The 72,089-nt window shown below is 37.1% G+C and overlaps 1 protein-coding gene across 1 annotated transcript; it reads left to right on the top strand.

The window, feature by feature from the left end:
- The first annotated feature begins 29,738 nt into the window (after positions 1-29,738).
- On the top strand, positions 29,739-35,146 carry KCNA4 (potassium voltage-gated channel subfamily A member 4). The gene is made up of 2 exons (XM_069857470.1): positions 29,739-29,913; positions 30,715-35,146. Exon 2 carries the CDS (start codon positions 31,488-31,490, stop codon positions 33,474-33,476), a length of 1,989 nt encoding a protein of 662 aa, XP_069713571.1. The 5' UTR covers positions 29,739-29,913; positions 30,715-31,487; the 3' UTR covers positions 33,477-35,146.
- The last annotated feature ends 36,943 nt before the right edge of the window (positions 35,147-72,089 follow it).

The following is a 72,089-nucleotide window of genomic DNA, read 5'->3' as shown; positions in this document are numbered from 1 at the left end:
TTGAGTTTTCACAGTAAAAAAAAATCATACGTGGCTTAAGATCGAAAACATTTGAATCTGTTTATCTTCTTGCATTGATTTAAAGTTCATGGAAAGCTGGATATTTTCATTCAAAAGCAGAATTCAAAGGAATAATCATATAAAAATACGGAAAAGCTGAAGGGAAGTCCTATTTTGTGACCAGAAAAAAAAAAAAGGAGCTTTTGACAAGTCTTTCCCATTCCTGGTGCTGTGAGGCAACTATTGTAAACTACGTGACATAATTAGGCCTTGTTTTGTTTTTAAAAATTGCTTTTGGTTCTCTAGGAGCCCCAGTGTATTGTTTTAATTCTAAGGTATTCCTGAAAGAGAAGGCTGTCTGTATTGATCTGAATTGGCGAACAGTGACAGAGGACCATTGGGTGGAGCCATCCACCATGAGAAGGATCCCCTGCTGATGCTATGACCTTGGTGGAGGTTTCCTGGTTTCCCATGGAACTGATATCTTACAAGTGTGGAAGCTGTTAAATACAGAATTTTGCAGTTAATAGTATATGCACTTACCTTGGTGACATGTGCAAATTAAGTCAATGGCTTATGCCCAGGGTGAAGTTGTCCTTTGTCGGTGAATTGAGAAGACACCAGAATACTGAGAATTTTTATAGGGACCAGAATGGAAAAGGATTAATTCCCCCGAAGAGCTTTGCAGTTCCCATTATTCTTGAGGAGTAATTTGCTTTTGGATTTGTCAGCCTCGTGCTTGTTCCATAACTTCACATCTTATTACCTCATGGAACCTATGGAAATAATCCATTGTCCTTCCCTTACCAACAGCAGAAATTCATCAGTTTCACTGGAGTTGGGCTGCAATAACTAAGAAAAGACTTGAGAGAGTATGGGCTGATAAACCAAGACATACTGTTTCTTCAGTGTCTGTCCATGTTTGATGTGAACAAAGTAGATTCATTTTCATTATAGTGGGAAAATGTAAAGACAGATGTGTGGAATAGAAATGAACTTTAGCAGTAGAATCTAATTTTAAACTAAAAGATTTTTCCTTTACTGCTTTATTAATGCAATGTATTTTCTTTATCTTTTCTTCAAGACAGCCTTAGAACTTTACAATCTGTCCTCAAATGACACTGGAAATGCGGGTTGGTCATGATTTATGGTTCTGATATGAAAATAAATTATCAAGCATTGACAAGGGCCATTTCAAACCCCTGCTGCAACTTCTTAATTATTTAAAAGTTTCTAAATAACCAGGCCTCTATCAGAGCTCTGACATTTAAAACATTTCATTGTTTTACCTGGAAGCTCAAGGATGCTTTCTGTCATTAAAACAAGTAAAACATGCTAATGTAAAATGATTTAATACACTCAAACAAACTGGCCAGAGGAATGTGGGTGCACTGGCTTTCTAAGCACGTAAATAGTAAACCAGCAGCACAGTATCCAGTGATAGCAAAGCTTACATCTGTCTCAGAGATGCTCTGCTGATCCAGAAGTTATAATGCTCATGAGATGTTCTTCGTAATGGGAAGAAGGAATGTTCCCAGAATGGGTGGTTTGAGATGAACCCTCTCTGATAACTGATTGAAAATGTTTGTCAAAGTTCCTTTCAGAAGCTCATCTATCTACAGTTTGTCATGTAGTTTATCTTTTTATCTTGTTAGTTATTGGGGAATTATTAAAGCTAAGGCTCTGCCAGGATCCTGCTTTTTGTTCCAGATTTAAAGATGTATTTTCTTTCTTCACAGCTACTGATGCTAGTAGTCTAAGTAGAAATGGGGATACCAGGTATAGGAAGGTGTAGTGAGAAACGTGAAAGTAGTTTAACTCCCAATCTTTAGTTCTGATCTTCCACAGAAACTAATAAGTTGTATTTTGCCATTCCTACTCATCTATTTTTACGAAGTCTGAATCTTTTGAAATTATTCATAAAATATAAACATGATTGCAAAACATTTAGACACGTCAGTGAGTAAGAATGTTGAATTTAACACTATGTAAATTTTCCCATTTATGGGCATTGCCAGTTATTCTATTAGCAGTCTGAGCAAATAACAAATTTTGCATCCATTAACAAATAAGAAATTTAGTACCTAAGAACTTACGAGGAAGATGGTGCCAGGTTCTTAACTGAGGTGTACAGTGATGGGAGAATGAGGCAGTGCTCATAAGTGGAAACAGGAGAGCATTGGATTAGGTTTATAGGAAAAAAAAATCATTATGGGGTAATTAATCATTGGGACAGGTTTGCCAGAAAGTCTGTGTTCTTGGAGATTTTCAAGACCCACCTGGACAAAGCCCCAGTCAATCTGATCTTGCTTAGCTTTGAGCAAGAGGCTGGACTACATGAACTCAGATTCCTTCCAATCTAACGATTCCATGATTAATAAAACCTCCTGTGTTACAGGGAGTGGAAAAAACACCACCACACTTAACCTCTTGTATATTTTGCAAGAACTACGTTAAATACTGAGAAATCAAAATGATCGGTCAAATTAGTTGTTAGGTGGGAGTGAAAATTTCACTGAAATGGTTTAGCCTGATTGTCCTCTCTGTTACAGAATATAAAATCAGACCAAGGCATAGTGAATTTTCCAGGGAAAATGAGGATGAGTAGCTTACTGAGTTTCATTGTGGTTAATAGAACGGTAGAGTTGCATTTCTTCAGTTTTTTGAATGTGCTTTCTTTGGTTCTCAGAAAGTCTTTCTGATTGAGACAGTTTGTTCTGGTGAATTGCGTCCATAGTTGCTGTTAGTTCCATTATGCTGTGAGTTAAAGAGGAGACCTTTTAGACACTCGGTGTAAAATCTCTGCTAGTGACCTAGAAAAAACGATCAAGTATTGCCTTTGCAGAGTATTATACTCAAGGTATGTCCCTCTTAATAGAGCCTTATTTGACTGCTGCTGTACAGGCATGGGTAATTCTGTGTAATTCACTGTAATGAGTATTCCTTTCATTTCCTCACTCCTTGCTACAAGGTAAGTAACTCTACTTGGGTTTTGTAAATTATTGTTTCAGCCAAAAATCACTCCCAATTCTTCCAAGTTCACTGTTGCATTAGATATCTGTCTAGATATTGCTGTAACTTGTCCAAGAATCTTGGTTAGCTATTAACTGTCATTGCATTCTGTTTGAAGAAGTTAACTTTGGGACTTGCCATTTCCAAATCATGACAAAGAAAACAAAACACGTTATCTTTCAGATAATAGAATCCACGCATTTGGGATTCTGAGGTTAGCGTGCAGAGTTATATTCAGAAAATTCTTCATAGACATCCAGAATTAGCAATAAATAACAAAAGAATACAGAGATGTGTTGTTGTAATCAGTAGTCAGAAAGAGTTGGTTTTGTTCTTACTTCTGTGAATAAAATGAAATGCATTATATTTGAAATGTAGTCAAATCTTGTGTTTTACACAGCCTCCCACGGTTAAATTGTCTTAATGTGATTGCTGAATTTGGGATCCAATACAGCATAATCTTTGATTATCTGATTTCATGTTTTGCATTGCTTAATAGTCCACTGATTGTATATTTTTCCATACCACTTGTGAAACTTTACACCATCATTTTACACAGTATGAAATTTTCATTTTTTTTAATATGCATAGCAAGAAGAGATGATTAGATCTGACCCATATATCTTTCCGATATCAAGTACAGATTGTTATTGGGGAGCTCTCAACATCAAAAGCTAGTTTTCTGGTGCTTATTCTTTAGAAGAAAAGATGAAATTAATTCTATTTGCTATTGCTTTCTGCATTGTGTTCTCTTTCTAGAGGTTTTTTTGACCACGCATTCTAATATTGCCGGGTATTAGGAATTTCTATTGAAACATCTGCTGTCAGCAGTATGAGAATTTGTCTCCATAATCAGAGTTCCAGCGCACTCTGACTCGATGTTTTTGGGCTGTAGCTAAAACCCCATTAGTTAGCACATGATCACAAATACCTGTGAATTTGGCAGAGCCTAATGGAATGCCAAGAGACAGATGTACTTTTCATAAACTAGAGGTAGTTGCATAGGAGATATGCAACATTGTAATGGATAGTTAGAGCTAGCTAAGAAGTAGTTGTTTCGTATTATTTTCCAAGATTTCTAAGGCTTTCTTTCTTAAAAAATGTGAGAAAATAGACTCTTTTAACACATTTTCTGATTAATCAGTGTAAATAAGCCTAGGTACACAAATCTTCAATTCTGGTATAAGCCTTTATTCAGATGACAAAATACAAACTTTTTGGTATCCATGCAAACATTTATGTATTTAAAAGAAATCAAAATTAGATAGTAAAATGTGAGTGTCAACTGATATATTTGAGGCCAGGCTGTGTAAGATTCTTGATCCTAATCTGACCCACATACTTTCATGATGAAAGTTCATTAAAAATCAAATATTCTATGAAAAAAGTCTCAGTTTTTGAAAATTAGCACAGCGTGAAAACATTTTATCACAAAATTTTCCACTATTTCTATTATAAAATTAGTCCAGCGGTCTGAAAAGGAAATGCTACTGTGATGAACTGCAAGGTCAAGAGCAAGTTAAATATTAAAATGCCCGTGGCCTGTGTACTTTCCATTCACATTAACTGACTAAGCCAAGTTGTAGGTCAGGTGTCAATCATCCTTACAGTGCTTAGGAAGAGTTTTGATAGTAGGATCTGCTTATATGTAACGCCATAACATGTTTTTAGTGGTGTTTAGTCCATTTCAATGTGAGTGCATGTAAACAAAGAGTATGAACCCAAGAAGAAAATTAGACCTTAACTTTCTCTGGGCGTAGGTGCTGTGTTGGAGTAAATCTCTGAGCGAGCATGTTTAGGAGGAAAAGTGAGCATCTGGCTTGCTGCAAGAATGGCATTATCTGTTATAAATACAGTCCAATTTAAACCTATGCCTCTACCATAAAGTGGAGAAGAGGGAAAGGCTTGTATCTAAGTCATGCATGATACCTCCCTGAGCTCTTCCTAGGGCAGTGCACATCACATACACCATGCTTCACTTGTCTGGATGCTTAAAGACACAGCCAGACCTGCAGTTACATATGGAATGTTTTGTAAGATCAAAGGCTTATGACTGTTGCAAAAAGGATGCAGGTTGGAGGCCTGAAGCACAGAATGAATATGGCACAGCCAGACCAATCTTCATTTCATTTAATATAGTTCAATTCTGACTGTATCGGCAAACTTTTTTGATCTCGACTTGCTGCAAAACCCCCTAATTTTTGGTTAATTTTTAGGTGTAATTGAAGGAAAATACATTATTAAAAAAGTATGGGTTTTGTAAATTTTTTAAAAATGAAATTTTGTTTACTTAATACTAATATATACAATGAGGCTGCTAGCATAAGTGAATTTTATTTGAAAATATCAATTTTCACATATGCAGTCTTTTGAAACCAACTGAATACCTGAATTAAAGGTCATTGTGAAGCGTATCATTTTCTTCTCTGATTTATGCATCGTTTCTGGCTTTTTGTGCAGACACTGAGCAAAATGAAGCTAGAGCTTTCAGACTTAAGCTTTATGTGTACTTTGTGATGGTAGCTGTAGAAATTTAAAATGTTCACCATCTTCCTTATTTTTTTCCTCTTTGTTTTGATTAGCAGTCTGAACACAAAACCATAGTTTATCAACTTCATCTGAAGTTCAACTTATCTTTTTACATGAAGTAAATGATTTTACAAAAAAAAATGGTACCATTAACTTGCAAGAAATTAATTCTCATTAGTTAAACTTGTTGTTGTTAGACAGATGGGGTCTAGATTTGCAAAATCACTGTTCCAGAGTGATAGAAACCTTTTAAAAATTATTTTTGTGCAGTTAGGATGCATTCTCAGATAAACCCATTAATTTATATTTTTATACACAAACTATATATTGTAACTAATACTCCTGTTTAACTGTCTGAACCTATGAATCATCTATTAGGATTTATTGTAATTTTCCACTGGTACTTTTATACATTTTAATAAGCTACTACTGAAAGCAAGCCTGCTTGCTATAGCATAGGATGAGAAAAAGAGCATTAATGGCCCGTTATAGCTCTCCGATATTGATGGTATATTTGCATCATTTTCATGTGAACTTTTTTCCTTTTTGTCATGCTTTTATTTTTTCCACTGTTGTACCACACAACAATTACTAGTACTAAACCAGAATATTTGAATTAGTAACAATGATGTGAAACCTCCCCACATAATAAAATTAAATTTTCAGCAGGCATTGACTCTAGATAGATAGAGTCAACTATAGATAAATATAAGCAATCGGTTGAACAGTATTGTTTAGCATTTTAAGTAATAGTAGGAAAAAAAAGTGGAGGTTGATTACAAATAGCAGGAAAAATAGCAGGAAAAGATGTAGACGTGAGTTTAAAGTTTGATTACAGAATGCATTTGTATCTTTCTGAGAATAATGAAAATCTCCCTAGGTAAGTAATAGTAGGAATAGTAGGAAAGTAATAGCAGGAAAAAAAAGTGGAGTTTGATTAGAAATATCAGGAAAGGATGTAGACATGAGTTTAAAGTTTGATTGCAGAATGCATTTGTATCTTTCTGAGAATAATGAAAATCTCCCTAGGTAGTTTTCTTTGAGTGGACATGCTATTAATCTGTATAAATGATGATAACCTCAGTAAGATGCTTTATTCTGAAAAATACAAGAATTCTGAAGAAGCCTATTTACGAGACATATAGGATCAAAATATTTAATTAAAAAGCGATGCCATAATATTTTCCTCTGAAGGAAACCTTCCCATTGCATCTGATGGGCAGGGGACATGTGTCGCAGAAGATTAAGACTTGGTTTCAAAACTTCTAGCATCAAATCTTGATTTATAAATAAAAAATGTCAAAGTGGGAACATTGGACATGTTTACTAACACTTTTTGGTGAACCACAAAAAAGATGGAGGGAGAAGTAGAGGAAGCTTTCATTAATGGCACAAACCCACAAGATTAATTTCTTATTCTGTTTCTGAATATTAGTATTCAATTGCTGCATGTTCCACATACTGTTGAATAATTTGGGTATGAGAAAACAGTAGTGCAAGACTTAAATGGGAGAAGAAAAAGATGCACATCTCAAAGATCCATTCTATTATATAATTTCAAATGTTCCAATGATAACCAGGAGAGTAAATTATGAATTTTGCCAATTCAGTAGCCATTGAGCCAAAGTAGCTGTGGAGGGAAGCGGCAGGATTTTCCGAGAGCCACAACACTAAAGTTTTTGTCTAGCATTGCATATATATCTGAGAAAAAAGAAGTGTAAGCCAAATGAAAGGGTAAAGGTGGAACTAAAGATGATCTGTAAGTCCTTCAGGATTCCAAGTGCACATCACTGCTATTCAGCACGAGTGGAATTTGAAAGTTTTCATGTCTCATTCTGAGTCTATCAAATAATTCAACAGGATTGGAATGAGGTAACGGTTCAGCACTTGTTACTTTTCCTACATTTAGTTCACAAACAATTTGAGAATAAATCAGATGAATATAAAATGCTTTGTTATGTGGTTGGAGCTCAGAGAGAAAACAGCCTGAGCATAAACGATTAAATTGAATATAAACACACCTCAAAATCTTTTGAAGTATTTTTTTGAAGGGTATATACTTTAAAGATTCTATTATTGAAATCCATGGAGGTTTTACTAGTGATATGGAAAAAAGGTCTATTGACAGAATCGAGCTTGAAAATTGATCAGTCCATACAGAGCATGAAGTATTCAGTCCATACAGAGCATGAAGTATTCAGTCCATCTTGAGAATGGATTAAGACTGGTATAATTTTGCAATATTACTGGTTGTTTATATATATTTAGCTCTAGGATATGGAGTCTTTGATGTTTAAAATTACACTTTTTCATTTTCATCATCAGTCATGTTTTAGATGATCCTTCTAAAAATGAGATATAGAACAGAAATAGTATTACGTTACATAAGACATTGTCCTTATATAGGTAGTAGTGGAATTTCAGGGCTAGGTAGGCATTATGCTCACATTGTTTCTTGGGGTAAATTTCATAATATGCAAGTAATCCTCTAACTCTGATTAATTAACAGTTGCTTGACTAAGCGTAGGAGAAAACATTTCTATTATAACTTATTTATGTGAATAAATGCAAAATTCAATACCTGCAATTATGCACCCACGTGATTTTGAAATTCAGTCTTCTTGAAGATTCATGCTAGTAAAACTTAACTGCACGAATCTTTGTAGAGAAAATACAAAAAGAATTCATGTATCTCTCTCCAGAAAACTTTAGTGGAAGTCAGAGTGAATATACATTTTCTTAGCAGCATTTCCTTATAGCCCCAAAACCCCAACAAACTTGACTAGCTTTACAGTCATGTGATACATTCTGACCATTTATCAAAACGTTTAAAAAACCTAAACATTAGTTTTCTGATCTTAAAGAATATATGTGACATCTGGCAGGCTGAGTTTAAAGGATTAAGGTGTAGAGAACCAAAGGCCGCATGCGAGACATCATTGATTTATTCATTGCTTTGTGATGCAACAACACAAGCAAAGTAAGCAAGCAATTTTTATTTAAATAACAAATAATTTCTGTTTAAGAAGATGATTAAATGTTGTTTTTGACTAAGGATTTGTCCCTACTACCCACCTCTTCACTGCAATTTTTAATCTTTTTTACATTGGCTTTGCTGTGGAAACTAATCACTTTTAAGTTCATCTCAGGAAATAGATTCAAAAGCTTGAAAGCTTGAGTTCAAAAGCTGTGCCCATTGTTTATGTGCTAAGTGGTAATCCAATTAGATTTCTGTTTCTGCTTACTGAATTTAAGCCTTATGTATGTTATGACTGCTGAATAAGCATCTTGACATGTTTATCAGTTAGTTTGACCATTTTTACTTGTTCATTCTTATAGCTCTGTCTCTATGAGGTGGTTCAAATAGAACATTTCTATTAATCCTTTGGAAAAAGCCTTGATGTACTGCACCTCACTTTGTTACTGGTTTTAAGGTTGATTAAAGTGGTCACATACTTTCTTGAGAACACCATGCTATTATCTTTGTCTTTACAGAGTCAATTCTTCATCGTAATTAATGACAACGTAGACATCGTTACCTTCCTCTTTCCAAAGGTGATGGAGTTATAAAAGCTTCTTGAGTTTGTGTTAAAAAGCTTCTGAAAAAAGAACTAGAGCTCAACAGTAAGCTCTAACTGTAAACATAAAGAAGTAGTTTCTGTAGTATTTGACCTTATGGCACACTTACTAATGTGTTGTATAAATCAGATTTTATCTTGATTGAATTACTGGGGATACATAATGATCCCACTTGAAATTAACCTAAACTGGTCTGCTCACAGAAAAAAACTGTATACTTTGAATTATAACCTAAACCTGCAACTTGCACATTTACTTCCTTTTGTCTTGTAATAAAACTCACTTTTTAACAAAAAATATTGTGTAATATTCATGAAAGAGTAATTAATCTATAGCTAGAAAACAACAAAATTAACTTGTGAATGTTAGGTAAATTGCATTTCATGATATGGATATGAAAGTGAATTCAGTGTCACTGTAATAATATCATATAACAAAGTCAGTTTTTTAATAAAATAACATATTACTTACTGAATCCAGTATTAGAAATACAGATGTATTCAACTCCATTCAATATGTCAGCTTTAGCAAACATTATACACATCTCCAGTCACTATACATTTTTCAAAATTAATCTGTAATATATGGCTTTTCTGCAGTACCTACACAACTAGCCCTTTTGTCACAGAAGGGCTTGTTGTTACCTTTTGTAATGTGCCAAAAAAGATGAACAGCTATGTAATCTTAAACAGATGAAAGAAAATAGCATTTAATAAGCTTTATTAAATTTACGATTCTCAGGCTAACTGGAAAATCTGATAATGACTGGGCAGCTTGTATACTCTTATGTTTCTTAATTAATTGCTGCCTTATTGTTATCTGGTATGTCCCTTTTCTCTGCCAGATCTGTTCCATCCACATGGAATTGCTTTTGCAATTATATTGCCATTGTGAGTCCTCTGTGGCATGATCCATCATTTTTCATTTCGTTTACAGTGCCTGGTAGTTGGTGGAGGTTTTGAGATGCTCCTGTAATATAAAATATTGTGGTTTGTTGTTGTTCTTGTTGCATGGAAAATTCTGAAATCTCTTTAATTTTATAAAGCTTACGTGTTCTATCATCTCAATTCATGTATAATGCAGTGGGCCTGGAGGGGGATCCAGTTGGACATAGGGGTTAGTCTAGAAATAAATATAAAATTAGAAACAATCCTACTTGAGATTCACATTGTCTAATGGGCTGTATGGAAACTGTTTGGACTACCACAAGAATGAAGGAGAAGCATGGAAATCTATGTATGCATGCATAGATGAGAGAGTGAGTGACTAGTTCTGTTGGAGAAGCATTTTCCCATAGCAGAAAATTTATGTAGTGTGTTTGTTTAAATGGAAACATTTCTTTCTCAGAGAGCAATCTAGCATATTTTTATGCTCTTAGGACCTGTTTCTGGAGTGTTAGGAAATATGTGAGCACATTTTCCTCTTTTGTGTCAGGATAAAGTTCCCTCTGAAGCCAAAATGTTTCTTTGTTTCTTTTACTTTGAATACAGTGAAGATTCACCTTACTGCTAAAAGTACCTTGTGAATTTTGCTGTGGGTCTATTTTACAGCTATTGATGGACAAACAGGTCTTTCATTCCAGTCAAGGACTGATTCTTTGTTGCACTTGCAGAAAGTATGGCTGATGATGCATTATTCTTGCATGACACTGTCCTCCTCACCATAACTATTTGCAATTATGTTTGTATCCTGTTTCTCTCAGATTTTGCTCCTAAATGAGAATTCAAGGCTATTTTTTTTTTTTTTTTTGTTACACAAGACAAAGCACAGGACAATGTATGGTTAATTCAGGAGAATTAATGTTCACAAAAACCTTGATGGGATAGTTTAAGAATCCTTCTTGCTTTAGGAATGTGCAGTATTAGTTGTTGATGATGGTAAACACAGTAGCTTAGGTAGCTTAGGATCAAGACACAAAGAGGTAGGAATTAAATGAATTTGAAAAAATCATGGTACGTAATCAGCTAGTCACCATTAGCAACACTTTCATATAATGACAAGCTGCTTTTTGTTCATGTGTTTTATTTGGACCGCTATGTGAGTACATGCTTTGATAGTGAAGGTTCAGAAGGAACAGAAAGTGAAACTCATTCCTACCATCTCTGCTTCGACTGCCGATAAAACCCAACCTGTACTGTAACTAGCACAGCTGTTAAAGAAATGGAATTCCATGGGTCACTGTAGGCCTGTGTTTGCCTCATGCTGAAAAACCTATTTCTTAGAGTTACTACAAAAAATACATAGGTAATAGAGTACTTGTTTTCCAACACAATTCTTGGGCTTTATCATTAAAAAGATATTTTTCTTCTAAAAATGAAAATAAACATGAATAGAGAACTTAGCTGGATAGGCAGGATATTCTGCAAACTCAGGAAACTTACTTGCCCCAGGGATGCTGTCTGTTGGGTTTGTGCTGAATACAGACATAGAGATGAAGATACAATTTGGCTAAAAATGAGGTTTGAACCTGACAAATAATTTGCTACTTGAATCATAAATGATGAGCTGTATTCACCATCTGCAATTAGTGCCAAATTGATCATTAAGCAAGGTTAAGAGAACAATAAAGCGGTTAAATCGCATACCATCTGCTTGCCTGATTTGTGCGGTACACTTGGAGGACTGGGATTCAGACCACTAGCCTTCCTCTTCTCACGAGGGAGCGAGGAAAATATGGCTCCTTATGTTTTTAATACAGATTCTTCTCTTCCATTCCTGTCTGAAAGAAGCTGATTAGAAGACCAGGGAAAGTAATTTTGAAAGGCAGCCAGTTCCTCTTCAGGGGTGAATAAATGCTTGACTAGTGCAATAGTCTGAGGAAATCACTGCAGTATGCTCACTCTGTACCCCAGGTGGTTGCTTCATGTATTTTTCTTTGTGGAAAAAAAAGAGGCTATTGTCCTTGAAATAGTTTGTGCTGTGTTGGATTATCCCATGTGGGACACATTACAGATACACAAAAATGGCTTGACCTACAGTCCTTGAAAGCCAATACCCAGAGGTTGAAGAGGCTGAAGTACTGGGTACCTGAATTTGTAATTCCAAGCTTTATGTGCTCTTTATTTCACAGAAACTTTTCATACTTTACCAACTTGCTTTTGTAAGTTTAGAAACCAAGGAAAATTGTTAATCTCATTTTATTCTGTGTTCTCACAGTCATAAACTAAGAATGGGTTAGAGTCCAAGTCCTGTTCATGTTCCTGCTGTACTTCCTATTTTATGCTCCCTGTTATCAGTAACTAGACCAGGAAAATGGCTCTGTGGTTCGGGTACTGCCATACCACATGCAGGAGAACCTTTCTGACTGAGACTTGGGTCTGTGGTGTTAGTTTCCTGCATGACTGCAGAAAGCCACTTAGCTTCTGTTTAAGTTTATTCCCTCACTACAGGACGAGGTTCAATAGGACATCTTACCCTCAGATAAATGTTCTAAAGGCAATTACTTAGAGTTTTTTGAGGTGATAATACAGTACAGCAACAGATGCCATGAAACGGAATCACCCTGTGAACACTGTGCCATCAAAGCCTTTTGCCTACAGTTCCTGTGTTCAAAGTAATGATCTTTTCTTTCTCAATGGGAAAACTATTAAACTTCGTTGTCTCAAGCCTCCTCTTGTAGGTGCTTGCCTTGTGAGTATCCTGTGAGAGGTAGTGAGTAGTTTTGTATTTTGTGAGCAAAACTACATACCCGCTTATGCACGGAGTTTGCATGTTTGCCTCAACTTCATTTCAGCTGCAAGGAGTGGCTTCATCAAGCAAATGTTGCAAATTGAGGAGGAAGAAAGTGTATAAAAGAAATAAGAATGAGACACTGCGGGTATAGCACAAGGACATAACTCAAAGACTACAATGAATTCAGTAAATTTCCTAAAGCAAACTTCCAGCCAGGTCAACAAAAATAAACAGGTATCGGTGTGATACGTGACTGCATTTTGAAAACTGATCTCTTACCAAAAATCAGTATGAAGCCTTTATGATGAAAAGGTAATTTCATCCTGAAAAATGTCTAGTAACTGTTTCACAGAAAGGCTATTTTCTTAGCCTGACTTCTTGTCTAGCAGCTGAGGCCACTTAATGAGAACGCTTTGTTTTGTAGAAATTATGTTCTTCTAAATTTTGTGGATTTATATCCTGCTCTCCTAAATATCTGGATGAACTTAAATTTTTTTTTTTTATTTTTTTTAGCATTACAGCACAGTATTTTAGGTAATCAGAAAAGTAGTGAAGAACGAATTCTATAATAATCCTTACAGATTACAGAATAATATCTTTACAGAATACTTTTTAAAAGTGCTTAGTCTGTTGTCTGAGACTTGCATTTGTGATTTGTCAAAAGTCCTTGAGCCAACAGTGGGAGTTTTGGTTATGCAAAAACTTGCGAACTGAAACTTGATTCTTTTGGCAGCTTTGTAAAATGTGAAATTGGAATGAGAATCTGGATTAAAATAATATCCCCAGTCCTTCTGTCATTACATGAGAAAGCTACACAGTCTCTTTTGAACCTGCCTCTGTCCATAATATGTTGCCTAGGGTCTCATAGTTAAAAGACATTTTAGTCTTTTAACTAAACTAAACTAGGGATACTTTTAACTATCCCTAAAATAAGAATTTTAGGGATACTACTATTAATGTTGCTGTAACAGTTCTTCTTGGGTTTGAAGTAAGATATGCTTATTGTAGACCTAGCTAAATCATTATGTCGCCTTATGATTGTGCTTGTGTTGATTATAATTGGATTGCCAATTGCTGCCAGGTCACACTAAATGCATCACTGAAAAACAGTTTTCTGTTAGTTTACTCTTGTACTTGGCTCACAACCAAAATTTCTGATGATTTTGTCTCTTCTAGAGTTATAATTGGCCCATACAGGGTTTTTCATGTAGTACATACAAAGTTGTCCACAGAGAATTCCCTCTTCCCTGTTGAATTTCTGAATACGTCGCCTTTGGAATGACTGTGGTCTCTCCTTTTCATTATAGTTCATTCTCCTTGGTCTGTATTTTCATTCCTTGTATTCATGACAATTGGAATTTATTTCTGTGACATTTTGATCTATGATTTCTTTTAAAAGATTCACCACATCATTGCTCTGCTTCTCTCACTGTTTCTGTACACCAGTAAATGCTGTAGGATCATGTGACATTTCCTTCAAGACCGCATCTTGTTCTTCTAAAATTGGACTAGAAATGGTCTCCAAGTGAATCTTTTTTTGGTTCTTACTTTACTCTTCAGGTCGTATCTCGGCACATATGTCTTTTTATGATCTCTATGTATGTGTGAATTAGTCTCATAAATAGAAAGTGGATAGAACTAGAAGAGGATAACATATCCCAGAGCCAGAAGAGAAAGCAAAACACCAAAGCAATGAAGTAACATTGTGGATACAATGTGTTAGGGGCTGAAATTGATGTGCAAACATTATGTATGTTGGAGTTGATGTTTTTCAAAGTTTGTAGGGACAATTATCATACCTTATTAGATCAGAAGGTGGCTGGAAAAACTAGAAAGGCACAAAAACTTTCACAGGCATGTTTTTAAAAAGATTCCCATTTTCTTTAAGATACAGTCCAATTATTTTATCTGATACTATCTCACCATTATAAAATCTTGCCTTGCTGAGATCCTTAAACTATTATTCAAATGCTGTAGCAGACAACACAACAGAATGTTGGCATGTGGGAAATCACTAATATTTGGAATCATTAAATCAATTTCAGCCAAGAGAAAACGAGAGATAATAAAATCCTGGGTTAAAGAAGAGTTGGTAGGGAGAGGAGTTGCCCTTTGTACATTCTGGCAACAAAACTGGCACTTGTTTCTTCAAGGAAAAGGGTTATGTCCTCAGTTTACATAAACTCACAAGCTAATCTAGAACAAAAGCCAACTGTGCTGTGCCCTAGAAGTTCTATAATACCACCTGCTCTGTATCGATGCAATGCAGATCCTATAGATGCTATGTGGTTTTATGGTTGGCTCTTTCTGTTGAGGGCAGAATAAGCAGATGGGAGCCAGTTGCTTCCATGAATGAACTGTGATGTGAAACTAAGACTGTTTATTTTTAAGTATTTTTAAGTTGGCAAGTCAAATATACAAAAACATATCTGTTGAAAGTCCTATATTTAAACAACTTTGTAGCTAAGGAAGACAATCTGTGAGTCCTTTTGAGAAACAAAGCCCTAGGAACATCAGTCTGAACATTTTATAAGAGTGCTAGGAGCTGTGATATCAGAGTCCTTCATATTGAGTGCAAGAACAAAATAAAATAATTCCTTAATGTAGGAATTACATTGAATACTTAGAAGGATTCCTTTTCTCAAGTGCTTTGCTATAAGTAGCTAAAACTGCTGTTTCCATTGGTGTATTCACCTTTTTTTTTCATGCAGGAGTGACTTCTGCTGCAATCAGTGTGTGTGATAAAAGCAGCCCCAGTGCAGCTTAATGTGCCCCACTTAGTGTATCTTTACCTTAACTTCATAAAAATAATATCCATCCTGTAGAAAAGGAATATGCAGTTATCATAGATAGTAGTCCTACTTACTGAGAGCATTAGGACCCATGCACTTCTTAGGCATGTATTGTGAATGTGGTACTTTATACTATATCCACAGTGTCTCTTATCTTAGAGTTGTTTCTAGTTACATTTCTTGTTGTTCATTAGGAGGTTTCAAGGACAGCTGGCATTGCCACTAGTGCTCTTGCTTCCCATGTAAACAATATACATTGTATTTTAAAAAACAATCACACTAAGAGGAGAAATCTACAGTTTCATGGAAGTAGTTTCTCGTTTTCTGTTTGTGTGACCTAGATTGTATTGCCGGTTCTGCTACTCTGCCATGCTGGTTTCAAAGAGCTATTATACAATATATTGGGAAAAGTCTTGAAGCTTTGGCACATTTCACTGTGGCATTTCAGTCTGTTTTTTTTAGTCTATATAGCTATATTTTTCTTCCTTGTGATTTGCTGTTTGCTACAGTAAAAATATCCTTTTACAAATATTACATCTCAAGAACATCCTTTGGGTGAGGATGAACTTTATCAGATAAAGGTTTCAACTGTCTTTGTCTGCTTTTGTTAGTATGGAGATAGCTATTTATAGTTATTTTCATTGAGGTCCATTGAAATGTCAAAGGCGTGTGAAACATCTCCTTATGACTTATCCTATATGAGTTCACCATAAACAGCTGCAAAAAATTGGAAACTGTTTTGGTGTTACTCTGCTTGAATGTAAGACTTGACTACTGGACTGCTTAGTTAAGCTACTTAACAACAGAGGGTAATAGCATCCCTGATGATTGAATAAAACAACTGTATGTGTTTGTCATTATTTGTCGATTCATTGCAAAATTTATGCTATCAAAGAGTCCAAGGTAGTAAAACCTGATATTTCCAGTGTGGCCTTGTACCAAATGAAGCATTAAAACTGTGGGTATGGATAAATGGAGATTCACCATTTAAAATAAAAAAGTTTTATCAGGAGGCTAACCTAAAGAGAAGAAGACTTGCTGTAACCAAGGAAGAAAGAGCCTAACCATTACACGTTTTATATCCATAGGGAATTGCATTTTGCCAGAAAGATGAAAAGGGAATTTAGTTACGGAAAGCAGGCAATGGGCAGAATAGGTTTAAGTGCTGGTCACTTTGGAAAACAAACAAAAGAAAAAGTGCTTACAAAAAGAACTGTAGAATTATGCAAAAAAAGAACCTCTTTGACCACTGCAAAGGAGAAAAATTTGGCATATGTATTATGTTTTTGTAAGGTAGGATTTCTTCCCAGGATTTTCTGATATGTACAAGGCACTTGTGTTTGCATTCAGGACGTTATCTGGAAGACATTTGTTCTAAATCCTGCCCTTAGGACTACGTTTAGCATTGTTTTACCATGTAGTTCACAGATATATAGAATGTGTTTTTACAGACTTGTCGGTAAGTATGCTACAGCCAGGCAAATACCTCTCAGTTCTGCTAAGAGCTGTCAGTTGTAGAGAATTGCACCACAGAATTGTTCAGTCACCTCCTTATTTTCTATGTGCCTTTGCATTGTTTCTAGGAGGATTTGCTCCATGATCTTGCTGGGCCCAGATGTAATGTTGACTGGCCTGTAGTATCCTGGGTCTTCTCCATTTCCCTTTGTAAAAGTGGGGGTTGTGTTTCCTCTTTTCCAGCCAGTGGGAACTTCACTGGACTGCTGTGACTTCTCAAATATGATAGGTAGTGGTTAAGCAGCTTCATCCACTAGTTCTCTGAGAACCCGTAGATGCGTCTCATCAGGTCCCATGGACTTGTGCACCTTTTAGTTCCTTAGATGGTCTTGAGCCTTATCTTCTTCTACAGTGGGCAGTTCTTCATTCTCCCAATTCCTGCCTTTGCCTTGTATGCCTTGGGCAGTGTGGCTAGAGCATTTGCTGATGAAGACTGTGGCAAAAATCATCATTGAGCACCTCAGCCTTCTCCATATCCCAGGTAACTGGGTCTCCCGTTTCCTTCTGGAAAGAGCCCACATTTTCCTCAGTGTTCCCTTTATCCCTGACATGCCTAGAGAAGCTCTTCTTGTTGTACTTGATCAGATTTAACTCTATCAAGGCTTTAGCTTTCCTAACCTGATCCCTGGCTGCTCAGTTTCCCTGTATTCCTCCCTGGCTAGCTGTCCTTACTTCTGCCCTCTGTAAGTGGCTTTTCTTTTTGTTCGAGTTGGTCCAGGAGCTCTGTGTTCATCCCTGTAGGCCTCTGGGCTTTTTTTGCCTGATGGAATGAAACTAATGGAATTAATCACTTCCTTTTAAATAAGAGGCATGTTTGTTTACCTTGTTGAACCAGTGTGTAGAAAGAGCTGAAATGCCGCAAACAAAACATGTAAATCTCAGTGGAATGAGTTAAGGGATGACATAAATATCTTCTAAAGGTTAGCTTTCTTGTCACCTGTAAACAAAATCAGCCCATTTATGTGTATAGCAAATCTTCAGTTTGTCAGCATCTTGATTGCTGTAGTCAGAATATAATTGCTATTCTGTGAATTTTGCAATTATCTACTTTGTTCATTGGGATATTTTAAGAAGGAAAGCTGATAAGAAAACCTATTATGATTTCCCTAGATAATGGACATTTTTATACCAGATTTTTTTTTCTAGTAGTTTGACAGAGTGCATTGTTAATATAAAGAAAGTTCCAGAACTGCATAAAACCCCCGTGATCTGTCAGGCATTTACTCAAATGTAAAATAACATTCATTTAGAACTCCCACTCTGCTGAACCAACCCTTTATAAATTACCCCATAAAGCTGGTAGTTGCTCATTTATCTGTCATCCTAGCTAAAGATAGGTAATGGATTCGTGCATATGCAAGAACTGAGAAAACCTCTTTATCTGTGGATAAAACAGGAGATTTGTTTTGACTGTATTCAGAGAAAACTATTATCAGGATCTACTCGCTTTCTGATCATTAAATGCCAATTCTTACCTTTAGATATTCCAGATCTGTACTGGGCTGTTTTACCCACCTTTGGATTGATATTCAGCTAACCCCTTATTTTTTTTTTTCCCCTTTGCTACTGCTAACAAGAGCAATATGCAAATTAAGAGTTTGATAGCAAATAATTTGTATTCTTGCTTTTAAATCACAGTTGGAATTCACGCCATAAACATAAAAGAAAAATAAGATTATTTAAGGCATAATGTTATATTTTTCTGACTGATATTTTTCTGTCCACAGGTGAGTCACATACGATGGTCTGTCATTTAATAACTCTGTGTATGTACAAAGGAGACCCTTAGAGAATTGTAAGCTAACTGGTGTAAACCCCTGCATATGGGTGTCCATACAACTTCCTATACAAGACCACTAGAAGTGCATTGATTCCACTTTGCAGAAAAGATGGGAGAGTGCTAAACATTTCTTGAAATAGTTAAACCTTTTTTTCATGTAAATAGCCTTGTACTAACAAGGTATTAGAATTGGGCTCTAGGTAAGATGCACACACCATTCAGATGCCTTTGCTTAGATTGCATTGTTTTATGTAATCCAACTGCTTTGTGAGAACAACCATCGTAGTCATTCTTAATGCCTTCCATTTGAAAATTCTTGGTAGTGGCTAAATTGGTAAACTTCATGGTGTTGATACATATTTGTATTAGTAAATGATGCGTAGCCATACATTTTGGTTTAAATTATGGAGGAACCCTGAAGAACAAGCCAAACTTCATGTTACTGAGATTCACTTGGCTCCTTCCTGACCCTCAAAGAAATTTTCTTAAACCTGAACTTGAACTTGTTGAAGTGGATGAATCTGGACTGGTTCTGAGGTCACAGTGTTATTGTGTGGAATTTTTAATTGCCCATATGTTAAGCTCTAAAGCAACTTTGCTATTCAGATAAAAATCTAAAGTTTTACTGGAACTGATAAAATCTAAGTTTTACTGAACTTCAAAGAAAATTTCATTAGAATTGGGAGTGAAGACAAAGTTGGGTTGGTCCTCTGTGTATTCTGTCCTGCATGCATGAGTGATCAGGACCTTTTCCATTATGACTTTAATACATGTATATACAGGGGACATATTCTTGTTTGATGCGTGTTCCTGTTTAAAGGGGATGCTCTGGAGCTCATCTTCAAATCCAAATCTCTTCAATTTGCTCCAGGTCTGAGTGGGTGCTTTAAAAAAAACCACCCTGTTTTTGCAAAGCTTGATGGTTTTTGGAATAAATGTCCTTGTTAAAAGGTGATGTTTTGTCCCTCTGCTTCATGCATTCCATTCAGAAAGGTGAAGTTATTATCTCAAGTCTGGTTGTGACAGCCACAAATTTGGCACTGTATGTTTGAGGATCACCAGAATTGCTGATGTCTCTGTATAGTTCTTTTTCACAACCTACATTTTAACCTACAACTTTGCACAAAGTGTATTAATGACCTCTCCTAGCTTTTCACTTCCTATATTGCATATGTGGCGATACTCAGCAAGGTTAAGATTAATCAGTTTAAGCTGTGATGTCAAGTATGTCTATGTTAAAGCAAATATTTCAATGTATGTGAGTTAACTCCCAAGAAAGTGAACTCATTCAGGAATAAAAGTAGCTTTAGCTTGCTTACTTAATTTCAGTACTATCTGTAATAACATAATCTCCAAGTATAGTTCTTTTACTAAAATGCTAAGGGAGTTTTACAAGCATGTTCTTATTCCCCATGATGAAGCACTACTATATTCATGAAGAGAGCGTTGTTAAGTGCTGAGACTCAAGCAAGAAATTTGAAGAACCTCGGTAGATTAGGCCAAAGGAATGTTTGTACAAAGGAAATTATAACTCATTTTGAGGTCAGAAACCTCACTTATTCACCATGGTGAATAAGAAGTAATTACAGAACCTTCTCTCCTGCCTGGTCAGCACAGAGACAAAATAGTGCACAGAAGTGTAACTTGTTGCTTTTCATGCTGCTTGACTATGAATGAAGAGAGAACCATGATCTCCAGAGCCTCTTCCTCAGCAGTACATTAATTTTCAAATATTCTTTCTCTATTTTAGGGAAACTGTCTGGAGAAGCTCAGCATTCTTTATTTTCCTTCAGGTTAGGGAAAAATGGAAGATGTTACTTTCTAATATTTACCTAGAATATCTGAAAGCAGTTGCCTGTTATGTATATGCCAGAGAGGATGACAAGCCTGTCCTAGTAAAAGATGTACTGGATTTTTATGTGTTAGTTCTCTTGGATTTTGTATTATAAAAACTGCTTATGAACATTCCCAAACATGAGTTTGCCTTGTAGAGGTCATTTTAATCAGAAGGTAATCTATTCTTGTAACAACTATTTATTTATTTATTTATTTATTTTTCAATTATAATGATCGAAATTATTTTACCCAAAAGAGTGCATGTTCAACAGATTAGAAGGACAACAGCAGGACAACACAGCCAACAGACCATGAATTTGTTGTTTTCTTTTGGAAATAGCCTCAGCCTAGCTTGAAGTTATTATTTTTACTTGTGGATAGAAATGGCTGTACTGTTAGTTTGGTGGCTGTGTGCAATATTCATTGATTAATCCATTTCAAAACATGTTGAGATGGTGGTGCAGAGAAGTAGGGTGAATGACATGTCAACAATCCCTTCTGTTAAGCACTACTATATTTGTGAAGAGAGTGTTGTTAAGCGCTGAGACTCAAGCAAGAGATTCGAAGAGCCTAGGTAGATTAGACCAAAGGAATGTTTGCACAAAGGAAATTATAGCTTATTTTGAGGTCAGAAACCTCACTGTATGCTTCAATGTTAGGTCCTTTTAGTCAATGGGTTCAGAGAACTTTGTTAACAAAATTGAAAGTCCATTTTCAACTTAATTCCGGTTGGATTCACCTGGAAGCTAGATGTCTAACAGTGTTATGTGATATTTTATACAGATTCACATAGGGAATGTGATAAAAAGTTCCTAAATAAAATACACTTAGCTCTGTATCACACAATGCAAGTTATATCTGCAGATTGCCAAAGGTTCTAGTTCCAACTAGTTAGCTACATAGGCCTAATCCAGAATAATTCAGAGAAGCTTTTGACTTCAATATAGCAAAGAAATTAATTGGCATTAGACTGAAAAAGTCTGGAGTACTTGGACCCTTAGATCCACTTAACTCTCCAACTTTAGCAAAACACTCAGTAACACTTTCAACTTTGGGTTTCCATGCTGAGCTTCTAACATTTGGGGTGGAGTTTCCACATTCTGATTTATGGCATAGAATTTTGACATGGGTACAGTGCCAAATTTCTAGAAGTGTTAAGTTTAATTTAATTTTCAGGATCTCATATGAATGATAGTTGTGTTTATAAACAAATAGGTTAGCTTTTGGTCTTCATATAAAAACTCTTGCCCCTATTTGTGTTGAACAATAGTTAAACAATACTGAAAGCCACCTAATAACACAATGAGACTTCCCACACTTCTACATAGATATGAGGACGTTTTGCTGTAGTAAATTGCAGCTGAGAACCACAAGATTTCTCTAAATTTAAGGGTTGATAACAAGTTGTTTACTATCTTGGGATAGAGCTAGTTTTAACCAGGAATGTTTGAGGAGTTCTGTCCCCAGTTTACAAAGGAACAACAGCTCTCTTCTGATTCTATCTGATGTGTATGCAACCTATTTACTTGGGCTACATGGACGAAATGCTACTTTTGGGAATTCTGTGTTGAGCTGTATAACAGTTATATCTTACAGAATTACCTGCCCTGATGCATAAATACAGAAAGCTTGCTTCTGGCTGCAATTCCTTCACCCACCTGGTTGTTACGGCTTTGCCTGAATGTGAGGAGAAACGTTGGTAGGGCAGCATGTGATTTCTAGGGCACACTTTCCTGCTTTATCTGAAGAAATGGCAACAGACTGAATCCTTTATTCACTACAAGTGATATTATTTTATGGTGTTAATTGTACCTTAGCTCTCCCAAGTGTTACTGTGAATGATCCTTAACGTCCTGAAATGCAGGTCTCCTTCAAAAGGGTCATTTCTGAAGTATTTTTAGTATCTCCATATATACAATTGTATCAGAGCAATTTTTATATTGCCTTTGTGATACCTGTTTTAATTTCCTGATTCCTAGCTAGTCCCTGGCCCCCAGACTAATTTCCTTCTCTACAGCAAGCCTCTAGAAAGGGCATTTCCATTCTGGAAAGGTTGTTCTCAGTAAATATCATACTGACAACAACAAACTATATATTAAACTTACACAAAAATAAAGGCTATAATATTTTTTAATACACTGCTTATTAGATTAAAATTAGTCACAAGAATATTCATTATATTTGGTAATCTCCAGAATTTATTTTTCTCCATCCTTGTATAGTAATAACTGTTGTTGCACCCTGCCAAGGTTGGTTAATTCTGCATGTTTATTCAAGCTGGGAACATTTTTTTTTCCGTGATAACTTTGTGCTTAACACACCCCTGAGATCATACAACACTACCTCTGAAATAAAGAAGTTTAATGAACTTTTATGAGTATATAATTTATTTGGGAACATTTTGTTTTACAGTCTTTCCCATGTGGATCGGTACATGTGGCACTTAAAATTTCTAGGCATCTAGCTCCCATGTAAATCTCATCTTGAAGCCGTTAGGAATAAGGTTGAATAGATTCTCATTTTTGTCAATGCAGGTCTCCTTTTTAAAAATTTCTTACACTTTCTCTGATATGAAAGTCTATCAAGATTGGTTAAAAAGCTTCATATGTTCTTACAGGATTTCTGTTTGCATACTTGTGGAAAAGAGTGGAATCAAAATTTTTGCCTCATATCTGAATGCTGTGGCATAGTTCTAATGCATCAGGAGCTTGGATCTATTAGAATCAGTTTCCTCTTAAAATATGGAGCAATTTTCTGCATCCTTCTTGTGGCAGGAGGAAAATGATCATTTAGTGCAATGGTGATACAAAATATATCCTCCCACATACCTCTGAAGGTCAAAAAGAAAACGGCTGTGTTCCTTTTCCTGTTGAGTTACTTAATGGGAAGGGTATGAAGTCTGATTGCTGCTTCTCTCTTCTGGTGCGTAACCTGGTTCTTCTGTGTATTTCCATAGGGTGGCAAGATGATGCCAGAGCAGATCTTGCTGATTGTGACCCGAAGATTAATCTGGAAGCTATATATGATTACCATAAAATTATGAACCAAAAGAGATGAAACGTACCTCCTGTAGTTATAGGCCAGAATCTTTAGTGAGAATTATTCTAGTCCAATAAATTTTGGTGGAAGTTGAGCCTTCTGGCAAGATTTGAAATGTTACAGATACAATGGTGTAGTTTGATCCTCCACTTCCTTCATGCATGTCTCCTGTTCATGCTAATTTAATAAATAAGACTTATAAAAGATGTTTGCTAGAACTTAAGCAACATCTATCTGCTAAAAGCCTTGAGTTTGTAGAAATACTCTTTTTGCCTAAAAAGATATCTGTGAGGTATATTTGATACTGTACTTGAACATCTAAAATTCCTTTCTTTCTACGCTTCTTCATGGTCCTGGAGCATGAGATATTTGAACTTCTAGCTAATGAGTCTTCATAGTCTTAACTGTGATATTTCTGATCAGTTGTCCTACAAATGTTCCTTTCCAGTTGTTCCACAAGTGATGATTACCTTAATTAACGTAGCTTTGCACAGTTATTAGCTCACTACCTAATTTTCTTTCAAAGTATTTCTGATAAAACCCCAGTGAGAAATTAGCCTGCCATGCCTTCATAATGTAATCTGATATACACAAATATACATTGCACCTGATATTTCCAGGTTTTATACTTATTGCATTTACAGTTAGCATAGTTTGAAAACTGCACATTCAGAGTAATTCTGGATTCTGGCATACAGTAATGGAGCAAATACAGTGACACAGTAATTTAAGTAATTCTGTGAATCCAACTCATTTCTTTCATGAATTAATTATAATCCTTGTTACACTGGAAAAGGCAGGTGAGCACTGAAGGAAGTCACTATCCATAGCGTGTGGCTGTGGGTGTCTTGGAAGTGTGGGGTGGGACCAAGAACATATTTAAGGTTTCTCCATTGTCAAGCAGTTCCTTATTTAGAGGTTCTCCATGCTATCTTTTTTTTTCTTTCCCCTGTTGTTTGTTGATTTGAAGAACAACTCTGATACAAGTCCCTGTCTGTCTAGAATGAATGGAGCAACATTCAAGTCCAAAAATAAACCATAGATGGTATTTTTATCCTAGTTTCTGAGTAGGTCCATACTCCAGTACAAGAAATTATTCACCAAATATGAATATCATCAGTGTGTTACTGCTATTCATCCTGAATGCAGTAGTAAATGGCAGCAGTTTTGCATGCTTTCTAAAGAAAATATTAAAAGCCTGCTGCTCTCTGGAGTGTCAGCTTTCTTGGTTTAGCCTAATGCAGTCCAAGTAATAAACAGATGTGCTATTCATGTATGTTGTGTATAAGAAATAAGTGAGGATGGACTATGTTTTATTCTGCTAAGTAACCCATTAAGTAGTGCCAGTCATATTCAAAAGAACAGTACTCAAGTCATATTCTTTGACAAGTGTCTTACTGAGCCCGTTTAGTAAAATCTGAATAAAATATGAAATCCCTAAAGCCATATAAACAGTGGGAGAAAAAACCTAATTGCAGAGACAAGAATTCATTGCTACTTTGGTACCTAAGGATCTTCAGCGCTATAATCAACTAAGAACAGGGGGTATAAAAAAGACAATGTGTGCTTTGAATCATGTTTTCTCACATCTGAAATGATATAGTAAGCATAGCCTTTTCACTTGAGTACCCTGAGTGCCCACTGCTGCAACTTTTTACTTGTTTTGAAAGCAGTCCCTGATCTCCTGGAAAGATGGCTGAGTTGCCTTGAGACTCTAACAGAAATAATAGTGAAGCAAGCATACAAAGGAGTAGAAAGAAGATGATTAAGAGAGTACTAGAATAATTCGTAGTCTAGAAGTGCAGTAAGTACTGAGCTATAGTTCAGTTTTAATCTGCACAGAGCTCCTGATTACAGCATGAAGATTGGTATTGGACTGAGGCCAGACTCTGACAGTATGAATTGCAGCAATTGAGAAATGGCATAAATTAATATTGGGCATAGCAACATAAGTTAGGCTTTTAAATCTCATGTTCCCTTTGCATGAAAATGTGTTAAATTGTTGTGTATTTTTTCTGGCACTATACATAGATAAGCGATAATGATGCATATTTCTCCTGTGTGTTACTGTAAACCAGGACAAATCTATATGATGGCATACCTTAAGGATCTTTTGCTATGCTACAATATTCTGAATGCAGTGCTATTGGAGATAATGACATGTACGTATTCTCTCTTTGTTCTATCAATAACAGTATTCCTTATGAATATGAAGGAGCAGAAGGAATGTGATATCTTTTAGATAAAAATTGCTCTTGGAATACTATGAAAATATAAAGCTGAATGGCTGAATCACAATATTCACCTGTAAATACATAAAGCTTGTCTTTTTGCTTTTAAATCAGTTAAAAATTGGATCAAATGACCTCAAGTTATATTGAATTGCTTGTAGTTATGTGATTTAAAAAAGGTGTTTTGCTCCTCCCATTATCAGTGTTGTGTATCCCCTCATATGCCACAATTTATCTTTGCTCAAGAACATGCTTTAGCTATTAAAATAAGAATAATATCAACAAGGCATACCAAAGTGACTGTTTTGTTTCAGCTTGTCTGTTTTTATACTTAGATATGCACTGAAATTTTCAGTTTAACAGTTGCATGAGGAAGTGTCAAGAAAATGCATCTGAAACTTTGGAAGAAAGGTAAAAGCTAGATAAGCAATGGTTTTTGGTCCCAAGTCCTTGAAACATCTCAAAAAGGAATAAAAAAAATGTACAGGTCTTGCTGATAAAAAGTAATGCAACACTTCTTACAGGATGAAGTGACTGAATTCTGGAAAATGCCCTTAGAATTAAGTTTCACTAAGTCTAGGTATTTCTAATAATTAAAAAAATGTGCCTATGATATCTCTTGTATTTTTATGGCTTTGTACTTGTGACTAATCAGTGATAGGGGGTTGGTCCGTGTGTTTGATATGCTCTTTTGCCAAGTTGCAGTAGTGAATTTGTAGAATGCTTTTAAATTGCATCTAGGAGCATCAAAGTTTTGCACTGCTCTGGTGATGACACCTCTGTATTTTAATGGCTTTTGGGATGACATTATGAATTTCTATATGTCTTTCACTTTATATTGAGTATGGAACTTGAAGGATTGTGATTGTTGAAAAATTGTTTAGATACATAGCTGCCACTTACACATTTCACAGTACTTTTGGCAAGAACATTATGAACTGATTTGATGCCTGGCATTCAGTATGTTTATGTAGTTGATTTTTGTTATCTGTTATATAGACATGTGTTGCCTACTGAAACAAATGGGATTATAAGAATGAGCACTGGCTGAGGTAGGCAGTAGGGACAGAAAAATAACATGGATAATCTGAGTTGTGCCATTAGTGATCTGAAGAGGAGTACTTAACAGGCTCTCTTGGTTCCTCTGGACTCTGAGCAAGGAATCAACCTAAGCAATGAAAAAAATACCTAACCCACTTGCTGCACATGTTGAATTTGCCTCCAGTTGCAAACACCTTGAGGCAAAGTGTCTGGAGTGAATGCTGCTTTTGATTTGTACTTGTTATGATCCTATTACTAGGGCTCTAAGGCACCATATTTTTTCCTTTTGTTTTCCATGTTAGGTAGGAATGCCTAGACTTAGTTTTTATTGAGGTGGTAGCTGTGTTGTCAAATATAGCCAAGCTGCATTTTCATGGTTCTCGCTGACAGTGAGTGGAATCAGTCACAGTTTGGATTTTCAAGACACAGAAGGAGTAGCCAGGTTATATAGTGCTTGCGTTACAGACAGCGGGCAGAAGGAGCAAAGATGTGACCTCCTTGGCAGAGGTGTTAAAACTCTATTATTTTAGATCTCATCTACTGATTTTTCCACGTAGGTATAGAATGAGGAATCAAAGTTAATTTGGCTTTAAGACATGTGCAGCTGGCAGGCTGTGTGCTTGGCAGAAGCAGAGGGAATTGTTTTGTGGTTTGCTTTTGTACCATTGGAGAGCTTGGGGCAAGCAAAGCAGCAGGGTGCAGGTGGGGGCAGCTTTTTCCTTGTTTCTTTTCTCCACCTTTTTTCCTCTTTGCCCCCTTCTTTCTGTCCCCCCGTTTTTCTTCCCCCTTATCTCTTTCCCACTTTTCCTTTTTCCTCCCCCCCTTTTTCTCCCCCCCTTTTTCCTCCCCCCCTTTTTCCTTCCCCTCCTTTTTCCTTCCCCCCCTTTTTCCTTCCCCCCCTTTTTCCTTCCCCCCCTTTTTCCTTCCCCCCCTTTTTCCCTCCCCCCCTTTTCCCTCCCCCCCTTTTCCCTCCCCCCCTTCTCCTTCCCCCCTTCTCCTTCCCCCCCTTCTCCTTCCCCCCCTTTTCCCTTCCCCCCTTTTCCCTTCCCCCCCTTTTCCCTTCCCCCCTTTTCCCTTCCCCCCCTTTTCCCTTCCCCCCCTTTTCCCTTCCCCCCCTTTTCCCTTCCCCCCCTTTTCCCTTCCCCCCCTTCTTTTTCCCCCCCTTCTTTTTCCCCCTTTTCCTTTTCCCCCTTTTCCTTTTCCCCCTTTTCCTTTTCCCCCTTTTCCTTTTCCCCCTTTCCCTCACTTTTCCTCCCCCCTTTTCCTCCCCCCTTTTCCTCCCCCCTTTTCCTCCCCCCTTTTCCTCCCCCCTTTTCCTCCCCCCCTTTTCCTTCCCCCCCTTTTCCTTCCCCCCCTTTTCCTTCCCCCCCTTTTCCTTCCCCCCCTTTTCCTTCCCCCCCTTTTCCTTCCCCCCCTTTTCCTTCCCCCCCTTTTCCTTCCCCCCCTTTTCCTCCCCCCCTTTTCCTCCCCCCCTTTTCCTCCCCCCCTTTTCCTCCCCCCCTTTTCCTCCCCCCCTTTTCCTCCCCCCTTTTCCTTCCCCCCCTTTTCCTTCCCCCCCTTTTCCTTCCCCCCCTTTTCCTCCACACCCTTCCCTTCACACCCTTTTCCCTTCACCCCCTTTCCTTCACCCCCTTTTCTCCCTTTTTTCCCCCCCTTTTTTCCTTTCCCCCCCCCTTTTTCCTTTTCCCCCCCTTTTTTCCTCTCTCCCCCTTTTTTCCTCTCTCCCCCTTTTTTCCTCTCCCCCCTTTTTTCCTCTCCCCCCTTTTTTCCTCTCCCCCCTTTTTTCCTTTTTCCTCCCTTTTTTCCCCTTTTCCTCCCTTTTCTTCCCCTTTCCTCCCTTTTCTTCCCCTTTCCTCCCTTTTCTTCCCCTTTCCTCCCTTTTCTTCCCTTTTCCTCCCTCCCTTTTCTTCCCTTTTCTTCCTTTTTTTCCTCCATTTCCCTCCCCCCATTTCCCCCTTCTTTCATCCCTCGGACACTATATTTACCCCTAGTCCTGAAAGCCCCAGCCCCCTCAAAACCCGCATTTTTCTCCCTTAACGCAGAGCCCGGACCTCTCCTCACCCTTCCTCCCCCCTACTCCCTCCATTCCCTCCCTCCCAGACCGCGGGGCGCGGGGCGCAGGGCGGCTCGGCGGCCGCCAGGGGGCGCGGGCGGGGCGGGCGGCGGCTTGGCTGGGAGCTGCCGCAGCTTTAAAAACAGCCTTAAAAAACACCCCAAAAACCCCCAAACAACCGCCAAACCTTGTGCAGCAGAGAGCTGCCGCTCTCTCCTCGCTACGGGGTTTTATCGGAGGGTGGGGTGGGGGGCTTGGGGGTTTATTTTTGGTGAGCGACGCCAAAAAGCGGCACAACAAGTGGATGATGCGGGCGGGTGCGGGCTGAGCCGCTGCCCCCTGGACGTTCCCCCCGGGAGAACCTGCGAGGAGCGAGACTCGTTGGAAACGGGCTGGGGACGAGGATTATTCAGCGCTGATTTACAAATCTGTTACCAGAGCTGGGCTTGGGAAGACCGGCGATCACGCTCATCCCTTCTGTCACACGCATAAACGCATCGCCTTCATTTTTTTTTTTAATTTATTTTATTTATTTTTTTCCTTTTTGACTCTCGCTTGTTGCCTTTTTGCAAATTCCTGGGTGAGAAGCAGCGTCTGGGGCTGTGCTGAGTGTCTGGGGCTGTGCTCAGCGCCTCCGGCTTAAGCTGCTCGCTCCTGGTGCTCTTGTTGCGCCCGAAAAGAAGGGGGGAAAAAAATAACTCGTCAACCTGTGGTGCTGACCGCCCGTACACACCTGCAGATGTACATCAGATGGCATAAACCCCTCCTCAGGACTGCTGTCACCAGATCCTTACACTAGCAGGAACAGCGTTGCTATTTCTCTGCCTAGGAACAGTAAGTATAATAGCATTTTTAAGCCCTTTTCCTGCATGACACGTAGGTACGATTTTAAAAATAGCATCGTTTAATAGTTCATACTCATCTTCTATCATGTATTAATAGATAAAGCTATAAATGAGGCTTCTGTTTCAAAGAGGGGATGTGTGTGTATTTTTGTGTGTGTATTTTTGTGTGTGCTTGCATGTAGATGTTGCTTCAGTGCACCTGCAGTTGTGTTTTCCTGACATATCACAATATTTTCACTTGAGTGAGCATTGTACGTGCCTGTCTCCAAATTACATTCAGTGGAATGATTGCAACATAATTCAGTTGTAGATTCTAATGTACCATTCTTGCATACAAATATAGCAAAAGCTCTTTGTGTAGATACATTTATTCTTTAATATTTCATATAGATACATGTAGGAGTATCTATTATGTGTGTACTCAAAGATCTGAATACACTGTGTACTGCAGTATTTTTATTAGTGTTTATACGTGTTGGTGTTTCAGAGGCATGCATGTGTTTGTGTATGGATTCAAGTGCTTATATGGGTGGGAATTTTGTATCTCTGTCTCTATATATGTGACATACCCACCCACGTCCTTACCCACAGAGTCGTTCAAAATCTCTGTGCATGTGATGTGGGTGTGTGTGTAATGTAGAAGTGTGAATAGTGTGGGTAGGGGAAGATTTGAATACCGTGGTAATAGATGACACAGTTTCATTTGATCAGTGTGACCTTTTAGGAAAAAGAATCCAATCTTTTCCCTTTTTGTTTTGTTTATTTTTGTGTGTTTGTGCATGTGCCTCAGGTTAAGTGCTTCTTCTGCATGACCATAACCAAAGGGTGACCCATCCACTCCCTTATGTCCTATGGGGACCTCAGAGCCAGTTTCTCAGTCTTCATCTCCTTCTCCTCCTCCTCTTGCCACTGCTGCTGACGCCCTGGGTGCTGCTCCCAGGTTTGAGACATTGTTGACAGGCTGAAGAAAGGATTTGCAAAGACCTCCTCACTGTGTAAATAAGGTGATGGCTGGAATTAACTTCAACTCCCCAAATAATGATATTAAACAATAAGAGTGCTAGGCCAAAGCGTTACCTGGAACAAATTGTGAGGAAAGAGACTGTTTGGATTTGGTTGCAATGATGAACTAAAACCATCTGTGGAGAACAGGTACCCTTTGATTTGCATATTTGTTTTCCTCACGAATGCAGTCTTCATAGCCTGCAAGGTAGTCATGATTCTGATCAGATCTGTGATAGCCACAGGAGACAACTGAAAATAAAGGGGCATAGTGGATGAAAGAACAAGGCCTCAGCTGTTCCCTGGTTCAATCTGAGAGCTTCATCTTTTCTTACTAGCAAAACAGTAGTTTGTGTCAAACGTTCTGGACAGTAAGAAAATGCAGATCTGTGGTTTTCTAAAACACAGATTCAGCGTTACAAGTATGTCGCCCTGCTCTGTGTCCAGGGAGCTGCCCTCCAAATGCAAATGGCTTTGAACTTTTTATAGTGAAAGTTAAGGTTGCACTGTAAATAAAACCTTTTTGCATTAAGCGATAGAAAAAAAAAAGCCCTTGCAAAAATGGAGGTTGCAATGGTGAGTGCAGATAGCTCTGGGTGCAACAGCCACATGCCGTATGGATACGCGGTCCAAGCTCGGGCCCGAGAGAGAGAGCGGCTGGCACAGTCAAGAGCCGCAGCAGCTGCGGCTGTAGCAGCAGCAACAGCAGCAGTGGAAGGTGGGGCAACAGGTGGAGGTGGCCCATATCACCACTACCATCAAGAGCAGAGTCGAGGTGCATCTTCCTCTCATGGTGGGACTGCATCACGCAGCAGCATGCCCCACCGCCAGAGTGGTAAGAAGCGGAAGAAAGGGAAAAAGATGAGCCACCGCTTGGGAAGTAGGGAGTGTGGGGCCTCCTTCCCCTGTTCTGAGCTGCTGCCTCTCAGTGGTTCTGAAGAGAGAATTCTGAAGGACTTGAGTGAGGAGGAAGAGGAGGATGAAGACGACGATGAAGATGACGAGGAAGAAGGAAAGCTCTACTACAGTGATGACTATGGGGAGGATGAGTTTTCATACTCGGACCAGCCACCTGATGATGGTGGAGGCCCTGGGGGTTACAGCTCTGTTCGCTACAGTGAATACGAGTGTTGTGAGCGTGTGGTAATCAACGTGTCAGGACTGCGGTTTGAGACCCAATTGAAGACATTAGCGCAGTTCCCAGAGACATTACTGGGTGATCCGGCAAAGCGAGGCAGATACTTTGACCCTCTGAGGAATGAATACTTCTTCGATAGGAACCGACCCAGCTTTGATGCCATCCTGTACTACTACCAGAGCGGTGGTCGGCTGAAGAGGCCGGTCAATGTACCCTTTGACATCTTCACTGAGGAGGTGAAATTCTACCAGCTTGGGGAGGAGGCCATGCTCAAGTTTAGGGAGGATGAAGGGTTTGTCAAAGAGGAAGAGGAGAAAGCTTTGCCAGAGAATGAGTTTAAGAAGCAGGTTTGGCTGCTGTTTGAGTACCCGGAGAGCTCCAGTCCAGCCAGAGGCATTGCTATTGTCTCTGTCTTGGTCATCTTGATCTCAATTGTCATCTTTTGTCTGGAGACTTTGCCAGAGTTCAGAGATGACAAAGAATTTGTAATGTCCCTGAGCTTAGGGAAGAGTCTTTCCAATGAGTCACTTCACCTGGATGCTGGGGAGCACACCATCTTCAATGACCCTTTTTTCATTGTAGAGACAGTATGCATCATTTGGTTCTCCTTTGAGTTTACAGTGCGCTGCTTTGCATGTCCAAGCAAAGCACACTTCTTCAAGAACATCATGAACATCATAGACATTGTCTCCATTTTGCCTTACTTCATTACTCTGGGCACTGACTTGGCACAGGAGCAGGGCAGTAATGGTCAACAGGCCATGTCTTTTGCCATCCTGAGGATCATCCGTCTGGTCAGAGTGTTTCGCATCTTCAAGCTCTCCAGGCACTCCAAGGGTTTGCAGATCCTGGGTCATACACTGAGAGCCAGCATGAGGGAACTTGGCCTCCTCATCTTTTTTCTTTTTATTGGAGTCATTTTGTTTTCCAGTGCTGTTTACTTCGCAGAAGCTGATGAACCTGCCACCCATTTTCAAAGCATCCCAGATGCCTTTTGGTGGGCTGTAGTGACCATGACTACAGTTGGTTATGGGGATATGAAACCCATAACTGTGGGTGGGAAAATAGTTGGGTCCCTGTGTGCCATTGCAGGAGTGTTAACCATTGCTTTACCAGTGCCAGTGATTGTCTCCAATTTTAACTATTTCTACCACAGAGAGACTGAGAATGAAGAACAAACACAGCTGATGCAAAATGCAGTCAGTTGCCCTTACCTCCCAACAAATTTACTGAAGAAATTTAGAAGCTCATCATCTTCATCCACAGAGGATAAATCAGAGTATTTGGAGATGGAAGAAGGAGTTAAAGAATCTCTTTGTGTAAAGGAGAAAAAAAGTCAGGACACGGGGAATAGTAGTGAGTCAGAGAAGAAAAACTGTGTAAATTCAAATTCTGTGGAAACTGATGTGTAATTTTGAACATTTCCAAATATATTTATGCATTAAAGAGTGCAGTAAAAATAATGAAATATGCAAATGAGTCCACAGCGTACAGTAGTATGCCATTTAATGGTTAACTACAAATAAAAAGCATTGATAAACTTGTATTACATATCAAGTAAATGGTATAACTTGTGGAAGGGATTGATAGATCTGATATAATTTCAGACTTTATATTTTTATTAGAATGCAAGTGTTTTGCACATGAGGCTGAAAACTTTATTAAAAACAAGTCCGTTTTAAAGTGGGTGCATGAACTGTCGACATCACTAATAACAGCTCTGTGGTAAAAGTTGGCATTCAGAGGTATTTACTATGTAAGAAGCAATGAAGTTTGTTAGTCATTTATCTATTTATCAGTGCTTTAATAGCAGCTACCACGAATCATTGGATACCATAGTCATTGTTTTTCAGATGGTAAACTTATTGTAAAAAGATATTCTACAGAAGATGAATCTAAATTTTTTTTCTTGAAATCTATACTGCTTGTTTTTAACTGGAAATTTAATTTGAAAAGGCTGCTGAACCTCCAGAAATTGTTTATTTTTATAACTCTCTTTGGAGGCATTGCAACATTTGTTGTCTAATAATGAAAGAAATGAAGTAAGAGAATCATTTAAACTGGTCTGACTGCAGAGGCAAAATGACTGGAATGCTTTTTTGCACTACTTTATATGCTGGAGATATATTGAAAGAGACTTCATACTGTGAATGTTTACTAATGTAATAGTTCAATGACAATCATTGGAAGAGTGAATTCTGCATCATATTTTATTGTTCCTCTTTTCTTTGTCATGCTAATGGCGAAACAGCTAACGTTACATTAATTCCATACTATTTTTAATTATGAATATCTGTGATCTGGAAAAGGATTGTGAAGTAAAATTTTATAATCAAAATTATTTGAAATCAGTGTTTTCTACTGATGCCCTCAAGAAATACTAACCTAATTTATATCTTTTTCCTGGTTAATTTAACATTCAGAGTCTATGATTAGTACATGCACTTTGTCAGTATTGAAGAAATTCAATGTATGGGAGGAGAAGGCAGAAGTAATAAGATATTTAGTTGTTACAGTACTGACAATTGAGAATTGCTAACTTTTAACATGCTATTATTGGTGCTGCGTTTTCCCTTAATTACAGCTTTCACCCATGTGTATTCGAAGCAACATTTGAGATCCAAAATAGGCGTTCTGGGATTCAAAATGAACATGTTGGGTCCCATGCAGTCCTTAAGAAAACATTCCATGATTTCTTTTCACTGATTCTTAGGCCAGCTATGTTTTACTGTGTTTCAAAAACTTCCATTGCCCTTCCTAGGAGATTAAGGTAGGTAAACATTATTTGGCCTACAGTACATTCCAAACTCCAGAATGAAATAGGTAAGATATTGCTGCACATAACATAAATAATAGATACAGAATAGGCAATTTTTTCAGACCTACAGTTACCTAGGGAAGGCACAATGAAACTGGAACTGTTTTTGAAGAAGTACTATGGAACATTCCAGATTATAAAACTTGAAAAAATTGGCATATGCACTTTACAGGCTGGGACAAGCCACAATGAGAGATAAAGAGGCTTACTGACACTACTGCTTTATAGTAGTTCTGCAATATTCAGTTAAAACTAAGTAGAGCATTTTTGCAGGAGGAGAACTACTTAGTGGCTGATGTATAGTTCTGCAGCTGAAAAGTGACAATAAAAGCAGTCCAAACTGGGCGCCCACAACATTATGCATAATCTATCACATAAGCATTGTTTGCTGTATGCAGCATCTGGTGGTATTGAACTTAGCCATAGACATAGTTTTTTTCTTTAATGTTTGATTTTTGCCTTCATGGATTTTCTGTGAATTACCTCTTGAAAAGGTTTCTCCACTTGTCTTCTTTTTCATTGCAGAAGAACCAATAAAAACCAAGATACAGACAAAAGGCTGCGTTGTGCTGAACCCTGGTTCAAAATTTGAGTTTCAATGTCCAATTCCTAATTTAAAACTATAAAGCAGGCTTCACCACGTTTTTGATGTGGAGCATTAAGCAAAACTCCTTTTTAGTGTTGTGATACTAATTCCAACTATGTTCTGAATGAAACAACTCGCTCATTTTATGCACAGATGTTTGCCAAAATTGAATATTGCATTTTATTCTAGCTCATCCGAGTTAAATTAACTAAGTTCTTTTCTCTACAGGGGCAATATCAGCAGTGAGAATGAACATTCTGTAAAGTCCAGCAAAAAATCCATAACTGAAAATGTTTCTTTATCAACTAGTAATTAATGATGTAAAAAGCATAAAGATTCTCTGGCTTTGTTATCCAAGGCCAACACTATCGCATCATAGAGTGTTAGAGCATTGTGCTCTGGCTGTATCTGCCTCTCAACTATCCCATCTTTAAAATTGTTGCCTTTTAAACAAACACAGTGCTCCACAACTCAAAGTTTTTATTTCTGAATTGGTTTTATCACTTTAATTATTGTAACTCTGTTACCTAACACCAGGACAAGATCTGTTTAGAGAACAATACACAGGCTGGAAAAGGGGGCTAGCAGGATCATTATGAAGTTTAATGGAGATAAGTGTAAAGTCTTGGACCGTGGCAAGAATGTAGAAGAAAAACTAGCTAGATAAATAAAGAACTTGGAGAAAATAAGTATCGTGTATTTGCAGTATTGACTGGTTGAAGGGGAATGTTGTCTGTGAGAGGTGGAATTTTAGATTTCTAATGGAAATAAGGAAAAAAGCTCTTTGAATAGTTCTTAGAATAGATTCACACTGTAGACATGAAGCTCAGCATGACGTAACTCCTGAAGTAGTTATTCAGCTTCTCCAGCAAGTTGTTCAGCTATTCTGCTACCGGTACGCAACCTTTTAATCTAAAACAGTTGTGGCAATGTTTGCATTATGCTGTGATTATAGCACTACCTTACTCTATGAAGAAAAAGGTCTTACTGTAGGACCTCATAGCCGTTGGCGGAGCAATTTTCTGAGTGTATCAACACTATGTACTGCAGTACTGTGGCAGCACAGTACATTCTGGAAGAGAAGCCAATACCTTTACTTGGGCTAGCTCATAGTTTGATTATTCAACTGCGCATCAGTCCAGTCAGTTACAAGGCAGCTTAGAAATGCCAAAGTCCTGCCTCTAACATGGTAAAACCCAAAGATACCAAGAGCTTGAAGAAACAGACACTTCCATTAAGTATCACTTTAGTTGAAATTGTGTGCTAGAGGAACTCTGTATTTGAGCTGTTATGTCTCCAGATTGCTACTGCTGCTTCCATCAGAGTTTTCTAAGTCTTACTGGATACTGACAACCCTTAGAAAAATAATTTTTTTGTCACTTGAGCATTTTGCATTTTAAATTATAGTGGTAAAATGCATTCCTGTTGTAACTGATGCGAATGCACTAGGGATCATTTTAGTTCTACTAATGTAGTTCAGATACTTTCGCATTGACATACATTTCAGCTAAAAATAATGCAAAATGAGATATTTTGATATCTTGGGTTCACTTGCAGTGGTGAAAAAATTTGGAGGAGTTCCATTAGAATTCATGGAATCACAGCAACATCAAATCAAATTTGTATACTGGCACTTATTTAAAGAAATTAATGAGTCTTTTTATAGTTACCTTAAGTGCCAACCCAGACTCATGAAGACTTTTGCCAGCTGAAGCATTGGATTCAATGCCTGACTTCAGATATATATAAAAATTACAATTATGGAGTATTACAGTGATGGAGTTTGTCTGATATTACATTGATTCCTCGACAATTTCAGCCTGGATGCTGGAACTTTTATCAAAAGAAGTTTTGTATCACCCTGTTAGAGAGTTCTTGGTGAAGCGTTTTAGTGTTCAGTTAAGCTTTCTTAGAATGATTCCTCAAGAGGCCAGTTCCATTTGAATGAAAATGTAAGTTTTTTGTTTGTATTTGAAGGAAATTTTTTTTGCTTACATAGTCTTGTTGTGTAGCATCCATTTCTGTGATGTCCATGTAAGGTGTAATAAATTTGGGAGTTGGAAGCAGTGAAAAAACCCACTGCTATTATGATTCCATGTAAGTCATGACAGCAATGTTCTTGGAGTTTGGTAGTGCTAACAGGCATAATGGACATTTTGTGGTCATAAAAATGGGATTCGAGTGTGTTTTCAGTCAGTAAAATTAGTCAGATAGCCTTGGAATGTGAAAATGATTTTGCATAATACTTGTGTGCAACTAGTTTGGGATCAGGCTGTAACCTGGAATAAAGGGTCATTGTCTTGTAAATCCTTACGTGGAAAGTTTCTCTCTAATATGCTTCCAGGTGCTGGAAGACTTTAGATATGGAAAACTAGTGCTAAGTTAGCCAAGAATGTGAAATACTTCCTCTGCATATTTGGATGAATGTAGGATAAATGCACTATGGAAAATCAGCAAAACAGAAAGTCATGGGTAACTAGTATCTGGAAAGTCTTTCCTGCACAGCATTGGAAAATGAAATGGTTTTTTCCAGTGATTCCACACTCATAAAACTAATTCTAATTGCAAATGAGTTTTTGGTATAAGCTTTACACTTTATATTGATAGTCCTCAAATTAATTATGAGCTATCTATGGTGTTTCAGACTATGTCACTAGCTTCCTCAAACTACTTCTTCCTTACTGGTTCCTTATTACTTCCTTCTGTCACTGTGTCCAGTTATAAATAGAGACTACTTAAAAAAAATGACCTCAGATAGTAAGAAACAAAAGCAAGTATTAAAAAAGAAAATCTATAATGTCCAGCATACTATTTTATTTTTTTTTTTACCATCAAGTAAACCAAAGTGATGGTCTGCAATCTCTGTGGACATGGAGCAGGGTATGCATTTTCCTTTTGCTATGACAAAATGATTAAATATTTCTGATTTTGCAGTGAATAAGGTCTAGTTTATAGATTGACTGTATCTGTGCAGCTCTGCGTGAAACAAATGCTTGTAGAGAAATTGGCAGTTTTAAAAAATGAACATTCCTTCATTTCCATAGAGATCATCTAATGTGGAAAAAGACTGACAAGGTAACTCTGGGTAAAAGTGCATAAATGTTTCATACCTGGCAAGCAGGTACAAACACAAAACTTTACATATTGCTACCATGCTTTCTGTATATTTAGAACTCTGATGACATTATTTCTGAAGGAAAACTCATTAAAGAATTATGTACTGAGACAGTTGAATTAATTTTTATTTTTAATCTTTTCCTGTAAAATCTTAATGTACCTTGAGACCTTTTTCTGCAACAGGTCCTTTGGAAAATAAATACATAAATGTATAAGAAGGAAAGAAGAGAAATCTTAAATAACATGTCAAAATCTGATAAAATATTCTAATTGAGGGAAAGTAGGTAAGTAAAAACTTTATTTTTTCCTCTGCACTTGTGCATTTATGGTATTGCCGTTGAAAATGAAAACAAATTGGGGGCAAACTGGTGGAACAGAGAGGTACTTCATGCGTTGTGTCTGTTCCAGGTACTCTGATCTCAGGAGCAGCAGCATCTGCATCTTGGATCAACTGCTGCTACTGTGTCATGCAGCTGGGAAGGTGCTCATTACACCAGGCATTACCAAGTGGGTTGGGAGAGGATACTGTGAAGAGTTTGGCTTGTCTGGTAAATTCATGCTCCCACCACTATTCTACCTGATTTTTAAATGATTTGCTCTGATATACCATGGAAGCCTTTTAGACAGAAACATCTCAGGGATTCCAGTCTGTTAGTTCTAAGCTACAGAAGGACTTAGGTCTACATTCACAAAATGTCCTTTTAGGCACCTGACTTCCATTCATTTCATTAGGAGCTCCTGAATCAGGGACCATGTGATTTGCTTAAGCTCAAAAGGAAGAGCTGGATTCCCAGGTGTTACAGGGATTCCCTGAGGTGTGTAAGAAGTGACAGTGCATGTTCAAGATTGATTTTGGTGTTTTTTTTTTAAATTTTTAATCTCTTGTTTGAGTGTTCCTGGGACATTTCTATTGAGAGTAGGGAGGATGGATAGATTCAGTAATGTATGTCAAAGGCATTTTTAATTGTAGATAGCTACTTTTTTCTATTTTTGGCAGTCAGAATAAGGGTTTATTTATTTATTGATTTAGTCTTAACTCTTTGCTTGCAAGCTGTTTCTGTGGGAGAATATGCATTGACTTTGAAATTACCATCCTGGACATGAATGGTAGCTTTCAATTCAGAAAAATGAAATGAGATATATCCAATTTAAATCTTGTACTTCTAATTTGTTTTAAGTATGCTGGCTTCGAGTCCAACGGTCTTGCATTGAAGTAGTCTAAAATTCCTGTGTCAATAATAGACAGTGGTTTACCTACTATTGCAGCATATGGCAACTGATAGGAGAACTGCTTTTCCATGTTTGTATTTATATTGATATTATTATGATGCAAACTTACCCTGTAGAGGAGGGATGCTCCAGAGGGCTTCACTGTGTGTTTATCTTCATTGCTAGGGGAGCAAGACTGCATGATACGCTTTGGATAAAAAGTCCAATCACATGCATTGAGAGACAGCACTTCCTTTTCTCCTTTGCTTTGCAAAATTGAAGCACAAGACCTGCTCTGTGCACTGTAGCCCATGCTTGCTCTGCACTGGAGATTCAGCCATGTTTCTCATTTCTGTTCCATTTAGATCAATGAAGCTTTGTTTTCACTCAAAGCCCATGATATCTGTCCTTGTGGTTCATCCACTATATGAACAAACTTTAATTTCTGCCTTTTGTTGTCTCCCTATTGGTAGAGCTTTGTAATGAATTCAGGCTGTCAGTCAGTTACGGTTTCTTCTAGCACAGTGGAGCCTGAATACATAAAACTGCACAGGACTGTTGATATGAAATAAAGGTACTTTTTGTTTTTCTGTCCAAATAGAATAAAATATGTTTGTATTACAGCAAGTTACTAATTCTACCAACTGTATATTTCAGGGTAAATAAGTTATATTTCATTAAGGAGCTTGTACTGTCATGGTGCCCTCAATTTGCTCTGAATTCATCAGGAATGTAAGACAAGCAATATTTTTCAGGTCTCAGGCGTGAAGGAAGATGATTCCTCTTTGCATTCAAAATTGCAAGGCAGCATTATAAAGCAGAACTCTTGCATATTTTTTAGGTTTAAGGAAGCTAAGGAATAGTAGCTTTTCTGTTAAAGTCTTTCTTAAATATTAGCTGCAGACACACATACTGAGAAAATATGGTTTCATTACAGGGAAGGAGTTGAAAAGATTTTTTGATTGCATGTTTAAAGGGTGTGCTCATATTTTATTGTGTGCCAAATGAGAAGCTCAGATAAAAGTTATGGTAGCAAGAATCTATCTTACTGCAGAAAGTACAGTAGAGATATTGTATAACAATTTATACTTTGAGATTTATTTCTGTATATGTTTATTTCTATTAGTTACTTATAAGCACTGGCACTGTTATTCTGGACTTACAGATCACAAAATTAAAGACAAAAATGCTGTAAGGATTTCAGTAAAAGAGAGGAACAGCAAGACTTAATGCGTCTCAGTATTCTTTAGAAGAAATTGTTATTTTGGTCTCATTTACTTTGTGAACATCTGCTGTAATAAGTGATAGGATGATTCAATGGGTTAGAAGGCACAAATGTTTTCTCTGGCTAGTAAATATTTTTTTGTTATTCAGAGCTTAATGGAGGATTAGCATTTTTCCTGCCTTTGAAATCTGTAGAAAATGTGAAAAGACACTACTAAGTAGAAATGGCACTAATTTGTTGCTCTTTGGCCTATCTTACAAGATAGTATTTCCAGAGTTGATTAGTAATACTGGTCAACTCAATTCTTAAGTGAAATGTAATGACTGTGAGAGATGTAATTTTGGAACGATGCAGAGAAAGTGCATTCTAAATTGTCTCATTTTTGTGCACCTGGAAGTTAAGACGCTCGGACCACTAGCTGGTTTTGAAAATTTCTACCCTGGTGGCTCTACTGATTTTATTTCTTTGGGAGGAAAGAAGGAGTTATAGTTCAGTCTTTTTGCTCTCTGTGGTTTCCTGTAGTTTTGAACTATACCAAATAGAGGTGACCTGAGAATCCACAGTGGTTTTAGGCGCAGTCTTGGTTGTCTTGGTACTTAGATGTGATTTAAAAGGTTTATTTAATAGTTTGGCATCTTAGATTGTGATGTTTTCTAAAGAAATACTCCCAGTCTTTTGAAGTCAGTTCTATGCCTGAAAAACTTCTCTCGATGTCAGAAAAAGACTGAAAAAGCACATAACAAGAATTGCAATATGGGGTAGTGAAAAATAAAAGGTTTATTGAGAGCTGGGCCCTTTGTAGGGACTGGGGAGCCAGGAGGTGAGAATGATCATGCAGCCATCAGCGCTGGGACCTCACCAGTCTGTCCCATGGCCCCTGAATGAGGGAGCAGGGCGGGATGGCAAACACCAAGAGGGGCACCAAGGGCAGCCTACAGCCCAGTCATTGGCCGTTGCACCAGTGGAGGCTGAAGGCACAGGTTAAGGTTTAAACCGGGTTCCTCGACCCATAGGTGATGAGGGGAGTGTGGGTAGGGGGGACCAAGTGAGACTGCTGAGGGCCACTAAGGGCTATTAGAGCACTCTGTGCCCTGCCAAATACCTTGCATTTGCTGGTTAACCATATTCAATAGGTCTAGGTCTGTTCTAATAAGATGCAGTTGTGGCTCAAGGTTTGTATTGCTCCAGCCAAAACTGAAAACATAAATTTTTCAGAGCCTTGAACACTAAGTAATTATTGAGCTTTTTACTACTCTTGATGTTTGGCTTTGAAGCATCCCCATGTATTATTTCTTTAGCATTATATTGTGATCTGTGCTGATGCTGATATACAGTTTAGGAGAATAATAGTAGATACTGCTGCTTGCTTTTTATAGACAACTTGCTTGTGCTGATAGGCCAGAATGTCTTCGAAGGCAAAGCTGCTTTTCAGCTATTGGATGGATGGATGTATCCCAAAGATGCTGTCTTTTGTTACTGGAGGGCTGGGAAATAACTAACGAGATTCAGATTTGGAGTGATGCCTAGGAACGTGTTAGAGAGCCATGTGTAGTACTTTTTAATCTTTTGATGGCGACATTTTGTTTTTTGCTGTGGTTTCTGTAGCTGGTGTCATTGTTGGAACTGTAGCAGATGTTGGTATTAGATGAACAAGCTGTAGGTAATAACTAGAAAATTGTTTCTTATATGTATTACAGGGTATCTTAGCTCTGTTGCTATGATTTTATAATGGTTGAAATACATGAGAGGATGTCTAAAAAATGATTTACTCCAAATTCATTTTTTCTTTGTGTTTTATAAATAGAAGGAGAGGAAAAAAAAACCTTATAGCCTGATTCAAATTTAATTAATGAAAAATTTCTGGGGTGGTGGTCTTCACTTACTCTGTCAAAGGTGGAAGGTGACCTGTGTGGCTTGTACATAGAAATGTGGACTTGGAATATCATAGTTTCAGAAAAAGCCAGACTGGTGGTTTTGCCAATATTTATGAAAGCAGATGGGAAACAGCACATGATGGAATAATTTTTTATAAATGAGCAGTTTATATCCTACAACTGCATGCTGTCAGGGCAGGGCTGCAGTGGTTTGTATGTCAGTGGTACACAGTCCTTATAGGAAGTAAGGGCTATGGTCGAACTCCCACTTTTAGTGAATTGGAAAAGCTGCCTGGTGATGCCATTTGCAGCTTGAAGCTTCAGCAGAAGCAACTGCTTCGCTCAGACAGAAAACTGTGTTGTTGCATTGCTCCAAGTCTGTACGCTTCTGTATGCTGCCTTCTAGCACAGTAGGCAAGAAGAACCGCAGAGGGTAGGTTTCTTAAGCTGATAGAGCTAGTATCAAAGAGTATATTTTTTCACATTGGTAATGAATTTCACACACTTGGGGAAAGTGCATTTAAATCCCAGGATTAAGGAGAACTTGACAGGAATTACTCTTCTTCTGCAATATTCTTTCTGAGAGCTCAGACACCTCTCTCTTTTTCCTGCTACGTTTACAGATAGTGGTCTTCCTGCAAATCATTTAAGGTGGATCATGTTTCTGTTTTACTAGCTGTTGTTGCCCAAATAAATATTTATGACAGAAACATATCCAAAATTGTGTTGTCCCCAACCCATATTGACAAGCAAGTGCTTCACGATAAGAAAATCTAAAGAAATATTTAACTATATTCATATCTACGAGGTAATTTATTTATATACACCCACATTCTCCCACAGAAGTAGGCATCAAGTAGGACATTACATTCTGCAGGATTAAGATCCCTGTTTACAAAGATATGGAGATCTGCAGCATTTTGTAGAATCAGATTCTGAAAAATCAGAACTAAACGGATGTGTTGGAATCTAAGTTTTGGAGCTTCACCTTATCTCTGTGCATACCATTGATTTTAGTATTGGGCCACATAAAAGTAGCATTTGTTTTTAGGAGAGGAAGGAGGTCAGAAATACAGAAGATATAAATGGAATTGTGACTGTGTTGATGTGACAGAGCCCATACAGGACATGGCACAGTGCTCAGGTATTTGAGCCAGTTCTGACCAAATTTTCTCACAACCTGGAGCAGCCTAGCCCAGAATGCAATGGAGGGATATTTGTGTGGATCACCATGAAATGTATCTTTACAATTTCCTGTCCTAAGATAACATAAATCCCTTCAAATGCTATTGCGTTGTGCTAGGGATATTTTTTTTCCTACACTTGTTCGTCAGCTATTGTAAATTAACAGAACATTTGTTGATTTGTGGAATGTTTGGGTTTTTTTTGAAGTGACTTTTTTTTTTTCTTAAAGGGATGAAATTAAAATGAAAAAGAAAAGCCATATGGAAGTGTTAGTCTTTATGGTAGAGTTGTTCCTTTTTATTTTGCAAGCCAAAACAGAGCAGGACATTTCCTCGCATCTCATTCCTCTTGATTTACTGTAAGCAAAGAACAAAAGGATTTTTTTTAGAGTCTGGTACAATGCCCTCCTTTCCTCTCCCTTTAAATTAATTTTAATTTTAATTTTTATTTAAATTCTTTCTTTATTTTCTTACTGTTGAGAATGTTACAGACGGCAAGGTTTGGTACTCTAATTCTCATACAATGACACTGAGAAGAGAGAAGGACTTGTAACTTTATTACTCTTTGCTCTACAGACATTATTCTTAGGCATATTGTGTACAGTACATCTCACAAGCCAATTTATTAGGACTATGTGTTTATAAAATGCCTTTAAGCATGAAAGCCTTAGGCTGTTTGGTCAGATTTTTGAATGATAAATTGCTTTACTTAACAGCAAACATCTGCATGCATTTCACCTTACTTGGGTTTTATACTTTCTATAGACACAAGGAGCTGAACAAAACTGAATTATACAACTCTTGAGAAATTGTACTTAGTTGTATATCTACTTATTTTCTGTTCTGGAGATCTGATATAGTAGAGATTTTAGGATGACCAGATTTTATTAATGAGGCTGCTTGTTATGAAAAGAACACCACAGTCCAGTTCCACTGGCATTTTTTGTTTTATGAAAATATTTCTGTAATTTTCATATCAGATGTGGTATTTTTTTCCCCACCACATGTCACGCAAATGAGCCATAATTATGTAGGCACGTATTCACAGTTTAGAGTGCAGGGAACCTGCTTGATGACTGACTAATATTGACAAATTTTTGCTGAATGCTCTACTTGTATAAATACAGCATTTACTTGTTCCAAACCACCTACACTTATTTCTGTTTTGAGATTTATGTACTCAGTAATATATTTTTTGTCAGCGAGTACAAAGAAGATATTGTATTAAATGAAGAAAATGTTGCATTTTAATGCTGTGGTTAAATTTACCACAGAGATTCTCATGCTACTTGCTAATTCCTTCTGCTCTTGTTAAGTTTTTCCATTTATTTTATAAATGCGGAGTTTCTTTTAAAGCTTTATTCCCAAGAAGCAAGTGATTTGATTATATGCAGCCTTAGTTTTGAGACTTCAGTATTTATTACTGGTTTGTATGCTGTATTTCACTGAAAACCTCTTGGTCAACTGGCCATCATCAACTTTAATTATTTTTTCATAATTTAATGTACAGTACTATTTAATATTTTATGATTTTATAGTCAGCCATGATAATATCCAGGAAGTTCCATTGATAATCTTTCTCTCTTGTTATTACATAAAGAATAACGTATATTACAGCCACTCACTGAAGAGGCCATGGGGCTCCATTCAAGTTAGTGGACCCAAAATAGTCATGAGTGATACAGCTTCTGAATCTACTCAGTCTTTCCTGCTTTCTTCTGCAGAGACTCTGGACTTGTAGAAGAGAGAATGCTGTGAAAAAGGCAAATCCCACTTACATGTGACTTCTCAAGAATAAGAGATGTTGTTTTTCTGTCACAGCCAGCTCTCCCAGAAGTGGGAGAACAACAATATGATGGGTCCTAAAAGGATTTAAGTGTATAACTGCCAGGCATTTTCCTCAGAGGGAAGAAAGGAAGCTCAGACTTCAGGAATGACAATCCAGATGAGTCGTCCTTCTTTTTCCTTTAGCTAGAACTTTCTCTTCCTAAGCCAAAGTAGTTATTGGTTACAACTGCCACTGTTTCTTTGCCCTTGGATAGCTAAAAGGCGTTTCTACATGCTATGTTTTTTTTCTTACACAAAATCTTGAGCAGGGAAAGGTAATGTTCTGTTGTCAGTAAAATGAACTAGTGGAATATCAGTGATCTTAAGTATATGTGACCTAATAAGAAAACTCAGTAACTAAGCATGGAAGTGTAATTTTAGCAGAGGATAAATCACTTTGGGTATATTCAGTTTCTTTTACATTAAACCAGTGAGAATATCATTGTTCATCTTTTCCAGGTGTCTTTTCCTTAACTGCATAGCAAAACGAGTAGTCAAAGAATATAAATAGACTGGAGAGCAATTGTAAAATGCTATCTAAAATGAATAGCTGAAATCTAATTTGGAAAATTATGACAATCTAAAAATAAATTCAGTATCTTGGTAAAGATTTTTCAGGCTTTTAGTTGTTATATTTTAATTTTTTTTCTTAAATGCTTGGCTTATGATGACTGATAAACCCATTCTTATTATGAAAACCGGTATGAAACTTTAGTGCATTTTGAATAGCACTATCTTTCAGTAATGTCTTCTTGCTTTTAAGTATCTTTAAAATGTAAAGACAAACCAGTTGATGGTAGAAAAGTGGTTTTGTGGTTGAGACAATTCTTACTTTTTTATTATGGTTAAAAAAAATCTTACCATAATACCTTCCTTCAGTCAGTACTGGGTAGAAAATTCTGATCAAGTTATGGCGATGATCAAATGTTCAGTACTGATTAGAAGCATCTTTAGTCCATCTTTAGATTAATAATATTCTTTCAACTGTCTTTGGTAAGGCTGTTCACATACACCCAAGCATGAAACCTGATACAGGCATCCTGAATACTTTCTAACTTGGGCATAGACAATCTTCCTTGAGTATCTTAAACATGTACCACTGATGTGGTTTTGCTGAACACCCAGTTGATGAGTTCCACGGGCACAGCTTATGGTGTCTGATTCTTCTAGCCAGAAAGCTTTAATATACTTGAAGAGAATTCTGTGCCAAAGGTAGTCCATTGGTATGTCTCTATTATCAATGGAATTATAGTTCAAGCGTAGTTTCTTTGTGTTTGATGTCACTGAATGGGAGAAGCTACTGGTCATCCTGAGTTCACATTTGTTATTACATTAATTAAATTTAGAGATTGCATTTTAAGGCTTAGATACAGATTCTCAGATAAAGTATATTTTTCAGAGGGAGACCTAGTTACAGAAGATATAAATTGTGTGATTAAAGACAGTTGAATGAGGATAGGTATTGAAAAATAGATCTGGGGTGATTAAAGAAAATCTCTGTGCTTCATTTTTCATATTTGAAAAAGTCTTTTGGTCATGAAGCTCTAGCTTGCTAATCCAGTTTTTATTCTTAGTAACCGAAGTATTTAGTTATTATCATGAGTGCTAGAGTAATGGCAGATTGATAGCTATAAAGGCAAATAGTTTATTATTAGTCAGTAACTTCTCAGTCAGAACTGTGGGTTCTTCGCGTGCCTGAAACATTTGTGCAGTTAATGGAAGTAATGTTGCAGTGCTTCATGCTGGATGTTGGGTTAGTTTACATGTGTAAAGTATATAATATTTTAATTTTTTTTGTATGATATTTGTGTATTTCCATGCATCACAGAGCTCAATTGTTATAGTCTTTCTGTCATAATGATATACTTTTTATTAAAAATAAGTATATCTGCATTAGCATTAGTTCATGTATGTAAGGAGGTGTGGGCTCTAATTTGTCTTCCATCATATTTTTATGCTTCATCTCTTTATCTAGGTAATGTGATAAGAATCAGTCACTTGTAGACTAACAAATGTTGATGACTATCTGTTCGGTATAAAGTGTATCCTCTGGGAATAGCAGCCCTTTGCTGTGTGGTTTGCTGGGCTAGACTCAGTTGTTTGTTGCGGTGCTGTAAGTCTGTAGAAAACCCATTCACTGTGTCTTTCAGAAGTGTGGGGAATAGGTGGTAGAGGCAGGAAGTGTAAGGAAGAGTGACTCCAGGAGGAAGAAATTCAGAAACTGTTGTTTAATTACTGCAAAGTGCTATGTAGTGTTATGAAAGAAATATGCATGCATGATAGAAGAGCAATTCACTGCAGTCAGCCGCAGATGTAATCTTTACTCTGAAATGTGTGTGAATTTGAAAGAGTTAGAAAGGGTAATGTACAGGACAATTCAAAATAATATGTAAGCACAATGACTCCTGGTTGTTCTTGATTGGCTTAGGAACTACTTTTACAAGTTTGTATTGAGGATGAAAATACCACACTTAAATTACTGGTAGGTCTGATTTAGCCAGTACAGACTAAATGGAAAGAAATATGACTTCTTGAATTAATCTATGTTATCTTTTGGCAATAGTTTTAAATATGATCCTCTGTGTTTACAGTAAAAAAGTTTATTTTGTAAACTGCAGCCGATGGACTCTTAATTATACAAACTTTCTGTTAATATTTCAAACACCGTTGAGTTCTGTTAGTCATTTATGAAAATAAGAACAATGCTGAAGGCTAGTCTGTGTGGGGCTGGATGTTCTCAGGAGTCTTACTCCTTCCTTTTTTCTGTGCCTTTCTATGCCATTTGGTGAGTTGATTTTCCCAAGCTAAGCCAGAGCAGTGCTTTTTCCTGCTTGCTGGCATACTCCAAGCAGTTGGTGAAGCAGTTGCTCTTCTTTAAGTCTTTGTGTTTGAATGATGGCTAATTGATGGGTTTATCACTGTTAAAATTTTCCTGAATAATCAGGCTAATTATAGCTTTTAGGGATGCTAACAGCTAGTGTCTTGGCAGCTTCCAGTGCACTCTATAGCAATATGTGTTATTTAAAATGAAAATTTGCCCTGTATGTATTTGATATTTGAAAATGCCATTCTGCGAACTGCTTTGCAGTGCTGGAGCCTGTGTGAGGAGGCAGACCTGTGGCTTCATCCAGTCTGCTTCAGCATTGCATCAAGGTGATTTATAGGCACATGAGATGGCTCTGGCACATGCTGTGTCAGCCAATGAAAGCAGTTATCATAAATAGATTAAATTGTAAAAGTTTCCTCAAGTTTTGAAGGTGAAAGGTGTTTCAAAAGGAATCCTAGTGATTCAGCAAAAGCTTTCAAATTCACAGGAATGTTTTGAGGCTCACATTTGTGGACTATAACACTAGAATGCTAGTGTTGAATTGTCATTCTTAAGATTAAAAGTGAATGAGATATTTTTCTTGCTGACTTGGTATAAGGTCAGTTTTATTGTCTTTCAGCTCACATTTGAGGCAGTAAAAAACAGTTCACTGAAGAGTTTCAAAGACCAACTTTCTGATTCTTGGTTAGAAGACTATTGAGGTAGTAGAATGAGTGAAAGAATGAATGAATGTTGCAATTCTAATTTACAAAAGAAACGGATTTTCCCTTAGCTCCTTTAAAATTGATGAGCAAAGATTCCAGTAATTGAAAAGAGCTAAAAGCAGTGCTGAAAGAATGACTTGAGAATAAAGGAAAAAGGAGTGCAGTATTGAAGAATGAACAAGAAGAAAATACAGAAAAAAACTTTCGGAGAGAAGGTGAATATAGAGCAAATTATAGGAGAATTGTAGCAGTGAAGGAGCCATATAACATAGATGGAGCTGGAAGACATGATATGTTTTGGTTTGGCTTTCAGCTTTGACATGATATGTTTATAAATCATTTGTCACCTTAACTTGATGCCTCTCCTGCAGTTTATTCCTTTCTCATGCCTCTAATGCTTCTTCTTTGATATCTTTCTTTGTGTTACACTGTCTTTTTGGGAGATGGATGCTGTTTCTTGCAGGCTCAGGCAGAGTTCTGATCTATTTCTTACAAAAACCTCACAGTTACTCCCTAAATTTGTGAATGTCTCAACAGTGTGACTACACCTAGGGAATACACCACCAAAAAAAAAAATCACACCAGTATTGATTTACCCGAGTCTTTAAAGCAGTCTTTGTCAATGTTTGTCCCTTTGATTTTCCTCAAAACCCTGACACTGGGTTTGCAAATACATAATTATTTTTAAGAAGTTACGTGATTTTTAATGCTGCAGAAATGGTTAAGTGGGTATAGCTGAGAACAGAACTTGGTCCAGTAAAGCTTATATCTGGCCTTGAGTCCTTTTCCTACTTAGGCACGATATACTTTGGGGATGAATTCTCCTCTTCACAGTGGCTCTACGTATGTAAATGAAAGCAGTTTTCCCATTTGTATCAAGTTTATTCAGATTTTATAAACACCATCATCTTCAGCAGTTATTCTAATTGCTTTGAAATTAACTGCTGTGGATTTGCTTTTGGAAAAGACTACACTGTCCAGAAATTGCTAATAATTTTTTATTCTGTGACTGTTTGATTGCTGTAATGTTTGTAGCCAGCTATCTATAAGTACTTTTCGTTTTGTAAGCAATTTCTGTCCAGTATTAAATGGTACCACAAGTGATGCTACCCACAGTGTTACTTATGATTGCTTATCACTTGCAATACCTATTTTTTCTGGGGCTGTGGTACTGCTGCAGTAGATAAAGGCAGCTGTAAAATGGCTACAAAATTGGTTGGCTTTTTTGGTGTAGTAGATATTAATTTCCATTCATTGTGGGTCTGTGCCAGTTTGTTAGAATGAGTAAGGACATGCTGTTCTCATATTTCTGTATGTTATACAGAGATCTCTAAAGGATACATGCTTGGCTTTGTGCCCGTGTACCGTGTAGTTTACCACATTGAGATTTTGCAGTGTTTTGCTGTCAGTGTTGTGGAGCTGAGATCTCATGCCTGCTGTGGATCTCACTGTTCTCAGTTTGTCTTTATGGGGAGAATTACAACCCTCCAGTACTTAAAAGCATTATTCTGAGAAGCTAAAATGTTGTGCTAGGTAGCATAGCAATTGATTTTATTAAGCAAAAAACCCTGATATTTAAAGTGCCCTTTTAATAAAGCATCATAGTCCTGAACTATCAGCTGGCATAAATTGGCAGTAGTCCATTTAACTGGATGGAATTAAATGGACTCATACCAGCCTACCTGGGGTAAGAATCAAGCAGAGACTTGAGTATTTCACCATAAGCCAAAGACAAATTAATCTGAGAGCCCTGATTTCCAATGTTTGCATCTTCAGAAGGGACTAAGGAAACTGCTTGTTCAATAAAGACTCAGTTTCTGGTTATTCAGAATTAAGCATATAAAAATACTGCTTGTAAAATCCTTGCTGATGTGATGCATCAATCACACATCGCACCCCTTTCATGACACCGCTCATGCTGCCCATGATGATTTGGAATCTCTTTTAAAATAGCGAGAGATGAGTTTGAGAGTCATCAAAGGTTTCCCCTTCCTCTGAGGCATGCGTTTTAAATTTAAATCTTTGCTGATGAATGAACCAAGTAAGAGGACTAGCTCAGCATTATTGCCCTGGCAAATATTCAGCTGAAGCCGTACGATAAGAAATGCTTCTGGAGCAGTGTTTCTTAGGCAGGTATCCTCCTTCACCTGCAGGACAGGGATGCAGCGTGCGCGGTACTGCCTGGCTAGACAGCTATCTTGGGTGTCTGTAGTGTTTACAGTCAGAAGACTGGGAGACTGCAAGTGTGTTTTGCCTTTGCATGCGTGTGGGGGAAAGGGGAGAAGTAATCAGAGTTGTAAAGGATGCTCTTAGTACCAAGACAGCATTAGGCTACTAGGACACTGATGACTTGCTTGTTTGCTTGTTTGTTTGTTTTTCTCCAATAAATTTATCTGATTTCAAATATTTTCACTTTGATGTCAGGCTAGTTTTCCTAATGCCATTGGTTGCTGATAGTGCTTTCCTGACATGAGTTCTTTAGAAGGTGCAGCAATGCTGGATCCTGATGCCTACAGTGTCAACTGTTTCAACGCTGTTGCTTTACTACACCTACTCTAGCATGAGCTACTGTGCTGCTGCCTTACTTCAAATGCTATGGTTATGTGAAACTTTTAGATGCCTAATTTTTATTCAGGGGATGTGCTTGTATAAAACTTTTAGACTTTTAGATCTAATAAACCCGTGTAAATACTGCAGCTGGCTACGAAGAAGTTGTGATTCTATGAGAGGGCTGACATAACAGTATTCCTGCACAATATGCATTCCAGTGTTATATGCAGCAAAACTGAATAACAAACACTTTAAGCAGCAGCAGTTTTTTCAGTCTGCACAGAAACATGGTCATTAATTTTTATTTTTCTTTTTTTTTTTCCTCATAGAAGATGCAATAATTGCTCACTGAAAATTTGATGGTGAAGGGGGATTTCTTGCTGTTTATTTTAATAATGTTCCTATCGACCAGTAAGCAGTGGCTAGTACCCCCAATGCAAGTTTATATTTTTTTGCCTGTTTTCTGTCTTCTCATCATTCAATTCAGGCTTAAGTGACCCTGTTTTACTTCATAATTGGGATAAGCTAAGAGTGAACATTCAATAGGTTATAACAGCTCGTCAAGACAGGAACAAACAGGTAAAATACTGTATCCTGATTTTGCCATGTCATGTGCTTTTTCCCTAATTGTGAACTGCATTTGTACATATCAGGAGCAATTCTATTAAAGATAGTGGTGTTGTAAAACTGAGCAAATAGGATACTAGATGTGAAATGTGATGCCAAGAATGAGGTAAATAAGGTTAATCTGAACTGTGAATAAGTGCTTTGGTGAGATGGGGAAATACTTTCCAAGTAAGCCTTTCTGAATTGGGTCATGTGTGAAAGAAATTAACATGTAATGTGCTCTTGATTCTTTCACAGCTATCTGAAACTTAAATGTGTGGAGCTTGCAACTAGCAGGAAATCTCAGGAACTAGGACAGTGTTCTGTGTTTGAACAGCCATCTTTGGAAATTGTCTATACCTGAGTATCTTTAGCCCAGGATCTTTAGCGTCTAGGAAAGTCTGAGAGCATAAAGTTAATGCTTCCCTTGAGTACTGTACATATTTCACGACCCCAGCTGTATCAACATCTCTGATTCAATCCCACCTTTTCCTGTAGAACACTGTGTATGTACTCATGGATTTGCTTATTGCAGTGCCTATCAAAATTCTGATAGATAGTAATAACACTGTTATTAGGGAAGTTTCGTGGAAATGTTACAAGTTGATTTTAGCACAGAGCAGCCCCTTTACCCCTAATGTCAGCCTGACAGATTGCTTTAATGAACAGACATTCTTGCAGCTTAGCAGGATGCAAGGGAGCCCTGTGCTGTGCTTACTCTGCACAGTGCATGCAAGACTTTTAGGAAGGTGGCTTCAGGTTTTTAAAGGGAAGAGGTCCTCCCTAGCTAGGTCTTTGAAATACCTACCTGTGCGTGAAATTAATGTAGCACTGCATGAAGCCTGTCGGGGAGTAAAAATGCCCTTCTGCCAGTGCTGAGGAAGAGCTCACAAAAATTTTGCTGCAAGGAGCCAGCCTGTCACCTCTGAAAGCAGTCAGGTGTGCAAGTGAGCTAATCATTTCCAGGGAGGGTGGTGGAGGTGATTAGTATCATACCATGCCTTAGTAAATCAGAGTCTTTTTGTATTTCAAGCTGCAAGTGATTGTGGTGCAGCCTGAACAGAGCTGTGCACTGACTTCAGGCACGGCTGGTCATACAGTGTTCAGCAAAATCTGGAAGGCAGGAAGCCACTTTCAGGGTGTGAAACTAAACTAACATTCAAAAATAAATGTGACTGTGTTTTCAAGGTCAGCTTTTTTAAACCTCACAGCTTGGAATGCCAAGCTGTCAATACAAACTAAAAGGGAAAGAAAGAAAAAGGATGTTTAAGAACAAATGCAAGAGCTTCTTACATTAAAAGCAATACATATTAATAGTCAGCTATGCTTCCCCTTCTCACTAATTTACAAGTGTGGTATGTAAACTTAATTCTAGACTGTTCACAGATGCTGTCCTAGCAATTTCATCCACAGTTCTTTTTTGGGGACAGTACTTTTTAACATATTAGCTATCTGGCTGCAATTGCTGTGGTAAAATAAGCAAGCTGTGCACTACAATATATAACATGGCATAGCTACCACAGTATAAAGCAGAATTGATGTATCCAGCATTTAAACTATACTGCTACAAAGAAAATAGTAGCTACAGTGCAAAAAGTACTTAAAAGCTGTGCTTTGAACTTTGACCAGTTAGAAAGAAGAAAAAACAGTGATGATTGATAGAAGACAAAGTGCTCGATCTATGTACAAGAAGAGAGACAATATTCCCTCTTCTTATGTGTATTTGTCTTAAAGAAATAGGACATTTAAGTTCTTACTACTGAATCTTTGGTAGATTGCAGACAGGTTTTTATTCTGGCTAAAACAAGTATAAATCTCTGATTCAGGCAGCACTGACTGTGATGGTGCAGCATGGTGCTTATTATCTATTGGTGCTTGCTACAGAACAGCTTGAAACAGTGGCGCTGGAAAGTGGGATTTGTCCTCAGTTGTCTTAAAGTGATGTAACCATCAAAGACAAATTAGGTCAGCATATTTAACTGCTTTAACAGTGAACAGTATGCCAAGAACTTTCAACAGTCCTGTTGTCCACGAGTGCCCACATAAAGTGCCTACATTTTATAGCAACATCGACAACACATACACAATTAAGACCAGATTTTATTTTTATTTACACAAGAAAATAGCTCAATGGGATTTGATTGAGTAGCTCAGAACATACTCATATCTAAATGTGTACTAGGTTGCATTTAGCTTTATGTAAATAGATGCCAGAGATGGATAGCTGAAAGCTTTTGCCTTTCTGTCCCTGAGCTCCATTCATATACAGACTCCGTCCTTGTAATCAGGAAGAGAGCAATGACTGCCCCAGGCTAGTGACTGCACATCATTACCCTTCTACGTAACACCCAGCATCATTAGACAGAATTGTGTGGAGATTTTTATGTGGCACTGACCATGATGGCTTTTAAATCATGGAGTTTTAAACTGTGGATTGCATTTTAAAAAGTTTTATTAATGGAACTAAATCAATAATACGTTTCACTGCATCCTGCTTTGTAACTTAGGTTGAACAACCTTTAGACTGATCATTTTTTAAAAATTTCATATTTGTATGATGCCTGCATAGAACTTCCTGGTACTGTTTCCATACATAACACTAATAATTAACTGAAGCTGCCCTGGCTAATTAAAAGAAAATGGAACAAAACTTTAATGAAATCGGTTTGGTTGGAGGCATAAATGAAAGAAGCCCCTGGATTTAATTGAGTGAAAAATGTTCTTTTCTGTCTGTAACTGCCACTTTCAGAAGCTTTCTATTTCTCAGCAGCTCAGTGGTCTGGAATGACTTGGTGAAAGAAGCCAGCTCTAAAGATCAGGATTAAGTTAATCAAATAGTAGACTGAACATAATCCTGTACTCAAATTTAAACTTGATTGTGCCTCAGGATTGTTTACTTGAGGGCTGTTATCAAGTTTGGATCTACTGGCAGGAATGAAATAAATTGTGCAACTGCTATTTCAGTGGACCAACATTATTACAGTTTCTTGGCCAGTGTTTTTTGTTATCATTAATAAGTTTTCTATCTAAAAATAGTTCTGAAAAGTTTTCTCTTAAAATCCTGGTAGTCATTAGTGTTAATAGTTTATTCACAGTGAAAATCAGTATCACCTTGGCTGCTGTGCCTGGCCATATTAATGTATACAATTCCTATATATTTTACTCACTGCATGCTATAAGAATAGAGGAAAATTGTTGAAGATTTGGTGAGCTGGTCTCCTTTTTTGAATTTAAGATGACAGTTTTTATTGACTTCTGCTTGTGTGAATAAAAAGGATTTGTGTAGCCTTGATATTTAGCCTTCCACTGAAGTGAAAGTTTCATTGCAAGCTGCCTGGGATCCATTCAGAGCCGCTTGCCAGCAGGTTCTTATTTGCTTCTTTTGCCGAGCTGGGAGGCAATATCTTTCCAACAAGATCAGAACATTTAAGACATCTAGGCCTTTGCTTAAGTGAAGAGCGGGTTAATTCAATAAGAGAGAAAGCCATATCTACTGCTAAAAGTTGAAGGCTAAGGAGATCCTGACTCTGCTATTAATCTCTCCATCTCTCAGACCACAAGCCTCATAGACAGCTTTAAAGGGAGGAATATTTTTGTTGTTATAATTGATGTAATGACAGGTTTGTCTATATATATATTATAAAGTTACTACTAGTGCCAAGCAGGTATAGTGAAGAACCTCATTCAGATCTGAAAGGATTCTTTTCTCATGGCGGGACTAAAAGTTTACTTACTTTTTTCATTATTTTATCTCAGTATTTTAGGTTTAATAAATGGTTATAATTTCTTCAGACTGTACTGCAAAATGATAAATACATATCAAAATTTTGATACAGCTTTGAAAATAAAATCAGTGCAAGGGAAAGGTAATGATATCTGAGCTTTCAGCACTTCCTTTAGGCTGCTAAGTCTTGTAAAGATGCTTTCTCTGCCCTTGGAAAAAAAATTTGTTTATTAATTTGTTTTACTGAAAATTGTTAGTGTGTTCATACGGTTTTATTTAAGTGGTGTTGACTATGACATTATTAATGATTTGCATTTCTTACTGATGGTTTTACTTGAACTAAAGAACTAAACATTATTTGAAGTTTATATCAAAATTTTAAGAGTTATTCCTGAAGTCATTCTGCCTGAGGATGGAGAAAATGAAAACTTGTTGCCTTAAACTCATCAGTGATTTTGTAAAACAGATTTTGAACCTAGGAGAGGGAGAATGATCTGGTAGCTATGTGTGATTCACATCTTGCAAGCTTAAACCTTGGGCAGGCTCTTTAAGCTTTATATCTGCCAGTTGACCTTCTGTGAAGAGAGACGGCTGTATTGCAGATGATGGTACAGGGATAAGGATGGAGCTATCTAAGTAGCTTAGATACAGGGTCAGACTCTCTATGCGTAGATGTCTCTTCAGAAAAGATACTCAGTGTTGGTGTGTTTGGGTTTTTTAATACTGATATATGTAATGTTGGGACTTTTAGTATAGTCAAAGACAGTTTAAGGCTATTTGTAATGAAATATATTTCTGTTACTAAAATATATCTTAGTTCCTTGGGTTAAGAGTCTTCTCTCATTGCAGTCCTACTAACTCAAGTAGGACTTATATAAAGTAGAACAAGGCTGGTAACCCACATAGAGATATTTAATTAAAATTGTCCTAACTTGCAGCTGAGAGTCTTGAAACAAAATGAAGACTGAAAGCAAGACTAACCAAAATGTGTACACACGTATCCACAGGCATGGTGAGTAGTGAGATGGGGAAGAGAGCTCAAGGGGTCAGCATACACATACACATGTGCACAGAAAACATTGAATACAGTGCAGCATGTGGGTCCTTTAATATTGCTGCTCTTGGCTCACGCTTTCAGTTCCCAGCCCATTGCTGAGGGGCAGTGTCATAAGGAGTCACAGCTCCTGCAGAAGCCAGTGGGCGAAGGGGAAGTCAAATTCAGAGGTGACAGTTCTCACTGAGCTTTTGTTTCTGTTTGTGATGTCAGTGCTTTGGTCCTAAATTTATTCAAATTGTAATTTGAATAACATTGAATGACCTTTAGTGTTGCTGAAGACAGTACGAACTGTGGGGGCCCCTTAGTACAAGCCCTTGAACTCCATTGATTTCTCAGTCTCTGTCTAGCGTGCTTTGAATGAAGCCTTTGGTCCCGTCGTAAAACTCTGTAATAGGCATCTGCAGATAGTACCTTTTATAAAATCTTCCTTAAACCATGGAAGGTGTCCCTGCCTATGGCAGAGGGGTTGGAACTGAGTGATCTTTAAAGTCCCTCCCGACCCAAACCATTCTATGATTCTATATACGTCTTTTCTCCAACTTTAAGTTCTACATAAAGTGAAGATAGTATGACCTTAGGCATGCACAGCACTATAATTCCTTCAGTATGTGATGTTAAAAGTTAATTACCTTCTTATTCTTTTTATCCTGTTTTATATTTCCTATGTGTATGTTCTCATTTGCCTGACTAGGAAAGTGTTATAAATACATAATTATTTTAATTTGTCTGCCGATGATTATCAGAGCTATTTATGGTATTTTGCAGTGTCAGAGACAACAGAAGCACACTTCTCCTCTTATTATTATCCACATGGTCTGTGGTACATATGTCATGGATCTTTGAGGATCCTGGCCTATTGAGAAACACAGTTTTTCCATATTCATTCCTAGAAAATATGTAGATTTCTGTTTTAATCATACTAGTTTTGCTTTGATGCTACACGGGGGAATCACGCAAAGATCTCCTCTCTGCTGATTAGTGTCTTGGTTAGTGTCTCATATTTACATATTATCCAGAGCCTTTGATCCTGGATATTATTCTTGGTTATGCTTTTGCACTGTTACAGTTGACTGTGGCATTTGGAAGGTGTCACTGAGTTAAGGATCTGGTCAGTCAAGCAAAAACCCTGACATTTTTCCCTCTGCATTCCTGAGCATAAATAATTATGCATCACAGGCTAACAGACTGCCTTTCTTTGGCATCAAATTTCAGTCAGTTTTTCTTTATAAGTTTTAGCTACTATTGCTGAAAATGGGTATATAACTCTTTGTTGGAAAAGGTCCAACCCAAGCAGGCTGCCATATTTTGTGAGATACCTTTATACATTCAGTGTAGCTGAAATCTAACCTCTGGAAGTCTCAGGATTTCTACAAGCCTTTATGTTCTTTATACTCAAGGCTGTGGCCAAAATTCTGCCCTTATTCATCTCCATATGATTCCAGAGTTACTTGTGGGATTAAACTTGAGTAGCTGCAGACAAACATTAAGTTCTTGCATTTTATCATTTATTTCAAATATATATTCTATGACTTTTGCATGGCTTTGTCCTTTATCTCTTTTTTTAATCACCTTTTATCTTCAGCCTCTAATAGCTGAAGGTTTTCAGAAGATAAAAAACCATGAGTAAATTTGAGTCAGCTGAGGTCTGGAGGAATGCAGTACTAGAAGTACTGTACAGAATATGAATGGAGTACTTTACAAAATAAATATTAGACTGAATTCTTTAGTCCTTCCTGAAACTACATTCAAAGTATGCTTTACAAAGCAGGATTTGTAAAGTCAGGATCTGCAGCCGTTTTGTTTAGTAGTTATTTCTAATGAAAATAAATTTCCTTTCAATCCAAAATGTTTCAGAAACCAGTTTGCGGTTCAGTGGATAATTTACTTTTTTTTTTTTAAAGTGACATTTCTTGGCTTTGATATTGTTATAAAAAAGAAAAAAAAATGATTGTAGTAAATCTTAGATTACAGGAGCAATTGCTGGAAATTTAATTGACATTTACTGACTATGTGTCAGACATAGTCTCTCCTCTATAAAATGGTCACAGAGATGTATTACTGCCAAGTTTTGGTGTTTCTCTTACCTGTATATCAAAAATAACAGAAGGGAATGTCATTGAGCAATGATCTCAACAATGAAAGAACTTTTATATAATGTGTTGAACATGTCAAGAAGACAAATTGAAGTCAATAGTAGTTTTAATATCCTTTTTGCTACTGTAATGTTAGCAAGATTCCCCCTCTGAACCATGCAATAAAATGGAAAAGATTAAGTAGTTAATTCTTAATAAATGAATATATAGGAGTAAATTTTAGTATTCTAAAATCATGGGTGAAGAGGGAGAGAGATCACAGCTAGTAAACAGTAAATATCTTGAGGTCAGACCATAATCTTAGATCATTATGATGGTAAGAATTTTTTGAAAATTCATTAAGACAGATCAGACTACTGTGAAAAATATTTTTCCCCTTTTTCCTTAAACTAAAAGGAAAAGACTGTTAGCTTTGACCATGATATTTTTTCTTTTTTTTTTTTTTAAATATAAGAAAGAGCTTTGTATTTAAATAATCATCTTACTGAGAATGGATAAGAAGTAGTTAAAGTATAGTCTGATGTTTTTTTGCATGATAGATGGTGGGAATAGGCTGTCAGTGTGATAGTTAAAGGTATATAAGGGCCTACAGAGAGACAGATGACAAACTGAATATTTTTAAAATGAGCTTTGTTTTGGAATAAGGCTAGAGTAGAGGAAGAGTGGCTAGAAAGCTGCCTGGAGGAGAACCTGGGGGTGTTGATTGACAGCCAACTGAACATGAGCCAGCAGTGTGCCCAGGTGGCCAAGAAGGCCAATGGCATCTTGGCTTGTATAAGAAACGGCGTGACCAGCAGGTCCAGGGAGGTTATTCTCCCTCTGTGCTCGGCACTGGTGAGACCACTCCTGGGCCCGTTCTGGGCCCCTCACCACAAGAAGCACGTTGAGGCTCTGGAGCGAGTCCAGAGAAGAGCAACGAAGCTGGTGAAGGGGCTGGAGGACAAATCTTACGAGGTGCGGCTGAGAGAGCTGGGGTTGTTCAGCCTGGAGAAGAGGAGGCTGAGGGGAGACCTCATTGCTCTCTACAACTACCTGAAAGGAGGTTGTGGAGAGGAGGGTGCTGGCCTCTTCTCCCAAGTGACAGGGGACAGGACGAGAGGGAATGGCCTCAAGCCCTGCCAGGGGAGGTTCAGACTGCATATCTGAAAAAAATTTTTCATGGAAAGGGTCATTGGGCACTGGCAGAGGCTGCCCAGGGAGGTGGTTGAGTCACCATCTCTGAAGGTGTTTAAAAGACAGGTAGACAAGGTGCTCAGGGACATGGCTTAGTGGCAGATAGGAATGGCTGGACTTGATGATCCAAGAGCTCTTTTCCAACCTGGTGATTCTATGATTCTCAGGTCTCAGTGGTACTCCTGAGCAAATTGAAGATTAAAGTTTTAGCAGAACTCATATTATATAATCAATTTCTGAAAAAGGCAGTAGGCAAAATGTGTCAAAATAAATGTTTATTTATTTATTTACTTGAAACTCAGCCTTGGGAAAGAGCTCCTCTTCTAAAAAATAACTGAGAATAAGGTGCATTGCAAAAAATGTCACCACAAAAAGGATGTCACATCCCTCATTTTTTTTTATTTTTCTCTTGTTTTTGTTTTTCTCTTGCCAATCTTTCTACCTAAAATCAGTCCTTAAAGTCCTCTGATAGTTGCCTGTCATCCTAGCACAACATTTTAGAAAATTAATTGCATTTTCAAGGGTAACAGGCGATTTGACTCTCTTAGCATCATGCTGGTTCCACTTCGTGTTAATGATCTGTCACTTACCTTCCTGTTCCAGGAATACATGTATTTTAGCCACTGAATATATTAGCCTTACACTTACCAGCTCCCTTTCTTCATTTTTCTCTGCTGTTAAGATTCTTTTTCTTCTCAATACACTAGCTCTTTTTTAAACAACGCAATTTCATGCATACTTAGAAAATTGTAGTAATGTTGATAATTTGGGGATTTCTGTGGTTTTGGTGGTTGCTATATGCACCCAAGAACAAGTTCTCGAGCTGCTCCCTTACTGGTGACTGTAAAATCCTAGAGATATTAAGCACAACCCATCTTGATATGCTGTACGGTATTTTCTTCTGAATGAGTGAATAATTTATATATCTGTGAAATCTTTTTATTGGTTTGCTACACTTAGGAGAGTAGCTGAATACTTATAATTTTATTTTGAATGTTATGATAATTTTCTGGGTTGCAGCAATGTTTCAGAAAATGTACCAAACCAAACAAAAAGAATAACTCCCAGATTATTAAATAGAAGGATTTGTTTTTTTAGAGAAGAAAAGCTTTGCAAATGATACTGTGGTGGTAAAATGTAGGTTGTCTAATTGAAAGCTAGATGAAATTCTTATTGTGTAACTTACAATATTGAGTGAGGAGGGAGAGGAATGGAAGGAAGCAGACCTAGGTCTGTCTATTTTGATTGATGTGTTAGTGTCTTTTACTAGATACCAGCTAGGGTAGAAGATGTGTTAGAAAAATACAGAGACAGCTCTTTGGAGGCAGAGAAGGGGGGAAAGCAGCAGGGAAGCAGGTCCTGTTTTGTAGATTTTGGAGCATATAAAGGCTGTCTCTGAGATTTTTATGAAGTGTGAAGTGGATCACTGGGGGACATGTCCTCTTTGTTGCGTTCTGTAAACTGCTCAATGGCATTAGAGATGAGCTACTGTTGGATAGTCTAGAGGAAACTTTGAGAAGATTAAGTCTCCGTCTCTTGTAGTCTTTTTTTGATGATGGATGTTTACTTCTGTAAACATACAGGACACAGATTGGAACTTGAAATAACAAAACTCCTCATCATGTCAGCAAAAGCTGCAGTAAGAATCCAAAAAAATCAGCTTGTTGCATAATTGGTAACAATGCCAAAAAGTAAATTGTTCAACTATTAATTTGCAATTCAACTATTTTACTTAGACGTGACATTATGTACCACATTTGTCAAATATTTCAAAACTTTATCTGAAAAGTCAGATCAGACAAAATATTTTAGTGCCATAAAAATGTCATAAATCAAACATAAAAAAGATATAGATACTCTAGAAAAATAATGTAGCATACAACCAAGATCATCTTCTGTTCTTTGGTTTCTGAATGTTGGAAGAGCCAGATGCACACCTGGCTTCAGTGATGCCTTGTTAGAACGAACCAGGAGCCAAATGTGAGATTTATGTAGTTTGCTCTTTATGCTTCTTTCAGTTCTGTGTCTTTTCCAGGAGACAGTGTATTGAAGTGCTGTGTCCTGCTTCTATTGTATAGTGTCCTTTAGGGAGTAACTTTTGCTCTTAGGAAGTATTCTGAGCTTCTTTTGACATTCTGCATCAGTAGAAGAGGAAACGTTCTGGGTTTGATTTGTTTTTTTATGAGGAAACATTCAGATTTCATTTCTACTCTTCAGTAAATGCAGATTATTTCTACTTTTGTCCCTACTTGAGTAGCAGGTGAGTTGAGCTAATACCAAGAGATGTGACTGATGAAGGAAAAGAGTTGATACTATAGTGAAACCTGTAACTGTTGCATGTGTGGCGTAAGTGACAAGAAGTGATATAGAGTGTAAAGGGGGATCTTTAGAATCAGCATAAAGCATTAAGCCTGTAATACATCTGCAGAATTGTAAAACAGGTAGTTGGGCTGAACAGGACTACGGTGGAAATAGGATGGCTTAACTAACATTTATTGATAAAAATATCCTACTTAATATAAACGAAACACTTCAACTGAACTGCAAAAATCTCTTTTTGGATCTTGAAATTACCCTTCAAACCATCCTACCACTAAATGCCAACATTGCACAGAGAAACAACTGTTGCTATACAACGTCCTTCTATGCACACCTACAATTGCATTGTGATGACAATGAAATGGTAATGTATTATTATACTTGTACAGATCATGTGTGATTTTTTTTGAGCAGATAATGACACATACTCCTACTGTTTCAAATTATGAGGAGGAGTCAGTATGGAGAGGTATATGAAAGTAAACCTTCTGTTACTACCGTTTCTACAGAAAATCTGCTACAATCATGTTTTTGAAATACTGACTTTAAAAAGCAGTAAGTTTTACAGATTTTACATCAGTTATGGAACACTGCTCTAGCTTCGTTTTCACTTTTGTATGCAAGTCAAAGTATTGATTAATATATTGGAAGCCTTACATGATTTAGCCCGCGAGATTTTGCATTTTTTTCCACTTCCTATCCTCTTATGATAGCTAAGGCAGTGCTACAGGTTTTAGGGTAGAGTACAGAGGAATAAGAGCCTACTAGTATATTTTCTTTCTTTTTACTTCAGCCGAAATTAGTATTGTAGAGACTGCAGTTGCTACAAAGCTAGTGCCGTTATATGTTGTTATTTTTTTTTCAGGTTCGTATGTAATGATGTAGATATTTCAAGGACATTTTACAGATTACACATAACATCTTATGTTATGCACCAACATACTGTGTAGAAACACATATGCGATGTGACGTTTAGTCTCTTTGTTGTATTATGTCTTCCATAGGAGACGTCATTGAATTGAGATTATCTCAAAACCAGGTATCGAACCCATAGTATTGAATGTAGGAGAAACTATGTACAATACTGGGAGGCTGACTCATGACCAAAGCATGGGAGTGTTTATAGGTCTGAAGTCTGAAATTCCTTTTCAGGACAGAGTCATGTACAGATAATAAATTCCTAACAGACCTTCAGGAAAGGTAGCGTCTGCCCATGCAGCAGGTCCCGTGCAGTAAGCAACTGCTCAAGTATCTTCACCTTGATTCTCGTCCCTTAAAAAGAAGTGTCTCATTACATGCATACTGAAACATGCTAAGTTGAACTCGATCTTGAACCATATTTTAAATAGCTGGAGTTCGCCAATAAGTTTAAAGACTGTAAAGACTGAGAATTGTAAGACCTCTTGAAAGGTTGTAGTGGATAGTTACAGTTTCTGTTAGAAATGGACACCTTACTGAATTCCTCTAGGGCGAGATATTGACCTTTTCCACTTGTCTGGAAATTCATTGTGTTACATGGACAATAAAAATAATAATGTTGGTAAAATAAATTTTAAAAATACTGTTATGAGGCTCATAGTATATTGCTCTGTAGGCAGGTTTTGAGCTCCACCATATTGTCAGTATTTTTATAGCAAAATAATATGTTGTTAAACTGTCAACCTTAAAAGATTTTCCTTGAATTATATAAGTTATTGAGATAATTATCTTCAGTCTCTATATTCTTTCCTCTGGCCAACTGACTGTTTCAAAGTATCTTCTTACCACTGTAAAACTGCTCACAATTATGACATCTCTCATACTGGTTTAGAACTTACTTAAAATATTTGAAGTGTATCTCCAACAGCACTATATAAGACATGGCATAATATACATGTAAAATCTAAATTTTTACTGTTCCCTACCTTATTTTACTTTTTCTATACTGTAACAAATTCTATTATTTACTATTTTCACAATAATATCTATAAAAAAGTTTACAACAGCACCAAATTTTGTAATTAGGCTACATATAAAGAACAAGTATATGGCTCCGTAGCTGTAGTGACACAAATGAATAAATAGTAGTCTGTGTTACCTTTTATTGAAGTGAATGGACCAAAACTGATATAATTGATGTCAGTGAGACTGTTTGCTTTTATAAGACCTGTCTCAAGACCTGTATTTTTTTATTCAACTTGTTCTTCTCTGGAAGAGACTCATATTTTAGTGATGGTGTTAGCAGAGGTGTAAGAATAACTATGCTTGTTGAAATACTTTTTCAGCTTCCAGCATCTAGTCTGCTGTCATATTTTGGAATGAATAAAGTGTGTGTTGCAAACTGTCTTTAAGCCTCTGTACTTACAACATGTTCCAGTTGTTCTTTCCAGGTAATTTGTTGAGCTCATGCTTAAATACAAGTATTTCTGGCAAGATTCCCAGCTCATAGTTTACTTAATTCTTCATCCCTATGTTTACTGAACCATTTATTTTAAATTTTCCTCAGTTCCAAAGAAGTTACAATACGGCCTAGTTAACTCTGATCATCTTTGTCAACTTAATTACTTAATTGTCCAACACCTAAATCTATGTTTATTCTTTATTCTAGGTTTACCATATATCATTATGAACATGATTATCTTCTAAATTCCTGGTGTACAGTTTCAGTCAGGCTCTGCTAATTCACAGCATTCCTCTGCAATTCATAACTGCAGTTCTTGAATGGTGGAAATTTCCTTGATTGTACATGAAAAGGATTTGGCAGTAATGAATACATCCTATTTTCAACTTTTTCAGTGTTTTGGCACTCAAAGAGTTTAAAATAATATGTAAAGGTTTTTACAGTGGCTCTATGTATAGTATTTATAGTGAAGGAACACTTGCCAGTGAATCAAATATTGATTTAGAGTGGAATTTTCAAACTGCAGGAATTCTGAAACATATAGAAGAAAATTGTTTGTAAAAGATGGCTGTTATTTGGCACGTTCAATCTTAAAAAACTCTTAGAACACTTACAAGAACAAAATATGCTGGAAAGGGGATAGGGCTTTATAGAACAGGTTAAAGTGTGGGTTTTTTATGGTTTGTGCAGAAAGCTTTTTGCAAGGTTTGTATGGAGAACACAATATATACAAAAAGTGCTCTTAAGTTACTTTTGTTGTGGCTGATATATCAGGGATTTCAAAACCTCAATGTCAGGATTAAGTGTGTAGAACTGAGTACTGGCTGATAACCCCTAAATATCTTCTACTCCCACTTCTTCCTCCTCATTTTAAGCTATAGAATGTATTGCTTTTTCTAGACTTGATTGCCTTGAAACTTTGATTTTCTCAGGCAATCTACCCAAACTCTTCTACAGCCAAATTTTTCATCTGGAGAATACTTTATCCATAAAAGTACATTTGTTGATTAGATTGCTGGAGCACTTTAAGTGTGGGTGCTGCACATGCTTGGGTAGCTTGGTACAATGTGAGGCAAGAGCCTTGCTTCATCTAAGTAATGTTTCTTTTAACACTAGAAAAATAGCTTTCAGTGAGAAAAAAAGGCTTGGAATAATCTTCTTTCAAGTTGTTCTACAAACCTACCTAACCATAAATCTTACCATGGATAGATGATATCTTTGGCAGATGAAGGTTTTTTAACAGTCTCATTAGAATTCTATATCTGAATCTAATTCCCAGAAAGAACTACTGCTTCTCTTTCTTGGAGAATACCCAGTTTTAAATCTGTGCTTTAAGTCTTTGGGATCTTGCACAAAATTGGTTTTACAGGTTGACTCTAAAGAAGAGTTCCGAGTTTGCTCCTTAACAATACTGTGTATGGAGATGCCTGTCTTAAAGCAGTAATTTTCTTCCTGCCAGCTTCTCCAGACAGAACCTCATTGAATTTATTCAGACATTCATCTTCCCTGTACCAGGTCAACATGAAGTATTAATACATTATTACCAGGCATCTTCAAATCCATCACAACAAGAGAGAGAATGTGTAGGCATATAAAGAAAGAATGGAAAAACTGCACGACATTCTCAAGGTCATAACACAGACTGGCAGCAGACCAGGAGATAGAAACTTTGATGCTCTGGGTTGCAGATAGTCTGATCTGGCCAATGCTTCATACTTGAAGAAATTTTAACAACCAAACCGAGTTATGATCTAATCCCGATTAAAATGTGATTCAAATTGTTATTATTTTATTTTTAATCTTCTATTATGACTGACATTCAGTACGTTAAGTAACTGGATTTTTAGCTCTTATTTTCCTTGAGAATTTTTCAGCTGGTAAAATATATTTAGTGAGTTATTAAGGCTTATTCTTCTCTTATGTGCTTCTCAATTAAATTTGATAACCACTGTTTTGAATGATAAGAGGTATATAGCATTTAAGCTGAAGAAAAAGTTTACAAAATCAATTATTGTAACACAATAATAAAATTAAAATGAATAAAATGCCAGACATAAGATGAAAGCAATAACTTAACTATACCAGTTTTAGATAAAGACATATGACTTCAGGTATCTCTAAAGAGTGATGAAATTAGAAATCTGATCATGATAAAACTGAAAATAACTGTGAAACTAAATCTTCAATATGGATAATGAGGTTCCATCATCATTAACAGAATGTAAACTCCTGCTGGGCAGATGTCACATAATTTGCTGCTGACTTCATTAGGAAAAGACACACTTTTTATCTAGCGAATTTAGTAAGATTTGAACTGAAAGTGCAAATAAGGTATTTGAAACATCTTGAATTGGAGTACGCCAAATACAGAATGTTGTATCTCACATTATAATGTGGGTCATCCCTGTTCTCAGTACTGTAGGTAATTTTGCTTTCTACTATGTCAGTATAACATTTTTTTCACAAGTGCTTATGCTCTGGTGTTACTGTGTGTGCTTGTAATTTTCTCCACATTATGTATATTTATTAACAGAAGGATGAGAAAAGGCAACTTAATTACATCTTTATGGTCCAAGGAATCTGAATGATAATTAAACTGGCTTAAGTGAGAAAGAGCAGTAGAGTCACGCCTTTATTCTGGTAGTTCTATTCCAATTGAAGTTATTCTTATATTATCTTGTTTTATGGGAAATCACCAGCAGAGTTCTTAAAAAATTACGCTTTCCAGAGAATGCAGTGCACAGCATTTTCCCATTATACTTTTTCCCCTCCTGGAGCTGTTCCCTGTAATTTGAAAAAAAGAGAGCATCATTCTCAAAGTCTGGAAGATGGTACAAAGAGTATTCTGCAAAGGTTTCTATTTTCTTCTACAAATCAAAAGTATAAAATGCAGAACAGTAGTTTGAACAGAAACACAGGGTGCTATCATTATCATTTTTATGTGGAACACTGAAAAGCTTGATTTTTCTCTGTTGCTTGTAGTCGTAGTAAAGTGACAAGAAAATCTCTTGTATTACAGATAGCCTAGATTTGTCATAATTCCCAGTGTGTCTTCCTGGCACAGTGGCATGTAGTTTATTCACTTTTCTTTGTGCAAAGGGAAAGTAAAAATCACGACTAAAGGTAGGTAGTAGATAAAAAAATGTATCCAGCTCAGATTTTTTTTAAACTATGATTTTAGAGCTGTACATGAACAGGTAGAAGAAAAAAAATGAAATAAATGCAAACAAAAGGTACATTCATGAGAAAGTCATTCAAAGCAGAACTTTGCAGGACCTATTCTTGTGAGTCCTCAGGTGAGCAGACAGAAGAGGCAGAATCTTCTCCTAGATCCTGAATATGAGAATTACCTCTGATAACAGCAGTCACCTTTGGGAGAATGTAGAACTTCCACTGCAAAGCACAGTAGAACCTGAAAAAGACATCCTGAAATACATGTCGGGATTTTACAAGAGGACTTTGTAGGGAAGAATCAGGAAATCAACTTCTTTTTCCATGATGCAGTCCCATTATCTCCTCCATAGTGATGAACCACATTAAATTCCCTTGTTTAAGATGTACAAATGCTCCTCCTCCTCTACTCCTTCTTATTTTTTCTTAAGGAAAAATCTCTCTGTGCAGCACTCTTCAGATTATTTCCTCACAGCATTTTCTCCTATATTACAACTCTCCTCAACTCTCATTTTTCCTGGCATTGTGTGAATGAAAAACTTAGGAAACCTGAATAAACACATTTCTCTCTCCTGATTCATGCATACTTGGGGTTGCAAATACAACCAACACTCACTCATTCACAGAAGGTAAATGATATCATGTAAGAGAAGTCATGGAGATTTCTGTAAATAGTGCAGAAAGTTTGTAAGCAAACCCCCTGTTGACTTTTTAGGCAATCTAGAAGTGTAATGGTAAATGTAGGCCGAAGTCACCAGAGGACTTTGTATTAGTACAGTGCAAGAAAGAATTAAATGCTTTCACTACTATGATGATGCTTAGGTTACTGAGATGCTGTTTTCAGAGAGGCGTGTGGGAGTGACTAAGGAAGGAAGATATTTCTGTAAGCAAATGTCTTCCCTTTCAAGTGATCGATGCCTTTTCTTAACAACAGCTGATCTTAAAGCACGTTAGCACAACTGGTTATATATTCTCATCATCAATTAATGGAATGGGAAAGTGGATGAGTGCATGGTAAATGTATTCCCCATCCTGATGTTGCCATTTAAAACTATTACCCTAAGTATTTATTCTGTATTTCTGAGATCCTGTGTTCTAAATGCAGGTATATGGGAATAGGTCAAGAAGTTTTTTTTTTATTTCTGAAAAATGATTCAGAGGTAAATTCTTGCCAAAACCAAGTACCCTATTAATCCTTCAGAACCTATTTTATATGAGGATGGTCAGCATTTAGATGCATAAATTGATATAGCTAACATGACTGAATACATTATGCAAGAATATTCAACTCAAGAATTATTACAAAGTGTTTTGATTATTAATGATTACAGTGAGAATTTTTGAAGGTTGGAAGAACTGCTGATTGTTCCTGTTCTGTATGACAGATAAATCTTGGGACTATGGTGCATACCTGCACAGTGCAAAGGCACAGCTGTGCCTGTGTTTGTGAAAGCCATGAAAAGTTAAGTCTCATAGGGTTACTCTAGCATGGAAAATTGAGTAGCTGTTTAGGAAACATGTTTGAGGAGGGTCATGTATACTGCATGTTACTGTATGTGTTTTCATTAGCATGTTCCCTTTTTCTATTGCTGTTCCATTGTTGTTTACATATGTTTTACACTGCCCACTAATTTAGACTTCATTCCAGCTTTGCTCTTTTTGCAATGTAATTTGAACTCAGTAAAGATGACGCAAGCTTAACTTTGAGGGCAAGTCTTTTTTTCTGTAAATTGCTAACTAAAATCCATCCAGCGTTGCAATAGTACTAAAGTGCCAAAAACCCAATGATGCTGCCCTGACTGAAAGCCTGTTGAAAAAAATGTAAATCTCCTACTAATTTCAGTGAGCTTTGGATCAAATCTTTCAAGCCAGCGTGTGTATATGTGCACTCCATTGTCTTGGCTGACATTGCAGAACAACCAAAAATAATTGCTATGTTTTCAGAAGATGGAACATGTAGTATGGTCTTGATAGTTGCAGTAAGGATAAGCAGATCTTGTGACTAGCTGACATCCAAGATCCTTTTATCTTCAGAAGGTTTGCAAAAATAGTTCTGGTTTCCATGTTTTAATTTATTCACTTTCCAGAAATGATTATACATGAAAATATAGTGACTTTGATGGATTGTTCTGCGTTCATTTTTCTTGAACTAAATTGTACCTTTCCTCCTATGTCTTGGTTTTTGTTTTCTTTTTTTTTCTTAATAGCCTTCTTGTTTTTTTCCTATTTAATGGCTGTGTTTTCACTTTGTTTATTCATTGGGTAGTTTTTGATTATACTTCTTTTCAATTGCTGAAGTTAAAATATTTCAAATGAGCAAAAAGAATTGGGAGGTATCTTGTCTAGATATAATTTCAGACGATGATTCATTAATTATAGCTAGGCTGCATAAAGGTACAAGAGAATAATTAGGGGTAATATCTGGTGTTAGAAAAGATGAGAAGGAAAGGAAAAGGTTTTTTGTAGCACTTTTTATGCTAAGGAAACAACCAAACTGTTTGGCTGTTCACCATCCCATATCATTGTGGATGTTATCACATCATGTTAATACTTAGTGTGGTCTCTCTCTGGTGTGTTCATATGAATCCTTGTCTTTGTTAGGCAGATTCAACCATATTATGTGTGATTTCTATTCCAGTCATTCCTGCAGGCTCCAAAAGGTCAGGAAATAATCTCAAACCTTTCTAAATAGGTAAGGTACTGATTTTAAAACATGTTACTAATGAGAATGAGTGAAGCGGAGACTATGAGTGAAATTTGGGGAAGAGGGAATAACGTCTGTTCTCTTAGGTGACAGATTAGATGTTGTTAAAACAAGCCAATTCTAATATTCCAAATACAATACCGTAATTCTGTAATCATATTAAGAGAGTAATAGATTTTTATGTCAGAGGAAGCCAATTAGGGCTGTTAAGTTGAATTTCCTTTGCAGCAAAGGGCTATGCTTTTCTCTTAACTGGGCTATGTCTTCCAGTTTCCAGACTTCAGAAATAATACTTTAAGCTGTAGTTTAGTTGAGGCAAATTCAACTTTGAAAGCCTAGACATTCCATGTGAGTTGAAAATAAAGTTATCACTTTCTATCCGTGAGTTAATAAAATTATTGTTAATGTAGGTAATAAGATGACTTTCCTAATCTCCTCAGGGCAGCAAGAAACAATGAGCCACTGTGCTAAATATAAACAAAAGAACTGTATCACATAAATAATGAGGAGCTTGCTAATAACATGAAATAAAATAGAATATCAAATTCTTTGTAGAAATATCTAAGAAGACATTGACATTAGGATCACATTTCACCATTGACCAAAGTGGTGACAGATGTGTAGACTCCATAAACATATGGTCCCTAATCAGAGGGTGGAGAGATGAATAAATTACTGCCTTGTGTCTCAAAGAAGATTAATTTCCATGATTTGAGATAGTGATGCCACTCACATTAAATGCATATCAAAACAAGCCTTTAAAAAGAAGATTTACTGAGATACTTAAAATCTCAGTGCTCAATGAATTACTTGAAAAAAATCTAAATGAATCAAAAGAACAGCATGGGTCAGAATAGTCTCTGCTATCCTTGGTTAC

The sequence above is a fragment of the Phaenicophaeus curvirostris genome, chromosome 5 (genome assembly GCF_032191515.1).
Source record: "Phaenicophaeus curvirostris isolate KB17595 chromosome 5, BPBGC_Pcur_1.0, whole genome shotgun sequence".
Taxonomy (NCBI): domain Eukaryota; kingdom Metazoa; phylum Chordata; class Aves; order Cuculiformes; family Cuculidae; genus Phaenicophaeus; species Phaenicophaeus curvirostris.
Note: the sequence above shows the minus strand (reverse complement) of the source record. Positions and strands in the feature narration are given on the sequence as shown.

Coding starts and splice junctions, on each gene's coding strand:
- KCNA4 (XM_069857470.1), top strand. CDS start 31,488: ATGGAGGTTGCAATGGTGAGTGCAGATAGCTCTGGGTGCAACAGCCAC.